Source organism: Mesoplodon bidens, assembly GCF_964165515.1.
Source record: "Mesoplodon bidens genome assembly, chromosome: 1".
In the NCBI taxonomy this organism is placed as follows: domain Eukaryota; kingdom Metazoa; phylum Chordata; class Mammalia; order Artiodactyla; family Ziphiidae; genus Mesoplodon; species Mesoplodon bidens.
The window spans coordinates 178,653,306-178,725,394 of record NC_138176.1 but is presented as its reverse complement, the minus strand read 5'-3'; the positions used below and the strand labels follow the sequence as shown (position 1 = coordinate 178,725,394).

General features: G+C 37.4%; 2 protein-coding genes across 2 annotated transcripts in view; both read right to left on the bottom strand.

Annotated features, from left to right (window-relative positions):
• AMBN (ameloblastin) overlaps positions 1-316 on the bottom strand; it is a gene marked incomplete at both ends in the record, with an annotated part of 14,450 nt that extends 14,134 nt beyond the window's left edge. Inside the window, one exon of the mRNA XM_081239586.1 lies at positions 257-316. Within this exon, the coding sequence (XP_081095712.1) occupies positions 257-316 (60 nt within the window). The remainder of the gene's footprint in view (positions 1-256) is intronic.
• Positions 317-26,721: 26,405 nt separating this feature from the next.
• AMTN (amelotin) lies at positions 26,722-68,707 on the bottom strand (the record flags this gene model as incomplete). Its single annotated transcript, XM_081239576.1, has 8 exons — positions 26,722-26,882; positions 42,513-42,777; positions 51,872-51,898; positions 53,187-53,222; positions 56,680-56,769; positions 64,308-64,373; positions 65,393-65,479; positions 68,654-68,707. 8 exons carry the CDS (start codon positions 68,705-68,707, stop codon positions 26,722-26,724), a joined length of 786 nt encoding a protein of 261 aa, XP_081095702.1.
• Positions 68,708-72,089: the final 3,382 nt, after the last annotated feature.

The window sequence follows — 72,089 nt, the reverse complement described above, 5'->3', positions numbered from 1 at the left end:
GTTAGGTCCATGAGCTCCAAGGATGTAAAGGAGGGACCTGATGGAAGGCATTTCCTCTGCATGGAAGTTGATGCTGAATCTATGGGATTAAGCTTCTTAGTTGACAGCTAAACAGGGAAATATGTGTGTGTGTGTGTGTGTGTGTGTGTGTGTCTTTTATGGTTTATGAGCGTGATCATAATTTTGGTAGCACTCACATGTTCTGCCTTACTCTTAAGCCAAATATCCAATACATCATAAGTAATGTTGCTTTTACCTTTTTTAAACGTCCTTCATACTCAGTCCTGGGGTTGTTGTCTTTTAGATGTTTGCCCATTAGTTTCTTTTTTCTTCAGTTTCCTGCATACCAACACCAGATTTATCTTCCTAAAATATTGGTTTCAGCATTTCACTGCCCCACTCAAAACCTTTTTAAGGATCCCTAAGGCTATAATGTAAAATCCACCCTCTGTAACTAGACAGCCAATTAACATTTTAATTCACCTTCCAGTCATATCTCTCACTTGATGTGAGACACATGGGTATAATAATAATGATTGTTGTAATCAGTTGAAGTTAGTCTCATTTTGTATCCAGTACAGTTTTTTATTTTTGGCTTATGTTACTGGGAAAGTTAGTAAATATTCCTAATATATGCTATGCAAAATGTTTTAATTACAAAAACTCTGGAAATTATTATGAGTATATGAATGCATTTCTGATTATAGGTGTTAAGGAAGTACTGAAGCTGATGGAAAGTATGTAATGTTGGTCAAGACTGTACCTATATAAAGAACAACCAGAGTCCCAATTTAAAAAACTCTGTGTCCAGCAAAAAAAAAAAAAAACCCTCAGAATAACAGAAAATCTGAACACCTGAGGGGACACATGCCACAGAAAAAATTATAAAGAAAAATCTAGAGAAAGAAGACCCTGTGGACAATGTTAGTAATTATAGTAGCTGAGAACACAGCTGTTTAAATCCCCTCTGTCACACTGATCATGTGACATTGGGTGAGCTACTCAACTCGAATATATATAATATTTTCATATGGTAATTTCATCTGTGAAGTGTGATCTACCATAGGACAGCATTAATTTCATTTAATTTAAATAGAATACTGAACAGAATACTAAAATAGAATATAGTGCTCAGCATGCTCTCTGATATGAAGAAAATGTTCAATGACCATGAGTTATTCTTCTTCTTTAAGTAAAGAAACATATGCTGAAAATATGCTTCATACTGAACTGTGGGCCTTGGTGTGGCTGTTCCAGCCACGGGTGGGAACTGTAACAATTAACTAAAATGTAAATTAACTAGAACTAGAACTAAACTAAAATTAACTAGAAATGATTTTGTATGTTGATTCCATGTGACAAAATATGAACTTTGATTTTTGCTTTGTTTTTACACATTGTCCTTTCAACCTTCTACTCTAGCCAGAATTATTTAGTCATTCTCTCCAGTTATGCCCTGGTTTTTCTCTTCCTGGGTTTTGGATGAAACTTCCTCTCTGCCAAGACTCTTTTCTCGTCTCCTCACAACTTTTTTTTAAAGTTCTACTCAAATTTTACCTCTTCTGTGCCTCCTTCCCCCACCATTCCATTCCTCTGTGATTTTCTCTTCCCTGAATTCCAAATAATTGTCAGTCACTTGTCAGTTGTTCGTAGACTACATGGTGACAGTTTGTTTGTTGTAGACACTTCACATTTTACTTTGCATGTGGTCCTCTAAATTTTGGGTATGGTTTTCATGTCTTTTCAACCATATAAAACATTCCTGTGAGAACAGAAATCATCCATTCTACTGTGTTGCATCTTTTGGTTCTATGCACATTATAATAGGTAATATTTGGATAGTATTTACCATGAGAACGCATTATTTTAGAGTTTTACATGTATTAATTTATTTAATTCTCATAAGAACTTTATGAAGAAGATACTATTCTCCCCTTTCTATACATGATGAAACCTATCTATAGAGAGATGAATTGCCTGAAGTGACAATCAAATAAGTGGCGGAACCAGAATTTGGACACTTGTTTCTTATGCACTATGCCATAATGAATCAATCATCCATGGCAGGTGACATGGACCAATCATTTCAAATACAGAGAAGTACAACACAATACACCTATCTGTAAGGAATTTATCAGCTATTTAATCAAAGAAGAGAGATACACAAAAATAGTTAATAAAACATATAACAAACCAACAATAATTTAGTTAAAAAGCACACAAAATATCAAAAAGCATAGACCCACATGGATTAACTGCTAAAATAAGAATGCTACAGAACAGTGATTCTCAATCAGGGATGATTTTACCCCTCAGGGAAATGTCTAGGGGGTCAGGGGATATTTTTGGTTGTCACAATTTGTAGCAGGGAATAAGGAAGGAGGGATTTGCTATTGGCATCTAGTGAGTAGAAGCCAGAGATGCTGCTAAATATCCTACAATGCACAGCATAGGCCCCTCCGCCTGACCAAAAAAAATTATCAAGCCCCAAATGTCAACAGTGGTGAGGTTGGGAAACTCTGCTGTAGAAAATTGCTATAAAATTTTTGAGGTTGGAGAAATACTTTGGGACTTTGGGGTCAGGTATGAGGAGAATAGATTCATGCTGAGCCTTGAAAGAAGGATAAGCTTTGACAAGATGCTCAGTCAATAGCTGGTGACTGAGTGAACTGACAAGTATTAAGTGTTCCAAGGAAAGAATCTGATGGAGTGTCAGGCATTAGGCTTTAGTGGAAGGAAACAAGGGCAGAGGGTATTATGTCAGGGAAGGCCAATTTTTTAAGCTGATTTTGTATGTTGAATAATAAAAGCAATAATAAAGGGTTCATGGATCTTACACTAAAGTCTACAGTATAAAATATTAATAGCTTATTTTACATGTACACACTGCTATATGTGGAATGGATGGCTGACAAGGACCTACTGTATAGCACAGGGAGTTCTGCTCAATATTATGTAACAACATAAATGGGAAAAGAATTTGAAAAAGAATAGGTACATGTATATGTATAACTGAATCACTTTGCTGTACACCCCAAACTAACACAACATTGTTAATCAACTATGCTCCAATGTAAAATAAAAAGTTAAAAAAATAAAAAATTATTATATTAATAGCTTATTTTTATTGACCACCACTTACTATGCTCTAGGCGATGTGCTTTATATTCCTTACCTTAAATCATCTTCATGAATCACCTCATGAGATAAGTACTGTGAAAACTGGGCTTTAGAAAAGGTACTATGTCCTTCAGAGTTAATAAGTAGCATAACTGGAGTCAATCTCCAAAGACCATGCTCTTGACTGCTAGGCCACCTATATTGATTGCTAGTGCTTAGTGTTTTATAAGGCTCATTGTCATGCTGGTTTAGGCTAATGTTTATAACTGATTTTTAATCCTTACAAAATTTGGATAATAAATTTTTGTGAAATCTATTGATACATTATGACCATAGAGTTCTACAGCATAGGAGTCAAATTTGAATTATTTTTGCTTGTTAATAGTCAAAGTTGTTTAGAAAACTGCAGAAAATATTAGAAAATAGTATTTTTGTTGGATTCTGTTTGTTTCATAATTAAGAACAATAACCATAAAAATAAGGTGATTATGATAATGATCGTATAAATAAAAAAGAGAAACAAATTAGACAGGATTTTACTACCTTACCAATTGTTTTTATTTTTTTCTCTTACAGTACTTATTCATGTTAAATTCATATTTATCATAGTTATGATTGTAGTGTAAGTATAATTTTGTATTGGGCTTTATGCTCTATATTAATATGTAGGTATAGGGATAAATACTGTATTTTAAGTTGCTTGGGTAATAGCGTCTCAAATTGGTGCTTAAGACTCCTTTTTTAAAAAAATGTATTTATTTATTTTTGGCTGTGTTGGGTCTTCATTGCTACACGCGGGCTTTCTCTAGTTGCAGTGAGTGGGGGCTACTCTTCTTTGCAGTCCGCGGGCTTCTCATTGTGGTGGCTTCTCTTGTTGCGGAGCATGGGCTCTAGGTGCATGGACTTCAGTAGTTGTGGCATCGGGCTTAGTTGCTCTGTGGCATGTGGGATCTTCCCGGACCAGGGCTCGAACCCATGACCCCTGAATTGACAGGCGGATTCTTAACCACTCCGCCACCAGTGAAGTCCCTACTTTTTGACTTTTGATTGTTTCTAATTTTTCACCATAAATATTTTAATTAGTAAATATTTTAAAAATTTATATTTTAATTATTTTCTTAGTATAATTTACCAGAATAGGCTTCCTAGTTAAAAGTATGCATTCTTTTATGACTTCTGTTAAGTATTGCTGAATTATCCAAGTTTATATATTATCAATAATTTATGTATACCAGTTCACTTGCCAGAATTTGTTCATCTAATTAATTTTTTCCCATAACTTAATAGGCATAAAGCAATATTTCATCATTTTTGAGGTATAATTGACACATAACTTTATACTAGTTTCAGGTGTACAATATAGTGATTCAATATTTGTTTGTATTGTGAAATAATCCCTGCAATAAGTCTAGTTAACATCTGTCACCATACATGGTTACAATGTATTTTTTTTCTTGTGATGATAACTTGGGGTTTTGATTTATATTTCTTTGATCACTATCAAGGTGAAATATTTTCCTCCTGTATTTATTTTCTAACTATACTTCTACTTTCTGTAAATTGTTCATGTATTTGCTTATTAGCCACAAGGAAATTGATATTCTTATCAATTTGTGTGTGTTTAATATATATATTGCTGAGCATATATTATGAAACTTTTATATAACATACAAATTAATCTCTTGCCATGCTTGATGTAAACTTTTTGATAAACATTTAAGAAATATATGTTAAAATGCCTTCCATGTAAAGACTTTATATTTCATAGTAATTTCTCACATAGTATGCTTCATATATACTTATTGGAGTCAGGTTGAGCTCATTTTCTGCCCCACTTTCCTTTCTTTGCATGGTGGATTCCAAAGTCACATACTTGGAAACTCTGATGATGAACAAATTTGTCATTAGTCCGTTACAAGCAAAGGAATTTGTGACAGAAATATGTGTAATGGGTACAGTAGTTCTTGGTAGATTGCCAAGTAACACACCCACTTGCTTTGTATGTTAAAAATGGTGATTCATTTGTATCTCTTCTGGATTATTATCTGCCAGTTGATACCCATTATAAGCCCACTTCAGAAGGACTTTTGGAAGAATGAGAGAGTTGACCACAAGCCAATACAGAATGACTTCATGTCTACACACATTGACCCTACATGATGACATAAAGTTAGTTTTACAGTAGAAATGGTGTTTTGTTTTTACCCTGCCCAGGAGAAGCCTCTTGCATAGAAAATTGGAAAGCAAGGCAGGAAGCATGTCTTGTGCTACTTACTTAACTGCTGAGTTTGTTAAAGAGCATTTATTAAAGGCTCACTATGAACAGACTACATATTAAATTTAATGATGGTAAAGAAAGACACTCAAGCTCCTTTTCTTCAAAAGTGTTACAGTCTAGTTGAAGAAGCCCTACATGACATTGATACATGAGCTGACATGAGCGGTATTATGAAAAATCTTATCATGTTGAAGAAGATAGGACACAAAGTGCTTAGCTGATAAGAATGTGGGCTTTGGGTTAGTGTGGTTGGGTTGGGATAGAGATTCATGACTTTCTAGCTGTGTGTCTTGGGCAAGTTACTTCAGCATTCTATGCCTCAGTTACTTCATCTGTAAAAGAGTATAAATAAAGAAATCTACATAGAGTAAATAAAATAGTGTCTAAGGTACTTAGAACAGTGTCTGGTACACTGAAAACATGAAGTTAATGCAAATTATTATAGATTTAGCACAAATGCTAAAGGGATGGCAAATAAAAAGGTTATTAGAATGGGAGAGGCTTAATCATAGAAACATTTTTGCAGAAAGTGAGTTTTAAAACCAGGCTTGCAGATAAAGAATATAGAAGATAAGGTGAAAGACGCTTCCATATTGAAGGAATGACTTATGAAAAGAAAGCAACTGGTTGCATGATGGTGAAAGAAAAGGTTGAAGTCAAATGATACTAGGGAATGTAGTGAAAAATGTATCCAATTAGTAGTATGTGATGTGATCATGATGCCAAACATACTGAACCTTAGTTTTTCTTTTTGGAAGATGAATATGGTAATAAATGCCTAGGACAGTGAAGAAATTAGTTTCTCTTCTTTTGTAAGTTACTTATAACCAAAGTATGGTATCATGAAAAAGAAAATTTTATCTCAGCTTTTGAATTTTTTTGGTCCCCATAATGTAAAAATCTGATATTTGGATACATGCATTAAGAAAAATTCAAAGTTTATGAAAATAATAGATTATATTTGCTAAGTCTTTTCTATGTTCTGGATCCTGGCCATTTATTTCATTTCCTCTGTACAACAGCTCCATCAGGCAGGTACTATTATTACTGTTAATGTTTTATAGATTAGAAAATGAGTTGAGTCAGTTTAAGTAATTTGCCCCAAGTCACACAACTAGTAAGTAGCACTCTGAATTCAACCCAGATCTTTCTGACACTGGAGTCAAATTGCACCAAAAGATTAAAAATTCCTCAATGGAAAGGAGCTGAATATTAAAAAGGAATAATTATTAATTGGATGATTGAATTTTATTGCAACTTAAATGAGAGGTTAAAATTGCTCCCTTACCCATTTAACAGCTGAGCATCTAATGTGTACCAGGCATTGTTCTAGGCATTGAGATTTGAAAGAGAACAAAACAGACAAAGAACCCTCAGAGAGCTCACCTATTAGTGGGGGAAACTGTCAATAAACACGGTAAGTAGGTTAAATATGTAGTATGATAAGTGCCAAGGGGAAAACATTAAGTAGGAAAGAAGCATAGGAATTGTTGAGGGTATGTGTTGAAATTTTAGGTTCGGTGGCCATGGAAGGTTTCAGTGTAAAGATGTCATCTGGGAAAGAAGTGAGGGAGAAGGCCATATGAATATTTGGGAAAAGCATATTCCAGGCAGAAGAAATAGCCAATGCACAGAGAGATGGTTCCATTGGTGTTTAAAAACCAGTAATGGAGGCTAGGTTTGGTTGTAAAGGATTGAATGAGAAAAAATCATAGAAGTTGAAATCATGGAGGATCTCATAGTTCATGGTAAAGACTTTGGCTTTTACTCTGAGTGAAGAAGGAAATCATTGAGATTAGAACAGAGGAAGAACATGTTCTGATAACTTCTTTATAGGACTATTCTGGCTGGGTTCCATAGCCTGAAGGGAGCCAAAGGCAGAAGCATAGTATAGGTTAGGAGAGATTGCAATAATCCAGGTGAGAGATGATGGCAGCTTGGGCTACAATAGTAACAGTTGAAGTGGCTGGACTCTGGATATTTTTCAAGGTAAATCTGGTAGGATTTACTGCTAGAGTATATGTAGGGGTGAGAGAATGAAAGGAATCAGCAAGGGTGGCATAATATTTATCTAGTGCATTTAATTCAAGGGTTATTTATCTTTAAATGTAGCTATTTGGAACATGTTCAAGAACTCAGAAGTAAACAAAAAATTATCTTCAAAGCCACCAAAACAGAGAGCACATAGCCCTAAAGCCTATGTGGTTATAAGAGATTTTTCTTAGTACCTTTTTTGTTCTTATTTGAGTTATAGTTCAAATAAATATCATCATTTTATTATTTTCAGATCATAAGAAAATAAGCAAGGAAAGAGAAATACTTCTAAATTTAGAAACACATAGTCATCAGAAATAATAGCTGAGACTAAGAACAAAGGTAAAAACAAACAAAACAAAAACAAAAATCAGACAGGCTGAGGATGCTTGATACAGAATCTCATGTTTCTCACTGCCTTAGAAGCCCCTCTTAAAATAGAAAAGGGAGCTTTAAATGATCATCATGTCATTAAAATCAGGTTACATTATGTTTTTATCTTTTAGTCTAGGAAGCAGAGAGGTAAAATTATAGAGTTTGCCTCTAAAATGATGAAATGTGTTGGAATTCCGTACCCTTATCAGTTTCTAGGGTGAGCACAGTGAATTCTGATAGATATACACAGCTCTGGTAGTCTCGAATTATGATCTCCTTTCCTTCCCTGGACAGCGGGCTTAACAAACCAGAAGACAGTGTAAAGACCCTTTTTTCTTCCCTTTCTTTTAAAACTGGAACCTAGAGCAAGCCCCATTAATGAATTCCCTTTTTTTTTCTGAGACCCTTCTTGACACATTCCAAAGGCCTATAGGTGCTCCCAAAGCACTCAATAAGCCCCAAAGACCCCTGAAACCAAATTCTTTCAAATCTTTCAGTTTTAGGTCAATAACTAGAGTAAAAAGCCACACAAAATTTCAACTCAAGATACTTCTAATTTCAAAGCTTGTCTTTCCAGGCCTCTGCAACTTGCCATCTGTAGTTCTCCCTCTCCTGCCAATAACCATAGGCCATAGTGTTGCACTGTCTGCCCTATGCAGGGTAGGGAGGAGGAGAGGGGCTCTGACAGCATTTTCTGCCTTGGGCTGGGATGTGGCTTCTTCTTCCTATTCTTCTTTAGTCAGGCTATCTACACTGCTCTGAATTTATAATATGGACTTTCGCTGCTTCTCCATATTTCTCTTCTCCATATTTCTCTTGGGGTTCTTATTTACTTCTCTGCTTTCTAGAACTTTCTAGAACTCATTTTAAGTAAGCTGGGGCGAGTGAAATAGGAGTGGGTCAACTGCAAACTTCATTTATCTGAAATTCACATACGTGGAATAGCTCATTCTCTGATAACCCTCACAAATGGAGCATTATCGGTTATACAGTGTATATGAAGACATGTTTCACATGATTATTTCTTTCAAATTTAATTTTATCATCGAGAAGTAAATTTCAACTATTTCTAGAGAGACATGGATTACAGTAATGACTGAGGAATCTTATTGTGACTCTGAGACACTGCATTTCATAGCGCCACATTTAATGACACATTATTTAAAAAAATCCTGACCATGAGAGTCCCAGGGATGAAGAGTTTGGAGGATTTTACTGAATTTTAGATAGAGGAAGGTAATGTTGGGTTGATGTAAAAATATAGGACTCTAAACCAACTGGAATGCAAATGTAAGAACAACTTCTCCCAGAAAGCAGCCAGGATTTCTCATTCAGGCAAGAGGAAGATCCTGTCACTTTCCTACTGTTGTCTCAGCATTTCTGGCTGAAACACAGAAGTGCAGAGAGGTACAAAACTGTAAGCAAAAATAATAGAGGAAGTACACATGATGAAGCACATGTATTTGCTCTTTAAACGAGCAAGATGTGTTTATCTCTTGACTGGTAGCTCTATGCTTTCCAGGATATAATAAAATCTAGCATAGAATAGGGGGAAGTGAATGCTATCTGTTAGGGTCTACTTTTACTCTATTCCTGGTATTTTCCCTATATTATTACATTTATTCCTCATAAGAACCCCTGGAGGCAGGTATTTTTATGAGTCCTAATGTTTAAATATGGAAATGAGCATCAAGGAGCTTTCGCTATTTGCTCAAGGCCATGCAGGCAAATAGTAGAATCAAATTTCCAATTTAGTCTGGGTCCAAAGTCCACAGCTCTTCCACTGTAGATGTGTAGCTCAACTTTACAGTGTTCAATATTTGTTGAATAAATGACTTAGTGAATAAATAAACTAATATCTTTCACTCTGGCCACTCCAGACAGATCTACCTGAAATGAAGGGGCAGCACAGATCTGTCCTTACTCAAGGTGTAAGAGGCACAATCCTTAACCTTCTGTATCGTGTCTAAGGACATTCAACTCATCTCTCATATTTTCTGAGATATACGTGAAATTGGATTGATCTTCATGTTGTGCTGGGGGAAGATGGGATAGAAATAAGAAAGTAACATTTATTAAATGTCTGCTAAATAATAGACAATGGATACTTTTTCTATGTTATTTCATGAAATTATCTTATAAGCTTTATAAAGAAGCCTTATTGTCCCCATCTTTAGAGATGATAATACAGGCTTTGAGAGGTTAAGGAACTTGTCAAAAATATATATCTGGTAAGCATATCAGAATTTGAGTTCAGGTCAGTATCACTCCAAGATCTGTACATTGCTGGGGTTTGTTTTTGTTTTTGTTTGTTTGTATATTTGATTTACAATATTATATTAGTTTCAAGTGTTCAGTATTGTTATTCAGTATTTTTATAGATTATACTCTATTAAAAGTTATTACAAGATAATGGTTATAATTCTTTGTTCTGTACAATATATCCTTGCTGCTTATCTATTTTATACATAGTAGTTAGTATCTCTTAATACCATACTCCTAATTTGCTCCTGCCCTTCCCTTTCCCCTTTGGTAATCACTAGCTTGTCTTCTCTGTCTGAGAATCTGTTTCTGTTTTGCGTAAACATTCATTTGTATTATTTTTGAGATTCCACATATAAGTGATATCCTACAGTATTTGTCTTTCTCTGTCTGACTTATTTCGCTAAGCATAATATTCTCTAGGTCCAGCCACATTGCTGCAAATGGCAGAATTTTATTCTTTTTTATGGCTCAGTAATATTCCACTGTATATATATATATTATATCTTCTTTATCCATTCATTTGTTGTTGGGTACTTTGGTTGCTTCCATATCTTGGCTATTGTAAACCTCTATGAATATTGGGGTGCATATATCTTTTCGAATTAGTGTTTTTTTTTTCCCAGATATATACACAGTAGTGGAATTGCTGAATCATATGATAGCTCTATTTTAGTTTTTTGAGGAACTGCCATACTGTTTTACATAGTGGTTGTACTAATTTATATTCCCACCAAAAGTGTACAAGGGTTACCGTTTTCCCAGATCCTCTCCAACATTTGTTATTTGTAGGCTTTTTGATGATAGCCATTCTGACAGATATGAGGTGATATCTCATTGTAGTTTTGATTTGCATTTCTCTGATAATTAGAGATGTTGAGCATCTTTTCATGTGCCTGTTAGCCATTTGTATGTCTTCTTTGGGAAAATATCTATTCAGGTCTTCTGCCTATTTTTTAATTGAGTTGTTTGTTTTTTTGATACTGAGTTATATGAGCTGTTTACATACATGCTGTTTACCCTATATCACACTGTCCTTAAGTAGGAAACTGAATCTGAATGGATTATATTAATCAGCATTATTTACTTTGAGACTTTGAAGTGCTTTGAATATGTTATATATTAATTCATAATATTATTTCACAATATTAATTCATAGTAGTTGTTAAAACAGAAGGAAGCCTAGACATATTTGACTCAATTACTCTCATTTTGGTTATGGGATCTCGTACATTAAAACAAAACAAAACAAACAGACAATCTTCTACCTAAACCCTGGAATTGTAAGTTATGGTGTAAGTGCTCTGCAAGTGTGTATGTTGTGTCACCATGCTGCTTTTTTATTTTTATTTTTTTAATTTATTTTTATTTTTATTTTTTTTGCGGTACACGGGCCTCTCACCACTGTGGCCTCTCCTGTTGTGGAGCACAGGCTCCAGATGCGCAGGTTCAGCGGCCATGGCTCACGGGCCCAGCCACTCCACGGCATGTGGGATCTTCCCGGACCGGGGCATGAACCTGTGTCCCCTGCATCGGCAGGCGGACTCTCAACCACTGCGCCACCAGGGAAGCCCCATGCTGCTTTTTTAGATAGTATCTCCTTACTCATTTCTTAGCTAAATTTCCTCATTTGTACCAATCCTTCAAAGGCAAGAAAACTCATTGATTTGTTTTGGAAGAGCTGGGCAGAACTGGCAGTCTCTGATTAAAGGCCTAAACCAACTTGGAAAAAAATCACATTATTTTCAATTCACATTTCTGCCTGATAGGCAATGTCTGAAAAGTGTCTATGGAGGTAATTACCAGGGAAAATATAGGCTAGAAAAACCAAGAAACAGTGGGCTATCTTTCCTCCAAAAACCAAAGAAATGAATCAACAGAAAGTAAACCAGTAGAGTCAGCATACCTTAAATTTTAGGGTTTCCATTTAAGAGACCAGTAAAACTGGAGAAGCATTTTAAAGAGTATGATCAAAAAATTTTTGTGAGATAAATATATATTAAGGAATTAGAAAATGTAAATTTGCCAAGCAGTTTCATTTCTCCAGATGATTCTTATAGATATGTAACTGTTAATGATGATTGTAAATGATATAAGACAATAATAATGAATATTAATGAGGTCTTGCAATGTGCTGGACATATAGTAAGCATTGAACATGCATTATGCCATTTAAAGCTTAAGTTCTATCATACTGTCATTCTGAATGGTAACTATGACCAATGTTAAGGTGCAATTGTTCCCTTTAACAGGGCAAGCATCCCTCCTTACCTCCCTGACATCTGTCTGTCTTCACTCATGTATGTTACCTGCCTTGCCTGGGTAGGCATTTTGGCTTTTGAAGCCTGCTCTAAACCTTAAGTGCTTTTCACTGAAGCATGCAGGATGACTTTGGCTAAATTGACTTTCCACTTTCTCATTCAGCTTATGATGTAATGGGACTTACACTGTTATAAGTTGTAAGAACAAAATCTGCTTCTTACTTAATGAAAGCAAAATAGTAACAGATGTATTTTCAGGCCTCATGGATATGGAATGTCATCCAATACCTTGTAATTGCTCTGGTATCCAGCAGCTTTACAACTCAGCAGGCACTGCAGCTTTCTCTTCTGGTAGCTGTGACATCTTACAGAAACATAGCTATTCTCTGTGCTGCTTTTCATAATCCAGCTAACTAGTTTTACTAACTGCCTCTTCCTACATCTCTAGTTTAAATTTCCTAAGAGATAGGACATGACTGATTTAACTAGTCACCATTCCATATAGGAGCTCTGAACTGGGCAGGACTTTTGAGTCAGGGCAACTCATAGACAGTTGGCCAGAAAAAGTATCCATCCCTAGTCCAATAAGTTGTATCCATGGAGGTATGGTGAAAGTTATGAAGCATGACTAAGGAAAGTTTAGAAGGGGAAGTGGGTCTGGCAGGCATTTTGAAGCTCCCAGAAGAGCTTATGACTGTCAGATGCCTTTCTTGGCCTGTTCAGTATAAGCTTCTTGACACAATGGTAATATTAAAAAAAGTTTAAAACAGACTATTTTATTAATTTATAACAAGCAGCAGAGCTCTCTCTGGTCAGACTATTCATGATCACTTTACTATTGCCCCATAGAAAGACCTATATCAAAAGCTAAATCATAATCACATAATTCTTTGTGAACATAAGGTTAGCTGGCAAAAGACTAAGTTAGTCTGCACATATAGCTAACGAAAGGGTGGATTTGTCACTAGACCTGGAATACATGGAGTTGCTTAGCCACAACCTCCTGCATCTTTCCCATTAGAGATAGTCTTACAAATTGTTTATCATTTTGAAGATTCACTGGGAAGAGCTCCTTCAGTAGGTGACGTTGGCTACACACTACCGGTGTTTGTGGCTTGCTTTTTTCTTTCTTTCTTTTTTTTTTTTTTGCGGTATGCGGGTCTCTCACTGTCGTGGCCTCTCCCGTTGAGGAGCACAGGCTCCAGACACGCAGGCTCTGCGGCCATGGTGCATGGGCCCAGCTGCTCCGTGGCATGTGGGATCCTCCCAGACCGGGACACGAACCCGTGTCCCCTGCACGGGCAGGCGGACTCTCAACCACTGCACCACCAGGGAAGCCCTCTTTCTTTCTTTTTTTAAAAATAAATTTATTTATTTATTTTTGGCTGTGTTGGGTCTTCGTCGCTGTGCACAGGCTTTCTCTAGTTGCAGTGAGCAGGGGCTACTCTTCGTTGTGGTGTGTGTGCTTTTCATTACAGTGGCTTCTCTTGTTGTGGAACATGGGCTCTAGGCATGCGGGCTTCAATAGTTGTGGCATGTGGGCTAAGTAGTTGTGGCACATGGGCTTAGTTGCTCCACGGATTGTGGGATCTTCCCGGACCAAGGCTTGAGCCCATGTCCCCTGCATTGGCAGGTGGATTCTTAACCACTGCGCCACCAGGGGAGTCCCTGTGACTTGCCTTTTTCTAATTTATTTAATTTTTAAAAATTTCTAGCTGAAGAATTGTTAATATTTTTCAGAAGGAGAATATTTTATTTTAATTTTTATTGTAAAAAATAATATATGACTTTCTTTGGTACTTCCAGTCACAAGCCCTTGCCTAGGTGAGACTCTGCTCTGGTCATTCACTGTGCCATCGTGATGGAGAGGCCAGAGGTGCAGTGGTCCATGTGCAAATTATCATGCCCCAAGACTGTGATGTGACTGAGCCAAGGCTGGCATTCTAGGGTCTTCCAGGAATAGTATGGCCAATGTGGAGTTTCTGGAGTACATGGAGCAGAATCTGTGCTGAAGGGAGAGGCCCATTAACATTTCCTCATCCACATCCAGTCCACAGGACTACACATTCTCAGAGTATGGTCTGGGGATACCCAGGGGTCCCAAGATCCTTTTGGGCATCCTGAATTCAAAACTTTTTAACATAATAGTTCTAAGATGTTATCTTCCCTTTTCACTCTCATTCTCTTCTCTCACAAGTGCATGGTGGAGTCTTCCAGAGACTCCATGATGGATGATATAACAGAGGGAATGCAGAAATAGATAGGAGAATCTCCCTATCTTCTATGAAGTCAGACATTAAAGAGATTTACAAATATGTAAAAACAATGTCATTATTTCTTTCTAAAATTTTAGTTTTGAGAAATGTAGTGATTTTTCATATAACATTTTTTATTTATGTTAGCATGTAATTGGTTTGTTATTTCAAAATAGTTAATAAATAAATGTCAAAAAATTCTAATTTTAACCCACAAAGCCGTTTGGGGTCTTCAATAATTTTTAAGAGGAGTCCTGACATTGAAAAGACCCCTGTTATAGGCTTCTTTTTTTTTACCATTACTGTAATTTAAAAATTGGAAAAAACATGTGTTTCCATTATATGATCCTAATTCTGTAAAATTGTAGACACATAGATGCATAGGGAAAAGACTGAAAAGAAATACACAGAAACAGTGATCATTTTTGTTAGCAAAATGGATGATTTAAATATCTGTCTTTTCCAAAGTTTTACAATAAATGTGAATTCTTTTATTATTAAGATAAAATGATACATTTGATACATTTAAAATATAGGACATGCTGATTCTGTGGTGATGCACAGGTGGTAAAGTGAACTAGAATAAACTTGGTTAGACATTTAGAGTTATTTCTAAGTCTACAAAATTTAGTCTTACAAGAAGTCTACAAAATAGAATTCCTCCCAGTTTTCAAGGAGGATAAGTGCTTTCTAACCTCGAGACAGGTTTCATTTTTTTTCTTTTTGGGCCGTGCCATGCAGCTTGTGGGATCTTAGTTCTCTGACCAGTGATCAAACCCGTGCCGCCTGCCATACAAGGGCTCCACTGGACCTCATCTTTTTTTAAACCTCTATTTTCTTTCAGATCTCTTTCAAAGAATTACCTTGTGAGAAAGTTTCTGCAGGGGACAGGATTGAAAATGAGACAGAAAGTCACAATAAAATGGTAATGTGAATGTGAAGGTAAAACTCTGGGAACCTCCATTTCAGGATTTTCTCTGCTGCAGTGACTTTTAATTACATTCATTCCTATTAAATTGCTTCCACCTGATCTATAGTTAATCAGCATCCTCCTCATGGATTTAATTAAATGAATCCATCTGGTCATTTGTAAACACCACTGGGTGATTTCTATGAACTAGGCAGTGGGCTCTGATGCTGAGATTACAAGGCTGAATAATCATGGTCCCTTTCCTCTCTAACAGTTTGTGAGAGAATCAGATGTACATAGAACTAATTAAAGTTTGGTCTGACAAGAAGGATGTGCCAAGAACTATGCTATCATATAAAATTTAGAAGTTGGTTTATTTACTCAGCCAGAATTTACTGAGTTCTATCTTTGTGCAAAGTATAGTGAAAGAGGATATAGCCTGGCAAATAATTTTGCTTTCCAGAAGCTTGCATTTCTGTTGGGGAGGCAATAATGCACACACACTTAAGATCAGCAGTGGTAGTTCAAGTCAGTAGGAGACTAAATTTCAACGACTTATAGTAAATGGAGTCATAGGATTTCAAAGAAGAGACCTTCCAAAGGCAGGAGCAGTTTCGAAAATCTAATTGCAAAGCTCTCTGAATGAGCCTTGAAGAGCAGATAGAACCACAGGGCAGAGAGGAGGGACAACATGTCTGAGGGTAGAAGTGGCAAACAGTGTACAATTTTTCTCCTCCTCAGACCTGAAGTCCTCTTTTTACATAAATATTTCCTTTCCTGAAATTAAATTCACTCTGTAACCTACATGCAAACATAATTTAAAAACTAAATTACATTAAATATACATATAATTTCCTTACTGCAATTTAAAGGAGAAGGAAAAGTGTAATAAGCAGTGTGCATTTCAATATATAACACGTGAGCATGACTACACAAGAAGCCAAAATGAGGTAGTCAGTTGTTTGTACCTACTTGTAATGACTAAGAATTTAGAAGTAAATGTAAAAGCCATGCTGAATAAGAAGTAGAGGAAAATGAAAGAGCAGAGGTACAGTAGACACTAGAATAAAAACTAGTGTTAGGATAAGTAATGACAGACTAGACCTGTCTATATATGATAAGAGAAAGTGGGAAATAACCTTAACTGCAGTAGGGATAACATGTCAAGACAACTTACAGACTGTTGAAGTGAGAAAATGAGGAAGTATGATCTTGCAAATGAGCTGTACCTTATTTACAAGTGTGTGTCAAAATAATTCCTTGTGTTTCATGGGACAGAGATGAGACAGAATAGTTCAGTAAACAAATTCTATTTTAAAACCACATGTTGAGGTATACATTCTGTCTTGAATATACAAAGGGACCACAGGGACCATATACTTTGATAGTCAATGGGGAATTAGAGACCTACTGAGAAAATAAATAGTAAATCAAGGGACAATAGAGAAATTTTGTGGCAGATCTCTGGGGACTATAAGGTTGAAAAGAAAGTTAGATTGAAGAACAATGGGCAATTTCAAGTTGTAATTTTTATAACATACATAATAAGAAACCATTATTCCCCAAGGTAAAATGATAGAATTATTAATAAAACGTGGTAAGCTCTTTGCACTTCATGTATCTCAGTTAACATTAATGGTCTCTAAAATCTCCACTGTGAAATATTGACAAGCAGCAGCTGTAAGTATAGATGGTACCACTGTGGACCATTGGCTCAAGTGCCATGAATGGTGCTTGCCTTTAGGGACTTGATTTTCCACAACGGTTAACAACTCTCCGAAAAGTTCGAGCAAAAACAAAGCATAGGGCTTCCCTGGTGGCGCAGTGGTTGGGAGTCTGCCTGCCGATGCAGGGGGCGCGGGTTCGTGCCCCGGTCCAGGAGGGTCCCGCGTGCCGCGGAGCAGCTGGGCCCGTGAGCCATGGCCGCTGAGCCTGCACGTCCGGAGCCTGTGCTCCGCAACGGGAGAGGCCACAGCGGTGAGAGGCCTGCGTACCACAAAAAACAAAACAAAACAAAACAAAATACTCTTTCCATGATTAAAAGGAAGGTGCAGGCCTGAAATATTCTGTGTATATTAACATTCAAAAAGAGTTGGATCCTAGACTTGGATAAACAAATTGTTTTATTTAACTCCATGAAAGTCTGATGGGCATTTGAAAGGCATGCAAGATGTGACCCAAATCTTTCTCATTTGGCACTTCCCCATGTATTGCAGAGCATTTAGCAGCACTGGCCTTTGCCACTGCACATCAATAGCAACTTTAATCATCATGACAGCAAAAAATGCCTGCAAAAATTGTCAGAATACTCCCAAAGGTTTGTCCCATCTCCATTACAAGGTTCTGTTGCTATACAGCAGTGAAAAAGGCTTAGGCTAAGTTCAGTTGCTGCAAAACTAATGCAGTATAGTGGATTTGAAGGAGAGTGAGGACGCCTTCTGTTCAGTAGAGCCAACTGGTAGAGGTTTTTAAATCAAAGCCTTCAGAGTTTATTCAAAGTCTTGAGAAGTTACTGGAATGTTCTAATGGCTTAACTTACTCTGAAATTCACACTTCTTTAGTTTTTCATGTTTCATGTAATTTTTATACGGTCATAGCTCAAAAGGATCAAACCCCTTGGGTAAAAAAACAGTGAGTTTGCAAGTTGTATTGACTCAATAGTAGATGTTTAAGCAGAGTCCAAATCCCAACTGTCTGTCATGGCCATTTGTGGTTAAAACATCAATTATAGGGAATGTTTATTTAAGGTATGTCACTCCTGGAATATCATGTCTGCTTACCACATCAAATAGGTAACTACTTGTTATGTAATGAAGGGGGTAAGGGACTTCCCTGCTGGTCCAGAGGTTAAGACTCTGTGCTTCCAAGGCTGGGGGCACGGGTTCAATCCCTGGTTAGGGAACTAAGATCCCACATGCCGTGCAGTGCAGCCAAAAACAAAAACAAAAAAAAGCAAAAATGAAGGGGGTAAGAATAGAGCATCTCTAGAATTTTCATTTCATGGAATTTTATAGTCTTGCAACAATTCAAATCTTGAAATCATGTCTTAAGTTAGGAAAGAATCAAGAACATACCTGACTTTTCTTGGGGCAGCTGACCATATTTTTACACCAGACTGCTCATGGTTTTGGGTCACTTTTCTCCCTTGTGTCTAGGTCTCTTACTTTATGCTGACTGTCTTAGTCTAGGGCAATTTGAAGCTTAAATATTTTAGTATCTTCCAGAGAGTATTGTAGAAAGGTGCCCCTGATTTTCACAGAAACCTGTTATTTTCATAGCCCAGCATGAATACATACCAGTCATCCTTTCTAGGCAGAGTGGATGTTTTTTCTTGAGTCCTAGGCCCAAGGAATCTTCTGGGACTTGGTAATTTCCTAGAAAAAAGTATAGGACAATTTCAAGGACAGGGATTATATCTTATTTCTTTTGTATTTCCGGCACCTAGGATGATGTCTAGCACATAATAGGTGTTCAGTAAGTGTCTTTTGATTGAACAAATGAGGGACAAGTGTGTAGGATAGTTGCTGTGCTTTGTGATTTTCCAAGGTTTTCCTCAATTTGGTCTTCATCTGTTTATGCTGTCTGGCCAGCAGAGGGAGTCGAAGATGCACCTCAGGATTAGAGATCAATGTGGGGAAAGGAGGAAATTTCTAGCCATAGAAAAGCAACTGTCAAAAAAGGAAACAGATAAAGTTGAAATTGCCAAGAGGGTTTAATTTAAATCTTTCAAGAAAAGATTACTTTTGGAGGGTTAACTCATCTTGATACAATGTGGATAATATATTTGAGGAAAATATCTATTTTTATATGATTTTGAAACACAGAACTACCAAAATGCTTAAAGATGAAAATAAAGATTGCCCAGAACTAACTTTGACTCACGTTTGGCTGTATCTACTTTTGTTTCAGATACCTAATATATAGAATGTAAGCTCCTCAAGGAAAGGGATTTTTGTATTACTTACTAAATTATTTCAAGCAACTATTAGAATACTGCCTGGTACATACAGGTGCTAAATAATTAAACTGTTGAAGCAATTAATCAATAGTTAAAATCATACTGTACATACAGTTTGTATTATTTTTAAATTTAACATTATATTATCCATCAATGGAAGGATGGATAAAGAAGATGTATATATATGCATAATGTATTTATATATATGCACAGACATGCATTATTGTGTGATGAAATATTATTAAACCATGAGAAAGAAGGAAATCCTGTTATTTGTGACAACATGGATGGCCCTTGAGGGCATTATGCTAAGTCAGACAGAGAAAGACAAATACTGCATGGTATCACTTATATGTGTAATCTAAAAAAAATGTCAAATTCATTGAGCAGAAAAGTGGTTGCCAGGGACTGGGTGCTGGTGGGGGAAATAAGGAGATGCTGGTAAAAGGGTACAAACTTTCAGCTATAAGATGAATATGGTCTCAGGATCTAATGTATAGTCATCAATGATGACCATAGTGGATAAGACTGTATTGTATAACTGAAATTTGCTAAGAGAGTAGAACTTAAATATTCTCATAAAAGAAAAAGAAAAAGATAGGATGTGTTAATTAACTGGATAGGGGAATCTTTAAAAAAATTTTTTTATTGGAGTATAGTTGCTTTACAACGTTGTGTTAGTTTCTGCTGTACAGCAAAATGAATCAGCTATACATATACATATATCTCTTCTTTTTTGGAGTTCCTTCCCATTTAGGTCACCACAGAGCATTGAGTAGAGTTCCCTGTGCTATACAGTAGGTTCTCGTTAGTTATCTACTTTATACATAGTAGTGTATGTATGTCAATCCCAATCTCCCAATTCATCCCACTCCCCTTTGGTGTCCATACATTTGTTCTCTACATCTGTGGCTCTATTCTGCTCTGCAAATGAGGTCATGTATACCATTTTTCTAGAGTCCACATATATGCATTAATATACGATATTTGCTTTTTCTTTCTGATTTACTTCACTCTGTGACAGTCTCTAGGTCCATCCACATCTCTACAAATGACCCAATTTTGTTCCTTTTTATGACTGAGTAATATTCCGTTGTATATATGTACCACAACTTCTTTATCCACTCCTCTGTTGATGGACATTTAGTTTGCTTCCATGTCCTGACTCTTATAAATAGTGCTGCAGTGAACATTGGGGTGCACGTGTCTTTTTGAATTATGGTTTTCTCTGGGTACATTCCAGGAGTGGGATGGCTGGATCATATGGTAGTTCTATTTTTAGTTTTTTAAGGAACCTCTATACTGTTCTCCATAGTGGCTGTATCAATTTACATTCCCACTGACAGTGCAAGAGGGTTCCCTTTTCTCCACACCCTCTCCAGCATTTGTTGTTTGTAGATTTTCGGATGATGCCCATTCTAACTGGTGTGAGGTGATATCTCATTGTACTTTTGATTTGCATTTCTCTAATGATTGGTGATGTTGAGCATCTTTTCATGTGCTTCTTGGCCATCTGTATGTCTTCTTTGGAGAAATGTCTATTTAGGTCTTCTGCCCATTTTTGGAATGGGTTGTTTGTTTTTTTGATATTGAGCTGCATGAGCTGTTTGTATATTTTGGAGATTAATCCTTTGTCAGTTGCTTCATTTGCAAATATTTTCTCTTATCCTGAGGATTTTTTCCATCTTGTTTATGGTTTCCTTTGCTGTGCAAAAGCTTTTAAGTTTCATTAGGTCCCATTTGTTTATTTTTGTTTTTATTTTCATTACTGTAGGAGGTGGGTCAAAAAAGATCTTGCTGTGGTTTATGTCAAAGAGTGTTCTTCCTATGTTTTCCTCTAAGAGTTTTGTAGTGTCCAGTCTTACATTTAGGTCTTTAATCCATTTGAGCTTATTTTTGTGTATGGTGTTAGGGAGTGTTCTAATTTCATTCTTTTCCATGTAGCTGTCCACTTTTCCCAGCACCACTTATTGAAAAGGCTGTCTTTCTCCACTGTATACTCCTGCCTCCTTTGTCATAGATAAGGTGACCATAGGTATGTGGGTTTATCTCTGCACTTTCTATCCTGTACCATTGATCTATATTTCTGTTTCTGTGCCAGTACCATACTGTCTTGATTACTGTAGCTTTGTAGTATAGTCTGAAGTCAGGGAGCCTGATTCCTCTGGCTCCATTTTTCTTTTGCAAGATTGATTTGGCTATTTTGGGTCTTTTGTGTTTCAATACAAATTGTAAACTTTTTGTTCTAATTCTGTGAAAAATGCCATTGGTAATTTGATAGGGATTGCATTGAATCTGTTGGTTGCTTTGGGTAGCATGGTCATTTTCACAATATTGATTCTTCCAATCCAAGAACATGGTATATCTCTCCATCTATTTGTGTCATCTTTGATTTCTTTCATCAGTATCTTATAGTTTTCTAAGTACAGCTGTTTTGCTTCTTTACATAGGTTTATTCCTAGGTATTTTATTCTTTTTGTTGCAATGGTAAATGGGATTGTTTCTTTAATTTCTCTTTCTGATCTTTCATTGTTAATGAGTAGGAATGGAAGAGATTTCTCTGCAATAATTTTGTATCCTGCAAATTTACCAAATTCATTGATTAGCTCTAGTAGTTTTCTGGTGTCATCTTTAGGATTTTCTATGTATAGTATCATGTCATCTGCAAACAGTGACAGTTTTACTTCTTCTTTTCCAATTTGTATTCCTTTTATTTCTTTTTCTTCTCTGATTGCCATGGCTACTTCCAAAACTATGTTGAAGAATAGTGGTGCGAGTGGACATCCTTGTCTTGTTCCTGATCTTAGAAGAAATGCTTTCAGTTTTTCACCATTGAGAATGATGTTTGCTGTGGGTTTGTCATATATGACCTTATTATGTTGAGGTTGGTTTCCTCTAGGTGCACTTTCTGGAGAGTTTTTATCATGAATGGGTGTTGAATTTTGTCAAAAGCTTTTTCTGCATCTATTGAGATGATCATACGGTTTTTATTCTTCAATTTGTTAATATGGTGTATCACATTGATTGACTTGTGTATATTGAAGAATCCTTGCATCCCTGAGATAAATGTTGTTGGATTCCATTTGCTAGTATTTTGCTGAGGATTTTTCATCTATGTTCATCAGTGATTTTGGCCTGTAATTTTCTTTATTTGTGATATCTTTGTATGGTTTTGGTATCAGGGTGATGCTGGCCTTGTAGAATGAGCTTGGGAGTATTCCTCTCTCTGCAGTTTTTTGGAAGAGTTTGAGAAAGATAGGTGTTAGCTCTTCTCTAAATATTTGATAGAATTTGCCTGTGAAACCTTCTGGTCCCAGACTTTTGTTTGATGGAAGATTTTAAATCACAGTTTCAATTTCATTACTTGTGATTGGTCTGTTCATATTTTCTATTTCTTCCTAATTCAGTCTTGGAAGTTTGAGCCTTTCTAAGAATTTTTCCATTTCTTCCAGGTTGTCCATTTTATTGGCATATAGTTTGCTTGCAGTAGTCTTCTAATGATCCTTTGTATTTCTATGGTGTCAGTTGTAACCTCTCCTTTCTCATTTCTAATTTTATTGATTTGAGTCCTCTTCCTTTTTTTCTTGATGAGTCTGGCTAAAGGTTTATCAATATTGTAAATCTTCTCAAAGAACCAGCTTTTAGTTTCATTGATCTTTGCTATTGTTTTCTTCATTTCTATTTCATTTATTTCTGCACTGATCTTTATGATTTCTTTCCTTCTGCTAACTTTGGGGTGTTTTTTCTCTTCTTTCTCTAATTGCTTTAGGTGTAAGTTTAGGTTGTTTATTTGAGATTTTACTTGTTTCTTGAGGTAGCATTGTATTGCTATAAACTTCCCTCTTAAAACTGCTTTCGCTGCATCCCATAGGGTTTGGGTTGCTGTATTTTCGTTGTCATTTGTTTTTGGCATTTTTTGATTTCCTCTTTGATTTCTTCAGTGATCTCTTGGTTACATAGTAGCATACTGTTTTTCGTCCATGTGTTTGAGTTCTCACAGTTTTTTTTTGCTGTAATTGATTTCTAATCTCATAACACTATGGTAGGAAAAGATGCTTGATACGTTTTCAATTTTCTTAAATTTACCAAGGCTTGATTTGTGACACAAGATGTGATCTATCTTGGAGAATGTTCTGTGTGCACTTGAGAAGTAAGTGTATTCTGCTGTTTTTGGATGGAATGTCCAATAAATATCAGTGAAGTCCATCTTGTTTAATGTATCATTTAAAGCTTGTGTTTCCTTATTTATTTTCATTTTGGATGCTCTGTCCATTGGTGAAAGTGGGGTTTTAAAGTTCCCTACTATGATTGTGTTACTGTCGATTTCCCCTTTTATTGCTGTTAGCATTTGCCTTATGTATTGAGGTGTTCCTATGTTGGGTGCATAAATATTTACAATTGTTATATCTTCTTCTTGGGTTGATCCCTTGATCATTATGTAGTGGCCTTCTTTGTCTCTTGTAATAGTCTTTATTTTAAAGTCTATTTTGTCTGATATAGAATTACTACTCCAGCTTTCTTTTGTTTTCCACTTGCATGGAATATCTTTTTCCATCCCCTCATTTTCAGTCTGTATGTGTCCCTAGGTCTGAAGTGGGTCTCTTGTAGACAGCATATGTACGGGTCTTCTTTTTGTATCCATTCAGCCAGTCCGTGTCTTTTGGTTAGAGCATTTAATCCATTTACATTTAAGGTAATTATTGATATGTATGTTCCTATTACCATTTTCTGAACTGTTTTGGGTTTGTTCTTGTAGGTCTTTTCTTCTCTTATACTTCCTGCCTAGAGAAGTTCTTTTAGCATTTGCTGCAAAGCTGGTCTGGTGGTGCTGAATTCTCTTAGCTTTCACTTGCCTGTAAAGCTTTTAATTTCTCTGTCAAATCAGAAAGAGATCCTTGCTGGGTAGGGTAATGTTGGTTGTAAGTTTTTCCCTTTCATCACTTTAAATATATTCTGGCACTCCCTTCTGGCCTGCAGAGTTTCTGCTGAAAGATCAGCTGATAACCTTATGGGGATTCCTTGGTATTTTATTTGTTGTTTTTCCCTTGCTGCTTTTAATATTTTTTCTTTGTATTTAATTTTTGTTGGTTTGATTAATATGTGTGTCAGCATGTTTCTCATTGGGTGTAGCTCTCTGTGCTTCCTAGATTTGATTGACTATTTCCTTTCCCATGTTAGGTAAGTTTTTGACTATAAACTCTTCAAGTATTTTTTCAGACCCTTTCCTTTTCTCTTTTTCTCTGAGACCCCTATAATTTGAATGTTGGTGCATTTAATGTTGTCCCAGAGGTCTCTGAGACTGTCCTCAATTCTTTTCATTCTTTTTCTTTATTCTGCCTCTTGGCAGTTATTTTCACCTTTCTATCTTCCAGCTCACTTATTCTCTCTTTTGCCTCAGTTATTCTGCTACTGATTCCTTCTAGTGTATTTTTCATTTCAGTTATTGTGTTGTTCATCACTGTTTGTTTGTTCTTTCATTTTTCTAGGTCCTTGTTAAACATTTCTTGTATTTTCTCAATCTGTGCCTCCATTCTATTTCTGAGATTTTGGATCATCTTTACTATCATTACTCTGAATTCTTTTTCAGATAGATTGCCTATTTCCTCTTCATTTATTTGGTCTTGTGGGTTTTTAGCTTGTTTCTTTGTCTGCACATATTTCTCTGTCATCTCATTTTGTCTAACTTACTGTGTTTGAGGTCTCCTTTATGCAGGCTGCAGGCTCGTAGTTCCTCTTGCTTCTGGTGTCTGCTCCTGGTGCCCTGGTTGGTGAGGTTGGTCCAGGGGCTTGTGTAGACTTCCTGGTGGGAGGGACTGGTACCTGTACTCTGGTGGGTGGAGCTGAGTCTTGTCCCTCTGATGTGTAGGGCCATGTCAGGTGGTGTGTTTTGGGGTGTCTGTTAGCTTAGTATGACCTTAGGCAGGCTGTCTGCTGATGGGTGGGGCTGTGTTCCTGTCTCACTAGTTGTTTAGCATGAGGCATTCAGCACTGGAACCTGCAGGCAGTTGGGTGGAGACTGGTCTTGCTGTTGAGATGGAGACATCCGGGAGAGCTCATGCTGATTAATAGTCCCTGGGGGCCAGTAATTCTCTGGTGATCCAGCATCTTGGACTCAGCACTCTTACCCTGGAGGCTCAGGCCTGACCCTTGGCTGGGGAACCAAGACCCTGCAAGCCTCATGGTATGGTGAAAAAAAACAAAAAGGAAAAGAAAACAAACAAACAAAACCCAAGACAAATAGCAAAAACAAAAACAAACAGCAACAACAACAACAAAAAGAAAAGAAAACAGACAAACCCAAGACAAGTGGTAAAAGCAAAACCAAACAAAGACAAAGAAACAGACCCAAAGGAAAAAAAACAAAGGAAAAAAACAAGAGAACAACCAACCAAACAAAAGAACCCCAAATGAAAACAAACCATAAAAACAAAACTAATAAAAACAAAACAAAAGCAGAAAACAAACTAAAATAAGCAAAAAACCCATAAAACAAACACACAAAAATGATTTAAAAAGATAAAAACAAAACAAAAAAGAAAAAAACAAAAAAAAACAAAAAAGTAAAGTAAAAATAGAAAAAATATATTAAAAAATTTAAAAAAGACAAGAAAATAAAAAACAATGGTACAAAATAAAACAAAAAAATAGCAATAATAATATTTTCCCAGGGCCTTAGCTATCAGTATCTTGGCCCATGTTGTGAGCCACAGCCAACCCCCGCCTCCCCAGGAGGCCCTCCAATGCCTCTAGGTAGGCCTCTGGACACGCTCTGGGCCCTGTGGGGCAGCTCCTATGCTGACCTGGCCCAAGTCCCTTGTGTACTTGCCCCCAAAGTCTACAGCTGCTGAAGCTAGACCAGTCTCAGTTGTGGGATTCATGCATTCCACAGACGCAGGGTTTACCAAGCCAATTGCTGGGATTTAATCTGCAGCCTGTGCAGCTGCATGGAGAGACTTCCACTCCTCTTCCTTAGTTGCACCTGTAGCTCACCTGTAGCCCCTGTAGCTCAGCTTTGGTTTTGGCCCCATCTCTGAATGTGGGCCACCCTCAGGCGTCTGTTCCCCACCCAGGCGAGAAGGGGCAAAAGCAGTGGCTGATTGGGGCACACTTACTTGCTCAGACCAGGGAGGGATAAGGCGGCCACAACTGCGACATGTGCGAATTGTCTGTGGCGGCAGAGACTGGCAGTTGGCCCTGGATCACAGGACCTTCTGCAGTGGCAGGCTGTACAGGCTCCCGGGAAGGTGGGGACAGTGACCTGCACTTGCTCACAGTATCCTTGGTGGCAGCAGCGACAGCAGTAGTGGTCTGCGTCCACCCCTGGGGTTCAAGATGGCAGCTTCAGCTTGCTCCCATCCCTGGAGCTCATGTAGGCAGTGCACTGCCACCTGTGAATGCATGGAGAAAGAAGCTCCTATGGCAGGCTTGCCTGGATGGGGGAATTATTTCACAGTGTTTATGTCTACAAGATCATCACAACATACACTTTAAATATCTTATAATTTTATTTGTCAACTGCACCTTAATAAAGCTGAAAAAATTGGCATTATATTGTAAACATTTTCCTACATTATATTTTTAACACATAATATTTCATTAATTATCTATATAATCACGATTTTATCTATTCAATAAAATTTTCATTTTCCTTTGATTGAAAATACTCACTATTAGTCCCCACTCCCAGAGATTTTGATTTAATTGTTCTGGAATGGAATCTGGGCATAGATATTTTGTAAAGTTTGCCAGGAAATTTTAATGTACAGCCAGGACTTGGATGCACTGCTCTAAGTTACATAGCCAAAGTACTTTCCAAAAGGTTGTACTGGTTTATATCAGAATGTTATATACAGCACACAGCTGTTTTCACCAGCACTGATCATTATGTTTACAGTTTGAGTGGTCAAAGTGTGGTCCTCAGGCTCAGCAACATTGACATTGCTCAGAGATTATGAGAAATGCAGTATCCCTCTGGTCCTTTCTTTGCCCCATTGAATCAGGATCTAAGTTTTAACAAGATCCTCTGGTGATTTGAACGCACATTAAAGTTTGAGAACAGCTGATGTAAAATACCTTAATTTGATAAGGCAAAAACAATATATTTTTATTTGAACTTGCAGTGGTTCAACTTTTGAAGTTAAACTGCCATTTTTGGTTCTTGTTTTAGAATTGTCCATTTCCATCCTTTGCCTGTTTTAAAATTAGGGCTATTTTCTGAGATGTTTTGAAGATTTGAAAAACCTGATGGGTTTAAAAAGGAACATGAATGAACTATGAAATAGAGATCTATTGATACTGAAGTTTAAATCTGTCTAGAAGCAAATGACACAAAAGAGAGATAGGGGAGAATGTTTTGAACAAAGGAATAATATTTAAACTGATCCTTATTTAGGGCTCTTAGCATTTATATCTCCTTTCTTGGCATTTATGAAATGCCCATTCATTCATTCATTCAGTACATTTTCTGACTGTCCCTATATAATACCGTGTACTAGTGCTATGGATCTCTGTGGCCATAAAGAAGCCTGTTTGCTCAGCTTTGGGCCTTACAATCAATTTGGTGTGGTCACATGTGTGCAAGGTTATCTAATGATAAAAATTTTGTTGATTATGGTTGATTGAGTACTAACTGTATGGCTTAGATATTGGGCTCATCTAGACATTAGAAAATGGGTAGTGGAAGGAATGGAACTCATATCCATTGAATGCTTACCCTGTATGTGTTCCATCTTATTCAATTCCCATGATAACTCTGTAAGGTAGTCAGGACATTTGGATCATAAATCATGTGAAGAGTGATTGTTATTAGTGACAAATCAAATAAAATTTATTTGGGGGAGGAGGGGGACAACTTTTCCTTACAGAAGAACTAGTAAATGTAGAAAGAATGAGGGAAATATTAAATTACCATCAGAATGCCACAGTAATCACTGCTGCAGGCAAGATCTACAGATGAATGCTAAAATTAATGGTCAAAAATTTAAGGATAAACAGAATATTTGCATAGCCAAAAATTATCTCTCCCAAATATTTATTTAGTCCAAAGAGAAACATAGTAAGTTTATAGTGGAAAAACCTAGCAGATATCACTTCAACATCACATAAGACATAAATGATACCATTTATCCCCTGAGGAAGGGCACATCACCTCTGTGGAATGCTTCCTCAAAATTTATAACCTCAGTCTAATTATGAGAAAACATTGGAAAAAATCAGATTGGGATAGTCTACAAAACACCTGATCAGTACTCTTCAAAAATGTCAAGGTCATTAGAGACAAGGAGAGACTGAGGGGTTGTCACCAATTGGAAGTGGCTAAGGAAATATGGCAACGAAATGAAGTGTGGGATCATGAATTACATCCTGGAACACAAAAAGAATAGTAGAGGAAAAACTGGTGAAACCCACTTAAAGTCTGTAGGTTAGTTAATAATACTGTGCTAATGTAAATTTCTTAGTTTTGATAATTATACCATAATTATGTGAGACGTTAACATTATGGGAAGTTGGTTGAAGAGTATATGGAAGTTCACTGTACTATCTTTGCAATGCTTTTATAAGTTTTAAATTATTTCCAAATACGAAGTTAAAAAAAAAAAACTTTTTATACTATCAAGGAAAAAGTCTGTGCCTCTTCATCTTGATTCAGCCATCAACATAGGACTGCGATCTTAACCATCTTCAAGAAAAAGAAGAAATTGGGCCTCCCTGGTGGCGCAGTGGTTGAGAGTCCGCCTGCCGATGCAGGGGATACGGGTTCGTGCCCCGGTCTGGGAGGATCCCATATGCCGCGGAGCATCTGGGCCCGTGAGCCATGGCCGCTGGGCCTGCGCATCCGGAGCCTGTGCTCCGCAACGGGAGAGGCCACAACAGTGAGAGGCCCGCATACCGCAAAAAGAAAAAAAAAAAAAAAAAAAAGAAGAAATAAAAAAATATAAATGTAATTAGGTTTTCCTTTTGTAAAGAGTGACCATTTCATTCCAGAATCCAGAAGTATTGGCTGTATAGAGCCACTTCTTCACTGTCAGAGGGTCTGAAAAGCATTGCTCCTGTGAGATGAAAATTACATATTATACAGAATCATAGGCACTTCTGAAACTTCTCTTCACAATCAATAAAGTTTCATCTTGGTCATCATGTATCCCCGCCTGCTTATTTTCACTTTGTAATTAAAAAAGAAGATGGAAATAACAGTATATGTTTATTTGTTACTTTATATTTTGCAAAGGAGTTTTAAATTTGTTTCACTTTATCTTCACCAACCCTATGAGACAGGATAGTTATTCTTAGCAGCCTTGTTTGGTGATTTCAAAATATATGTTCTGAGATATTCATTATGTTCTAAGGACACAGTTATTGGTTGGTACTCTTTTCTACCTCCCTGAAACTTTCCTACACTCTCTGAAAGTGAAAGTGGAAAGTCAAATTCTCTTGTCCTTACAGGTCAGAAAACAGGGTAATACTTATAATGTAATTAATAATAATAATAATAATAAACCCAGCCTTTATTGCATTCTTAAAATATGCTAAAGAATTTGCCAAGTATTTTCTAAACATATAATCTCATTTAATCTTTTTTACAATTTTACAAGGGGGTTGAAGCAGACATGGAGAGGATTGGCATCTGATTGGATGTGATGGACAGAAGAGGGAAGCATGAAGGGTTATGATGATTTAAACTTTGGTGATGTGGCATGTAGTGGGACTACTAACAAAAAGAGAGGGTGCAAAAAGAGGAACATAAGGGAAGATGATTTCATTTTTGAGTATGTTGTGTGTACCATCGACCCTACAGTATGACTCCTATTTGGCTTCTTTAAAGCACTTAGAATAATTTGTGAAGGCTAAAAAAAAATTTAAATGTGCATTTTATTATAGTGGTTCAGAGACTGAGATTTGATCCAATATGAGAATGTAAGCTCATAACTTTCAGCAGACTCTTCCAGTAGCCACTTGCTTGGCATGGTGTGCAAGCTTCCCTAAGCAAGTTTCTGGAAATTGCACTGGTACAGCAATGCAATTTCTGGGGAGACATTCCTTTGAAAAGCCCATCAGACTACAATTACAGTGTGTGGGGCAGACGGGGCGTGGAGGGGTTAAATGTTTGACAATTAACTATGAGAAGCTTGCTGACACAAAGTCTGATTTGAACAGAGATTTAAAAAAAATACATCTACAGGTATTATCATACATGGGGTTTCCCTCTCTGTAACCCCACAACTACATCCCTTGGAGTGAGGAGAGACACTGCATTATTAAGCAGTCTTACATCAGCTGATCAAACACACACAACACCCACAGGAATGTACAAAACAGTCTTTCAGGTCAGAGACAATTTCTTCAACCCACACAACTCCACGAGACCCAAGGATTCAGTCATCCTCACCACTTACTCACAGACAAGAGACCCTTCATCTCTCATAGAAATATAGAAGCATAGTTTATGCTTGTATGTTGCTTTACACTTTGTAGGAGAAAAAACAAATCTTCCCTTGAACTTATATCTTTTCCATGGCCTCTGGATTCGTTTAATCTAGGGCCCCACTCTTTCTTGTCCCAGGTTTCCAGAGCAAGTTGATTCCACACTGGATGGGGCTCATGAGGGGGTCTCGTCCCATGGGTGGAGCATCTACCAGCCGGTCAGACCTTCACACTGCTAAGATGGACCACCTCTTAGCCGGTCTTGCATTTCATATAATCCCTAAAACCACTCTCTTCTCTTCCTTTCTTACCTTTCTTCTCTACCAAATGCCTCCCCCTCCCCTGTTACCCTTGGTAGGCATGTCACAGTGATGGGGAAGGATGAAGGATAACATACTAAATCATCTCATTGATACAAATTTTCAGGTAGGGAAAAGGAGGAAAAGAGACTTCCAGTGATAGGAATTTCCAACGTCACTTCTCACACAGACAGGTCAACAGAGATCATTAAAGATTTCTTACTGTACAAAAATTCCTTTAAAAATTTAGGGAATTAGGTTGTATAAATTATGGTTAATCGATGAAGTAGAACACAATTTAAACATTAAAATTGTTTAAGCAAAATAATGACAGGAGAAAATACTTATGGTATAGAGTTAAGTGGAAAAAGCATGTTACATAACAGTATATATTACTGCAGAATAAGCTCAACTCTGAAAAAAATACATAAAATATGCACAGAAAAACATGACTAGGAAGTATTTATCGAAGGGTGAAGGTTAGTAACATATGAATGGTGGGATTTGAGTGACTAATTTTCTTTTTTATAATTTTCTGCATTAAAAATTTTTTCTATCTGCTTCTACTTTAAAAAGCAAAGTCATAATAATCAGCTGGTGACTGGCTGAAAGTCTCATTATTTGATAAACAGCATCAACTCCAAAAATAGTGGATATTTTTATAGTCCTGGTATAATAATGTGTTTTACTTTTTAAATGGAAACATGTATACATATTCAAAGTAAGCAGAATAACTTGTGTAATATTTTGGAGTCTAGCATACACATATACAAATATACTCACACACCCTCCATATCAGAGTCTTGTTCAGTTTTTCTTTATTCATGACAAAAGGGGACCATTAACATTTAATTTTTGAGAATTCCAGATGTATCGTATTTTTAACGAATAATCACTTCTTATTTGATATATGGTGACATGAGGCATCATGTGGGGTTGTTCCTAAATTAACAGAATCGGCAACCAAGCCCCAGTTGAGAACAGGGATGAGTATCCACACTCCTAGTTTTGGGGGTGAGTATCCACACTCTTAGTTTTGGGGGTGAGAATCCACATTCTTAGTTTCGGGGGTGAGTGTCTACATCAGGTATTGGGACTGGCCACTTCGTTGAGCATCATACACCTTTTGATTGTTCATAAATCTTCCCCCTGCCAGAGATACTGTGGAATAGGTTAGGGGTAAAGATCAGGAATGGAATCCTGGTTTCAGTAATGATAAAGTCATTTGGACTGATTCTTCCTGCTCAAGACAAGTAAAAATGGAATGATACACAAAAATTTTAAAACCATCAAAGAGTTAATCAGATAGTATAGAATTACTAGGCTAAGATCCAGGAGGGGATGGAAATCTAGAGAGGAGAGTCCAGCATTTAGGACCATTTTTGCACTGATTCTAGTTGCCGATCTAGAAGAGTTTGTTTAATAGTCTGGCCAGCCTGAAGGGACAGCAGTCAGAGTCCAGGGCCCATCAAAGGTGGGAGCCCTGGAAAGTTACACTGGCGGTTGATTAGGGACCAGTAGAGGTGAAACAGAAATAAGTCAGCCGCCCTCAAGGGACTGCTGCTTGCCTTTCTGTTATTTGGAGGGCCCAGAAAAATCTCAAACTCTAAAACTGGATTAGGATGATCCAGGTTGTTATTTCTCGGGCTCCTGGCAGAAACAAACAAAAATATCCTCTGGCACTAATTGTTTCTACAAAAATTTTTAGCAACATAGTTCGACATATTATCAAAGATAACCTGATTCAATAGGAGGCAAGATCCTATGGGAAGAATGAGAAGAAAATAGGAAGCAATGGATGGGGAATCAAGATAATTAGAATTATACCTTGCTTTGAAAAAACTAAGACTATATTCAAAGAGATAAAAGCAAGCCTTGAAAACTTTGACAGGCAACAGGAAACTATATAATACAGTGTAGCTAATTTCAAAAAGAGCCAAATATAAATTCTGGAACTGAAAATGTCAATAAAAAAAAATTAAGAGAACCAATGGATGGGTTTAACAGCATGTTAGATACAGTTGGAAAAAGAACTCATGAATTCATAGGTCCAAAAGTTAGAATGTAGGGTGAAAGTAAACATCCTTAGCAATATATATTGACATCCAGGAGGTTGAATTCAAAATATTGAGGATGCAATCTGCAAAATGAATCTGTCCACAACACCAGTGGAATCCACCTGGAATGGTAGTGGGAGGGCAGTGTGTTTATCTGCACAGAAAGCGATCTCATATGTGCTATCTTCCCTCTATGATTTCTAGTCTATGACTTCTCAATTATATTCTCAGTTACATAGGGACACTGAAATAAAGTGGCAGAATCTTTGGGTCCTAAAAATATTTGATAGATTCTGTAAGGGACATAAGTACAGTACTTATTGAGATGTTCTTATATGTAATGTCTTCTTGAAGTTTAAAGAAAGTTTAATTCAAATTAGCTGTTCTTTTAAATTTTATTCTGAAGTGAATAATTGTTGCAATTATTTGTCCTACATGTTGGTCTAAGATCTGTCATGACCCATTTCGTATTGGGTATATGGTAACCTGTTTTAGTTTAACAAATTTAAAGTTTTAACTATATTAATAATTAAAAGTTCAACTTGTGTTTGCTTAGCCCCCTTGAGTTTCTTGAATGTGGCTTCTTACATCTTAGATCTTATATCTTACATCTGCCAGTCAGGTCTGCCAATATATTACTGGAAGGATGGACCTGCATTTTTATGGCCCTTTAGTGTGACTTCCTTTCCTGGCCTGCAGAGGCCTTCTTACCCAAGGGATACTTAGACAGTTGAAGGAGTTATAGAATATGGTTTCCTCCTTTCCACATCACTCCCATGATATTATAAGGCATCAGTCACTTATGTATTGATACTTTGCCCATACACTCTCTGATTTTCCTTAAATGTTGTCCTTAATCACCCTTCCTCCTGAATACTTGAGTTCTTACTTGGATTTATGTATAGCTATCATATTTGAGTCTTAATTTGTTTTTAGAAGTACCTTGTCCCACAAAAGGGGCTCTTGCTGCTTTTTCTTTGACTCTAGCCTGTTCATTACACTTGTAGTTTTTCTTTCTCAGGGCCACTAGGGGGTGATATTTTCTATCTCTTAGTCATCATTTCTAGCAAACCATATCAATTTGCAAACATTGTGGGCTAATATTTTAAAATACTAACCAGTAATATTTTGGGTATATTTTAAAAAATTAATAGACTTAAAAAATCAGTTTTAGGTTTACAGAAAAATTGAGCAGAAAGTACAGAGAGTTCCCTTTTATCTCCTTTTTGTCTCCCGCACAGTTAATCTTATTGATAACAGCTTGCATTAGTGTGGTACGTTTGTCACAATTGATGATCCAATAATGACACATTTTTATTAACTAAATCCCATAGTTTACATTAGGGTTCACTCTTTATGTTGTATATTATGTGGGTTTTACAAATGTGTAATGATGTGTACTTACCATCTCAGTATCATACACAATAGTTTCATTGCCCTAAAAATCCTCTGTGCTTCACCTGTCCATCCCTCCCTTCTCCCAAAACTCTGGCAGCCACTGGTCATTTTACTGTCTCCACAGTTTTGCCTTTTCCAAAATATGATCCAGCTGGAATCATACAGTGTGTATCCAGCAGATTGGCTTCTTTTGCTTAGTAATATGCATTTAAGATTACTTCATGACTTTCTGTGGCTTCATAGCAGAATAATATTCCACTGTATGTCGTACCACAGTTTGTTTATCCATTGAGCTATTGAAAGACATCTCGTTTGCTTCCAAGTTTGGCAATTATGAGTAAAGTTGCTATAAACATTCTTATGCAGATTCTTGTGTGAACGTAAGTTTTCAACTAATTTGGGTAAATACTAAGGAGTGCAATCCTGGATTACGTGGCTAAGAGTATTTTAAGTTTCATAAGAAACTGCCAAACTGTCTTCCAAAGTAGCTGTACCATTTTGCATTTCTACCAGCAATGGATGAGAGCTCCCATTGCTCCACATCCTTACCTGCATTTGGTTTTACCGGTGTGTGAATTTTAACCTTTCTAATAGGTATTCAGTTGTATCTCATTGTTTCTGAATTTACAATTTCATGCTGACATATGATGTTGAGCATTTTTTCCCATATTCCAAATAATTGCCATCTGTATGGGTTTTTTTTTGTGTCTGTTCAGATTTCTTGCCCATTCAAAAAAACTGGGTTGCTTGTTTTCTTATTGTTGAATTTTATGAGTTCTTTGTATATTTTGGATACCAGTCCTTTATCAGATATATGTTTTGCTAAGATTTTCTCCCAGTCTGTGACTTTCTTTTTATTCTCTTACTCCTATCTTTGGCAGAGCAGAAAAATTTAACTTTAATGAAAGTCTAACTTACCATTTTTCCTTTCATGGAGAGTACTTTTGATATTGTATCTAAAGAGTCATCTCCAAATCTAAGGTCAAGTAGATATTCTTTCTGTATATTCTAGGGATCTTTATTTTTGCATTTTATGTTTAGGTCTATGAGCCGTTTTGAGTTAATTTTTGTGAAAGGTGAAAGGTCAATGTCTAGATTCTTTTCTTTCTCTTCATCTGACAATGATTTTATATTATCATTTTATGATCTGGTCTTTTCTCTAACACTATTGATTAAATTTGATTTTTATTTTTGGTAATTTAGAAAAGTTTCTTTCAACTTTATAACTTGTTATGCAAACCCACGTTCAAACCCCATCTCCACCAAATGCTAGCTCCTGAGTGACCTTGGAAATGTTACTTATACCAAGCTTTAGATTTTCCTGTTGTTAAAATAGGGGTGTTACTTTTAACCCTGCGGCTCTTCCATTATATTTAGACATGCACTGTCCAGTATGGTAACCACTAGCCAAATGTGGCTATTAAGCACTTGAAATGTGGCTAGTAGTTTAAATTGAGATGCAAATTGAAACACACATCTAGTTCCAAAGATTTAGTAACCAAAAAATAAAAAAAAATTTATTTATTTATTTATTTATTTATTTATTCATTTATTTATGGCTGCATTGGGTCTTTGTTACTGTACATGGGCTTTCTCTAGTTGTGGCGAGTGGGGGCTACTCTTCGTTGTGGTGTGCGGGCTTCTCATTGCTGTGGCTTCTCTTGTTGCAGACCACAGGCTCTAGGCATGCAGGCTCCAGTAGTTGTAGCATGCGGGCTCAGTAGTTGTGGCACATGGGCTTAGTTGCTCCGTGGCATGTGGGATCTTCCCGGACCAAGGCTTGAACCCATGTCTCTTGCATTGGCAGGCGGATTCTTGACCTTTGCACCACGAGGGAAGCCCCAAGATCATTAATTTTTTGTATTATATGTATGTCAGGTATAATATTATATATATATATAGTGTTAAATAAAATGTATTATTAAAATTAACATCACCTACTTCTTTTTACTTTTTCATGTGGCTACTTGAAAATTTTAAATTACATATGTGATTCATGTTGTATTTCTATTGGACGGCATTTCTCTCTAGACTTTGGTATCCATTACCTTACTAAGAGTAAATTAGAGTTCGATTTTCCAAAAATATTTTGCACTTTTTACACAGAATGCTCTCAGTATATATTATTTCCCTTTGCTTTGTACTCCAAGCAGAACTTGTCACCTAGAACATGGGAGGTGTTATTATGAACTTTTTGCTTTCTAATAAGGACATAAATAGGATTATTGCAAAAATAACACAAAATACAGAGGAAGAAAGGGCAAATACAACTGGGTAAAAGTGGTGAGGTGGAAACAGATTAATTATAAAGCCAATAAAGTTTAAGTTTAAGCTGAAGGGACTTTCACTCACACAGGCTCCTTCCAGGGCCCTGAGAGTATGTGTTTGTGGGGTCTTATGTTTGTAGCTCTTGAAAATGTAAGATATTTTAATCACAACCAGTGAAGACATCTGTTTCTCTCCATGTTGACTTTTCTTTCATCGTACTTTGTGTCAATGGCATTAGGGTTATCACAGGCATTTTCGAGATCTGCCTCAGAAAGGTTGAATTGGGGAGATATTGAATTTGGGTTTAGTGGGCTATATGCATGTGGCTTGTGAATAAGTTGCCACTTTAGAAATGGCTTCAGGAATACTCCTACCCCCTACTGTCTCAATGTACCAAGTGTTGGGGCACCAAAGTGACAGGCGAAAATTGGCATTGCCACATGAACTTGTCTTGTGGTGCTTGGCAGCAGAAGTATGAGTAATGAAAGAGAACAAGGTCTGTAATGTTTGAAGCCAGAAACTAGTCTGTGTAAAATTCTACCAATCAGACCATAAAATTGGAAGCAGAGGTTTCAGTTTTCACTGATGCCTCCTTTAAAGGGAAGATCTTTTCTGCCAGGAATATATTTGATATTGCAGCACATACCATTATACATTTACTATAGCTTTTTTCTTTTTTGGTGGGAATTGAATAAATTTGATTTTATCAGAGTTACTGTGTGTGTAGGGCACAGACTAGCAGTACAATAAGCAATGAGAATGTCTGTGTGTAAAGTCACACACGTGGTAGATCACTATGCTATTTTCAATATATAACCAGGGAGAGGATTAAAAAATGTGAATGCAACATCATTCAAAGTTATTCTCAATATTTGGTGAGGATTCTTCGGGGTCCCTGAGATTCTTTTGATAGATAAGTGAGATAAAACTGTTTTAATAATAATATAAAGATTTCATTTTCCTTTGTCATTCTCATTCTATGAAGAATATACAGTAGAATTTCCCAGCAGCTACATATGTGATATTGTGACAGATGAAGATTGAATGCAGAAGCAGATAAGAGAATCCTAACATCTTCTATTAAGTCAGACATGAGAGTTCAAAGATAAAACCATTCTTCTCACTAAATTTTGTTAATTAAATTGAGCGTTCTCATCAAATTAAAAGAGTTATTTTTAATTTAAAAAGGATGCTATTTGTATTGACATGTAATTTATGTATTATTGATATTTTAAAATGAATTAACAACATTTAATGTTTTGTAGTTTTAATTTCTACCATCAAGAATGTTTTCAATGATCAAATTCCTGTTCCAGTAAGTCCTCATTTAATTTCATTGAAAGCTAAGAACAAGAAACTACCTGAGTTGTAAAAGACCATTGTCATTCTCAACACCAGCTCCAGTATTTGAAGTTGTTTGTTTTGTGTCCTGGAGGTTTTCTATGACATAACAGTTTTCCACAGTGAGATCAGTGATAGATGAGACATAAGTCTTTCTTCTGTAATGTGAGAAAAGAGTGACTATGAAAGGAGAGGAAGAAAAGTAGTACATGTTCTCAGGCAGATCTATCTTAGGAAAATCCATATGTGGGATGTAAGTGTGGAAACTGAGCCCTTAAATCCATCTGTTTGCCTTTAACCTTGAGAAGTTTTCAGGTTCCCCCAAGTGTAGCATACCCAGGAAGACACCTGATCTCGATTGTTTAGCTGGCAATTATATACCTACACTAATAATTAAAGTATATTGAGGAAGACCAGGGAGAAGATGTGGGGCTGGAAGGACAGGTAATTTTAATTGGTTTGAAGGATATTGAAAGTAAACAAAATGAATTTCTACAGTGGTTTGGAGTTTACAGAGCACTTTCATGTATTACCTGTTTTGATCATCTTGTTAAGCTTGTGGGGTATCTATAACAGGTTTTTGCCTCCATTTTACAGATAAGAAAAATGAGGCTCAGAGAGAATGTTTTTTGATAGAGAGTTACCTAGGAAATCTTTTGATTAACACTTTTAATTAGTATCACATAATATTAATGGCAAAGTATTTTTGGAAAATTAAATCCTAATTTACTCTTATTTGGCTATAAAAACCTTAACAATTCATAATATGTTATTCAGCTCTGAAAATCTGAAACACTGTGGCTAATAAATCTTTAACCACTAGTAAAATTTTAACCACCTGAAAAACAACATGGAATATATTGTGTGGGTATATTTTTAGGTTTTTTCCATACTGATGGGGCTGACTCAAATATAATGAGGAATGTTATTAAACCTATTCATATCTTTCCTATGTGGGACCTCTACTGTAGTTTATAGTAATCCCTCCAACTCCCTCCCCCTCTGAATGAACTGCAGTGGTCTTGGTTATAAATTTAAATCAGATTAAATTCTACCTTTTAGGTGTGCAGAGCAAGAGTCTCACCTTTAGTGGATACTTTTAAATTTTTTATTTTATTTATTTTTTTAAATTGAACTGTAATTAACTTACAATGTTGTGTTAGTTTCATGTGTATAAAAGTGATTCAGTTATATATATATGTGTGTGTGTATATATACATTCTTTTTCAGATTCTTTTCCATTATAGGTTATTACAAGATATTGACTATAGTTCCCTGTGCTATATTGTAGGTCCTTGTTGTTTATTTTATATACAATAGTGTGTATATATTAATTCCACACTCCTAATTTATGTACCCCCACATTATCCCCTTTGTTAACCATAAGTTTGTATTCTATGTCTGTGAGTCTATTTCTGTTTTGTAAATAAGTTCATTTGTATCATTTTTAAGATTCCACATATAGGTGATATCATATGATATTTGTCTTTCTCTGACTTACTTCACCTCATATGATAATCTCTAGGTCCATCCATGTTGCTGCAAATAGCATGATTTCATTCTTTTTTATGGCTGAGTAGTATTCCATTGTATATATATACCACATCTTCTTTATCCATTCATCTGTCGATGTACATTTGGGTTGTTTCCATGTCTTGGCTATTGTAAATATTGCTGCAATGAATGTTGGGGTACATGTATCTTTTCAGATTATGGTTTTCTCTGGATATATGCCCAGGAGTGAGATTGCTGGGTCATATGGTAGTTCTATTTTTAGATTTTTAAGGAACCTTCATACTGTTCTCTATAGTGGTTATACCAATTCACCTCCCACCAACAGTGTAGGAGGGTTCCCTTTTCTTCACACCCTCTCCAGCGTTCACTGTTTGTAGACTTTTTGATGATGCCCATTCTGACTGGTGTGAGGTGACACCTCATTATAGTTTTGATTTGAATTTCTCTAATAATTAGCAATGTTGAGCATCTTTTCATGTGCTTTTTGGCCACCTGCATGTCTTCTTTGGGCAAATGTCTATTTAGATCTTTTGCCCATTTTTTTGATCGGGTTGTTTGTTTTTTGATATAGAGCTGCATGAGCTGTTTGAATATTTTGGAGATTAACCCCTTGTGGATTGCTTCATTTACATATATTTTCTCTCATTCTGTGGGTTTTCTTTTCATTTTGTTTATGGTTTCCTTTGTACAAAAGCTTTTAAGTTTAATTAGGTCTCATTTGTTTATTTTTGTTTTTATTTTCATTATTCTAGGAGGTGGATCCAAAAAGATATTGCTGCAATTTATGTCAAAGAGTGTTCTGCCTATGTTTTCCTCTAAGAATTTTATAGTATCCAGTCTTACATTTAGGTCTTTAATTCATCCATTTTGTGTTTATTTTTGTATAAGGTGTTAGAGAATGTTCTAATTTCATTCTTTTACATGTAGCTGTCCAGTTTTCCCAGCACCACTTATTGAAGGACTTGTCTTTCTCCATTGTATATTCTTGCCTCTTTTGTCATAGATTAATTGACCATAGGTTCATGGGTTGATTCCTGGGTTTTCTATCCTGTTCCATTGATCTATGTGTCTGTTTTTGTGCCAGTACCATGCTGTTTTGATTACTGTAGCTTTGTAGTATAGTCTGAAGTCAGGGAATGTGATTCCTCGAGCTCTTTAGCAGGTATTCTATCAATTTCATTTCTTACTCAGACATACCAAATTAAAGATTAAATGCCATAATCACTAGCTCTGTGTAAAAGCAACTTGAGGACAGAGAATATGAATTATAATTCTTGACTTCCACTGCATATTTTAGATGCACATGTAATTTGCTTTTAATTTGCATATTGAAAATTAAATTTGTGGCTCTTATGGGACAGAATTGGTCATAAGGTGGTTGTGAGGAAATTAGAACTGTTCTTACACAGCTGGATGTCCACTCCCATGACTGCAGCATTGTCTGCTTCCAAAGAAAGTCTAGACTAAGAGTATCATCTAAGTATCCTGAGGTAATGGAGTTTCTGAAATTGTCCAACTTTCTTTCACCCCCAAAGAAGAAAAAGAGTCAGTTTCAAAATACATTTTAGGGCCTCCCTGGTGGCGCAGTGGTTGAGAGTCCGCCTGCCGATGCAGGGGATGCGGGTTCGTGCCCCGGTCTGGGAGGATCCCATGTGCCGCGGAGCGGCTGGGCCCGTGAGCCATGGCCGCTGGGCCTGCGCGTCCGGAGCCTGTGCTCCGCAGCGGGAGAGGCCACAACAGTGAGAGGCCCGCATACCGCAAAAAGAAAAAAAAATACATTTTAATATACATATCTTCTGGGTCTAAGGTGGCATAATGTTATATTTTAAAGATAAATTTATCCATTTAATTAGTATTCTTTTTCAGAAGCCAGTATTCCCCAGGAAGTGTATATCTTCTGAAATTTCAAGAAAAATTTTTTGGGTAAACTACGAATTAAGTTCTTCTGATACTCTCCGGTATGTCTCAGTCTATTCCATAATATGATCAATGAAAATGATTCTTATTTATCACCACATTTGAGGTGGCTTAGTTGAAAAAATTTGAGACAGCTTACTAAATTCCTGGAAGAAAAAAAAGACACTTTTAAAATGTATGTAAAGGCATATTGAATTCAAACATTTCTTACTTGAGATCAAAATTTCTTTTTTTGGAGCAAGAGTATCAATAGCAAATCATTCTTTTGTCCACTTGGATATTTGGAACATGTGGGTCTGGACATCCTCACAGGTTAAATGATTATCTCTGTCTGTTGGTGCTAGAAGAGCTGATTTTTGCAACATTTCTTAAGTCCCATCTGAGGGGAGTGGCACATGGGTTCATGCACTGCACTAACTCTAGTGGCAGCTTGCAACCTTCTGAAGCCTCAGAACCTTCCTTATGTTAGGAAGGTTCTGAGGCTCATCCATGCTTAGTGAGTGGAAGAGAGTATCTTGATTGATTAACTGTGTCCTGTGTGTGTTTGAAGGGTGCGGGGGGGATCGGAAATGGAGAACACTGTCTGTTTCTAAATATTTCCAGCTCCGACCTAATATGGAAAGTAAATTATGCCAGCAATTAAATGTCTTCTTTCTGGATAGATCCAATAAGTTTGGTAGCCCAGTAAAAATACTCCCTCACATTGCTGGAATCAAATGTGAGTAAGGGGGCCCCCTGATATTTTTGGGATCTGTATTTGTCAAGGCAAGACAAAGAACTCCTCTCTCACTCTGAAGATGACTTTCACGGCCCTGGGGCACTTTTCTGGCTTGGAGAACTTACCTTTTGGTGACCCTGTGGTGGTTTCCTCAGTGGTGTGTGTGCCCCTTTGGATGCCTGCAAGGATGGTCTCTGCAAAGTCGTCATCTGTGCCAGTGGTAGTTGGGAAGGGGCCCTCTGGGGTTCCCTGGATGGCAGGATTTGCTCCTGCTTGTCCTGCAGGAAGGATTCCATTCTGGACATCTGGAGTAGCCTGACTGGTGGGCAGGATGATGCCGGGAAACAAGGGATGGAAGATAAATCCTGTTAAGATTTGGGGGGTCGCTGGCTGGAATGAGAGAAGGAAATAGAAAACAAAGTCAAAGGAACACATTTAAAAGGTGGTCAACCAACTTTTTCTTCCTTGAGGGCAGCAAGTTTGGGTAGGATTTGCAGATGGAGAGGGTAGAGTCAGGAAAAACAGCAAAGATCGAGCATTCCTCAGAGGAAATGCCTCCCTCTCCCAAGCCAAGCCTGATGCTGGTTTCATTACTGGGATTCCTTGCTGTGCTCCATTTTCCTCAGAAAGGGAAAGCCAGAATCAAGTCAGTCACAGGAAGAGGGATAATGCATCATTTGTTCATATCAGGTGTATCTGGAGGTAGAACTAAGGCAGAAAATCCATACAATTACAGGGGGCTGCATTTCTGTTATTGACCTAAACCATAGTCTCTCCTTTGCCCATATTTTCTTTTAGAGTAATTTAAGAGACTAAAAATTAATGGAAAAATTAGTTCAAGTAGATTAATCAATTCTTATCTCATGGTTTTCACCCCTTCAAGTTTCTTTTGATGTATTTTTCAAAGGCACTGGAATATTCAGTCAGAAACGTTTCTTTTTTTTTTTTAAAGTTTATTTATTTATTTTTTTAATTAGTTTCTGCTTTATAACAAAGTGAATCAGTCATACATATACATCTGTTCCCACATCCCTTCCCTCATGCATCTCCCTCCCTCCCACCCTCCCCATCCCACCCCTCCAGGCGGTCACAAAGCACCGAGCTGATCTCCCTGTGCTCTGCAGCTGCTTCCCACTATCTATCTACCTTACGTTTGGTAGTGTATACACGTCCATGCCTCTCTTTCGCCTTGTCACAGCCCACCCTTCCCCCTCCCCATATCCTCAAGTCCATTCTCAAGTAGGTCTGCGTCTTCATTCCCGTTTTGCCCCTAGGTTCTTCATGACATTTTTTTTTTTAAATTCCGTATATATGTGTTAGCATACGGTATTTGTCTTTCTCTTTCTGACTAACTTCACTCTGTATGACAGACTCTAGGTCTATCCACCTCATTACAAATAGCTCAGTTTCGTTTCTTTTTATGGCTGAGTAATATTCCATTGTATATATGTGCCACATCTTCTTTATCCATTCATCCGATGATGGACACTTAGGTTGTTTCCAGCTCCGGGCTATTGTGAATAGAGCTGCAATGAACATTTTGGTACATGTCTCTTTTTGAATTATGGTTTTCTCAGGGTATATGCCCAGTAGTGGGATTGCTGGGTCATATGGTAGTTCTATTTGTAGTTTTTTAAGGAACCTCCATACCGTTCTCCATAGTGGCTGTACCAATTCACATTCCCACCAGCAGTGCAAGAGTGTTCCCTTTTCTCCACACCCTCTCCAGCATTTATTGTTTCTAGATTTCTTGATGATGGCCATTCTGACTGGTGTGAGATGATATCTCATTGTAGTTTTGATTTGCATTTCTCTAATGATTAATGATGTTGAGCATTCTTTCATGTGTTTGTTGGCAGTCTGTATATCTTCTTTGGAGAAATGCCTATTTAAGTCTTCTGCCCATTTTTGGATTGGGTTGTCTGTTTTTTTGCTATTGAGCTGCATGAGCTGTTTATAAATTTTGGAGATTAATCCTTTGTCAGTTGCTTCATTTGCAAATATTTTCTCCCATTCTGAGGGTTGTCTTTTGGTCTTCTTTATGGTTTCCTTTGCTGTGCAAAAGCTTTGAAGTTTCATTAGGTCCCATTTGTTTATCTTTGTTTTTATTTCCATTTCTCTAGGAGGTGGGTCCAAAAGGATCTTGCTGTGATTTATGTCATAGAGTGTTCTACCTATGTTTTCCTCTAAGAGTTTGATAGTTTCTGGCCTTACATTTAAGTCTTTAATCCATTTTGAGCTTATTTTTGTGTATGGTGCTAGGGAATGATCTAATCTCAAACTTTTACATGTCCCTGTCCAGTTTTCCCAGCACCACTTATTGAAGAGGCTGTCCTTTCTCCACTGTACATTCCTGCCTCCTTTATCAAAGATAAGTTGGCCATATGTGCGTGGGTTTATCTCTGGGCTTTCTATCCTGATCCACTGATCTATCTTTCTGTTTTTATGCCAGTACCAGACTGTCTTAATTACTGTAGCTTTGTAGTATAGTCTGAAGTCAGGGACCCTGATTCCTCCAGCTCCGTTTTTCGTTCTCAAGATTGCTTTAGCTATTCGGGGCCTTTTGTTTTTCCAAACAAATTTTGAAATTTTTTGTTCTAGTTCTGTGAAAAATGCCATTGGTAGTTTGATAGGGATTGCATTGAATCTGTAGATTGCTTTCGGTAGTAGAGTCATTTTCACAATATTGATTCTTCCAATCCAGGAGCATGGTATATCTCTCCATCTATTTGTATCATCTTTAATTTCTTTCATCAGTGTCTTATAGTTTTCTGCATACAGGTCTTTTGTCTCCTTAGGTAGGTTTATTCCTAGATATTTTATTCTTTTTGTTGCGATGGTAAATGGGAGTGTTTTCTTGATTTCATTTTCAGATTTTTCATCATTAGTGTACAGGAATGCCAGAGATTTCTGTACATTAATTTTATATCCTGCTACTTTACCAAATTCATTGATTAGCTCTAGTAGTTTTTCGGTAGCATCTTTAGGATTCTCTATGTATAGTATCATGTCATCTGCAAACAGTGACAGCTTTACTTCTTCTTTTCCAATTTGGATTCCTTTTATTTCCTTTTCTTCTCTGATTGCTGTGGCTAAAACTTCCAAAACTATGTTGAATAAGAGTGGTGAGAGTGGGCAGCCTTGTCTTGTTCCTGATCTTAGTGGAAATGGTTTCAGTTTTTCACCATTGAGGACAATGTTGGCTGTGGGTTTGTCATATATGGCCTTTATTATGTTGAGGAAAGATCCCTCTATACCTACTTTCTGCAGGGTTTTTATCATAAATGGGTGTTGAATTTTGTCGAAAGCTTTCTCTGCATCTATTGAGTTGATCATATGGTTTTTCTCCTTCAACTTGTTAATATGGTGTATTACATTGATTGATTTGCGTATATTGAAGAATCCTTGCATTCCTGGGATAAACCCCACTTGATCATGGTGTATGATCCTTTTAATGTGCTGTTGGATTCTGTTTGCTAGTATTTTGTTGAGGATTTTTGCATCTATGTTCATCAGTGATATTGGCCTGTAGTTTTCTTTCTTTGTGACATCCTTGCCTGGTTTTGGTATCAAGGTGATGTCGGCCTCGTAGAATGAGTTTGGGAGTGTTCCTCCCTCTGCTATATTTTGGAAGAGTTTGAGAAGGATAGGTGTTAGCTCTTCTCTAAATGTTTGATAGAATTCACCTGTGAAGCCATCTGGTCCTGGGCTTTTGTTTGATGGAAGATTTTTAATCACAGTTTCAATTTCAGTGCTTGTGATTGGTCTATTCATATTTTCTATTTCTTCCTGAGTCAGTCTTGGCAGGTTGTGCATTTCTAAGAATGTGTCCATTTCTTCCAGGTTGTCCATTTTATTGGAATAGAGTTGCTTATAGTAATCTCTCATAATCTTTTGTATTTCTGCAGTGTCAGTTGTTACTTCTCCTTTTTCATTTCTAATTCTATTGATTTGAGTCTTCTCCCTTTTTTTCTTGATGAGTCTGGCTAATGGTTTGTCAATTTTGTTTATCTTCTCAAAGAACCAGCTTTTAGTTTGGTTGATCTTTGCTATCGTTTCCTTCATTTCTTTTTCATTTATTTCTGATCTGATCTTTATGATTTCTTTCCTTCTGCTAGCTTTGGGGTATTTTTGTTCTTCTTTCTCTAATTGCTTTAGGTGCAGGGTCAGGTTGTTTACTCGAAATGCTTCCTGTTTCTTAAGGTGGGATTGTATTGCTATAAACTTCCCCCTTAGAACTGCTTTTGCTGCGTCCCATAGGTTTTGGGTCGTCGTGTCTCCATTGTCATTTGTTTCTAGGTATTTTTTAATTTCCTCTTTGATTTCTTCAGTGATCACTTCGTTATTGAGTAGTGTATTGTTTAGCCTCCATGTGTTTGTATTTTTTACACATCTTTTCCTGTAATTGATGTCTAGTCTCATAGCATTCTGGTCGGAGAAGATACTTGATACAATTTCAATTTTCTTAAAATTACCGAGGCTTGATTTGTGACCCAAGATATGATCTATCCTGGAGAATGTTCCATGAGCACTTGAGAAAAATGTGTATTCTGTTGTTTTTGGATGGAATGTCCTATAAATATCAACTAAGTCCATCTCGTTTAATGTATCATTTAAAGCTTGTGTTTCCTTATTTATTTTCATTTTGGATGATCTGTCCATTGGTGAAAGTGGGGTGTTAAAGTCCCCTACTATGATTGTGTTACTGTCGATTTCCCCTTTTATGGCTGTTAGTATTTGCCTTATGTATTGAGGTGCTCCTATGTTGGGTGCATAAATATTTACAATTGTTATATCTTCTTCTTGGATCGATCCCTTTATCGTTATGTAGTGTCCTTCCTTGTCTCTTCTAATAGTCTTTATTTTAAAGTCTATTTTGTCTGATATAAGAATTGCTACTCCAGCTTTCTTTTGATTTCCATTTGCATGGAATATCTTTTTCCATCCCTTTACTTTCAATCTGTATGTGTCTCTAGGTCTGAAGTGGGTCTCTTGTAGACAGCATATATATGGGTCTTGTTTTTGTATCCATTCAGCCACTCTGTGTCTTTTGGTGGGAGCATTTAGTCCATTTACATTTAAGGTAATTATTGATATGTATGTTCCTATTCCCATTTCCTTAATTGCTTTGGGTTCGTTATTGTAGGTATATTCCTTCTGTTGTGTTTCTTGCCTAGAGAAGTTCCTTTAGCATTTGTTGTAAAGCTGGTTTGGTGGTGCTGAACTCTCTCAGCTTTTGCTTGTCTGTAAAGGTTTTAATTTCTCCATCAAATCTGAATGAGATCCTTGCTGGGTAGAGTAATCTAGGTTGCAGGTTTCTCTCCTTCATCACTTTAATTATGTCCTGCCACTCCCTTCTGGCTTGTAGGGTTTCTGCTGAGAGATCAGCTGTTAACCTTATGGGGATTCCCTTGTGTGTTATTTGTTGTTTTTGCCTTGCTGCTTTTAATATGATTTCTTTGTGTTTAATTTTTGACAGTTTGATTAATATGTGTCTTGGTGTATTTCTCCTTGGATTTATTCTGTATGGGACTCTCTGTGCCTCCTGGACTTGATTAACTATTTCCTTTCCCATATTGGGGAAGTTTTCAACTATAATCTCTTCAAATATTTTCTCAGTCCCTTTCTTTTTCTCTTCTTCTTCTGGAACCCCTATAATTCAAATGTTGGTGCGTTTAATGTTGTCCCAGAGATCTCTGAGACTGTCCTGTGTTCTTTTCATTCTTTTTTCTTTATTTTGCTCTGCAGCAGTTATTTCCACTATTTTATCTTCCACCTCACTTATCCGTTCTTCTGCCTCAGTTATTCTGCTATTGATCCCATCTAGAGTATTTTTCATTTCATTTATTGTGTTTTTAATCGATGCTTGATTCATCTTTAGTTCTTCTAGGTCCTTGTTAACTGTTTCTTGCATGTTGTCTATTCTATTTCCAAGATTATGGATCATGGAAATAGAATCTTGGATCAGCTTTACTATCATTATTCTGAATTCTTTTTCAGGTAGACTGCCTATTACCTCTTCATTTGTTAGGTCTGGTAGGTGTTTATCTTGCTCCTTCACCTGCTGTGTGTTTTTCTGCCTTCTCATTTTGCTTATGTTACTGTGTTTGGGGTCTCCTTTTTGCCGGCTGCAGATTCGTAGTTCCCGTTGTTTTTGGTGTCTGACCCCAGTGGCTAAGGTTGTTTCAGTAGGTTGTGTAGGCTTCCTGGTGGGGGGGACTAATTCCTGTGCTCTGGTGGTTGAGGCTCGATCTTGTCTTTCTGGTGGACAGGTCCACGTCTGGTGGTGTGTTTTGGGGTGCCTATGGCCTTATTATGTTTTTAGGTAGCCTCTCTGCTAATGGGTGGGGTTGTGTTCCTGCCTTGCTAGTTGCTTGGCATAGGGTGACCCGCACTGTAGCTTGCTGGTCGTTGACTGAAGCTGGGTGCTGGTGTTGGGATGGAGATCTCTGGGAGATTTTCGCTGCTTGATATTATGTGGAGCTGGGAGGTCTCTTGTGGACCCGTGTCCTGAAGTTGGCTCTCCCACTTCAGAGGCACAGCACTGGCTCCTGGCTGCAGCACCAATTGCCTTTCATCCACCGGGCTCAGAGTAACAGGGAGAAAAAGTAGAAAGAAAGAATTAGTAGAAGAAAGAAAGAGAGAGGGAAAGAAAGGAAGAAGGGAAGAAAGGAAGGAAGGAAGGAAGGAAGAAAGAAAGGAGGGAGGGAGGGAGGAAGGATGGAAAGAAAGAAGGAAAGAAAGGAGGGAGGGAGGGAGGAAGGAAAGGAAGAAAGACAGGAGGGAGGGAGGAAGGAAAGAAAAAGAAAGTGGAAAGAAGAAGGGTGGGAGGGAGGAAAGAAAAAGAAAGAAGGAAAGGAGGAGCGGAGGGAGGGAGGGAGGAAGGGAGAGTAGGAAAAAAAGAAAGAGCAGGTAAAGTGAAATAGAATAAAGTATGAAATATAGTAGCGTTATTAAAATTAGAAAGTAATTATTGAAAAAAAAAAAAACCGGACCGATAGAACCCTGAGACATATGGTGGAAGCAAAGCTATACAGAGAGAATCTTACACAGAAGATTACACATACACATTCACAAAAAGAGAGCAGGGGGAAAAATCAAAAATCTTGCTCTCCAAGTCCACCTCCTCAATTTGGGATAATTCGTTGTAAAAAGAGGAAAAGGGCGAGAAGTCTGAAATCTTGCTCTCTAAGTCCACCTCCTTAATTTGGAATAATTCGTTGTAAAAAGAGGAAAAGGGGGGAAAGTCTTAAATCTTGTCCTCAAAGTCCACTTCCTCAATTTGGAATGATTCGCTGTCCATTCATGCTCTCCACAGACGCAGGGCACATCAAATGGACCGTGGAGCTTTAATCCGCTGCCTCCGAGGCTGCACAGAGAGATTTCCCTGCCTCTGCTCTCACAGCTCCCGGGTCTCAGCCTTGGACCTGGCCCCCCAGAAACGTTTCTTTTGGCAATTCAGCCACTGGTGTATTCCTTGAGGTTACTCAGTGGATCTTCTCTCTTTTGGACAGTCAGTGATTTGCACACTGGTAATGAATGTTGTTGCTACTTACACTTGTTGTTGTTGTTTTCCCCCTGGGAATAAATTACTGTGAAAAGTTCTTCCTAAGAAGTAATAATTTTAAATCAGCTGGTTTTGGAGGGAGTTCAGGCAATAACCAGTTCTCTGGGACCTCTCAGTTCTGACTGCATTCTCACAGTATAAAAAGCGTTGAGAACTCAAAATTAAGATAGAGGTCCGTTTCTTTGAGCGTGGATCTCAATTGTTAGTTTGCATAAGCACCATCTGGAAGGCAGAAATATGCATTTTTAACCAGCTCTCCAAGTTGTCCTGGTTTGATGGTCCAGGACTGATGTTTGGAAAACACTGTCTTAGATTTATGAGGTATTGAAACCAGAATTAGACTTATGCTGAATGAGAGATAGGAGTAGAGTACAGAAATTTTCAAATTGGGAGTTGGGACTTTCATACATTTGAAATAAAGAAGGTGGCTTCCCTGGTGGCACAGTGGTTAAGAATCTGCCTGCCAATGCAGGGGACACAGGTTCAAGCTCTGGTCCAGGAAGATCCCACATGCTGCGGAGAAACTAAGCCCGTGCACCACAACTACTGAGCTTGTGCTCTAGAGCCCACAAGCCACAACTACTGAGCCCACATGCCACAACTACTGAAGCCCGTGTGCCTAGAGCCCATGCTCTGCAACAAGAGAAGCCACCGCAATGAGAAGCCCGTGCACCACAACAAAGAGTAGCCCCCACTCGTCATAACTAGAGAAAGCCCGTGCAGCGACGAAGACCCAATGCAGCTATATAAATAAAGAAAATAAAGAAGGTGAGTGGTACCCATCACTAAAAAATAAGGGGAAAATAATAGACTATAAATTACCAGTGCACTCTATATAGTAAGGGTAAATATTGGTTCATAAAACGTGTGTGTGTTTTAGTTACATAAAAAATATAGCTGTTACTGTGAGTTTCACCAAAAAAAGAAAAAAAAAAGTAAAAGAAAACCATTTTTCTATCCACTGGTATAGTGGATAGAAAAATGGTTTTCAATCTGGATTTACTTTTTTTTTTTTTTGACCTTCGGACCTAATTTGCTTAAGCTTTCCGAGCCTCAGTTTCTTTTTATATAAAGTTGGGTTAAAAATCTCTACTTTGTAATCTGGTGAGGATTAAAGGCAACACATGTAAAAAAAATCTACTAAGGTGCCTGTTTTATAGAATCGGGTCAATAACTGGTTGATATTGGTGTTCATGTATCAGTGTTGGCAAAACAGCCCCGTTACTTGATTTTATTTATGGACAGTCTAGCAAATCTCTACCTTTTTCATAATAGAAAGGTTTAAAAAACTGTCTTCCCAGATATTTCCTCAACTCTTTACTTCAGTGTCATGTTTAGATACCATATTAATTCAAATAATTTTTCTCTGAAAATGACTTATGGGGAAATGCATAGAAATGCCTAGTAATGGTACTATGAGTTTTATCTAGGTTCAGCCCTCTAGTTATTCATATGTATAGAGAAGAGTTCATTCATTGCCATAAGATGCTAGAAAAATAATAACTTTTTCTATAAACATTAAACATCTAAGTCAAAAAATTAATCCTTCTTGCACTAAATATCAATATGTATATTATTCTAAATCTGCATGCATTTCAGTAACTTACAATCCTACATTTTAATCAATACAAAGTTTAAAACTATGCATTGGCTTTCTGGATAGAACTGAATCTGACATCAATATGTGGAAAACAAAAGCTAAGTCAAATTAATGGGGAGAAGTAGCTGGAGAAGGATGATGAAATCCCCAGCTAGACAAAAGATAGCCTAATTCGAGGACCTATAAAAGTGTTCAGTTTACGATAGAATGCACCAGATTTAGGGGTTGTGGTCAAAAGTGACTATATGAGGATAGAAAACAGCATTGTGGTAGCAGTGAAAGGAATTTGAAATACTAGTAATTAATTTTATTTTTACCAATTCCTCTGAGCTTAGGATAGCACCCTAAAAAGAAAATAACAGAAGTTATTAGACAGATTTTTAATATATTTGAGGCAAGGTTTATATATATATATATATATATATATATATATATATAATAACTTAAAAACTTAAAATAGTTATAAATATTATAAAGAGATATGCGTTTATTTTCAACAATAATTTAAACTGCCTTTGTGATTTGTATCACAAAACTCAAGTCAGCACATGACATTGAACTACTAACGTTAATTATTTGAGTGATGGGAGGTCTTCTGAATTTCAGAATTTACATATTTTCTATAATTAGGTAATGGAGACTTGGAAGATGCAGAAAGCAATAAAATAAAAATAATCCCATCATGCAGAATGTGATATTTTTTCTTGCAGATGTTTTTCAAACATTTCTTTTTTACATACTAGAAGTCATGTAATTTTTACAATTAGTGCCTTACCTTTTCTTTTAATACTATGCAACAACCATTTAACCACATTACCAACAAATTTTAATAAATATAATTTTGAATGGTCACAAAGTATTTGCTTTTATGTTGTACAGTTTATGTAATAATTTTCCTTTTGTTTAAATGTAGGTTGCACCTAATATTCTTCTCTACTATAAAATTATTTTGATGAATTTATTTGTAAATAAACCTTTGCTGTATTTCAGATTATTTCCTTGGAATGTGTTCCCATATGTGGAATTAAGAGTTAATATGAATTTTATACTTGATTCTGCTTTTAGAAGTAAAAGCTGCCATCTGATGTTCATATTTGATCTTGGGTCTTGGTAATTTTATCAGTGATCTCAAGAATTACCTTTCACAAAGGAAAATAGAGAGAGAGGAAAGTGTGTCATTTTTAGGGAAAAGATATATAGTTAATAAATAAATTTGAGATAAAAATCCCCCATATCATTAATTATTAGATCAACCCATTAATTTAATATTTTCTTAACAGTGTGGTTTAAAGGACTGACTGGTTGCTTCATGTGTGACATTTACTAACTGTGTGATTGTAAATAAATAACTAACTGTAAGTATTGCCAGTTACTCATCTTCACATTACAAATAAAAATATTGTCTATAAAAGATTGTTTTGAAGATTAGATGAGATAGTACATAATAAATAAAAAGTACTAGAACAGTGCCTGGCACATAGTAAGTGCTCAATAATTATTCTTGTTATTATCAGTGCCCATACAGTGCAAAGTAAATAGGAAACTTGGCAACTATCTGGTGAATTGAGATAGGATGAAATATTTCACACTAAGATGATTTAAAATAAAAATCATATTACAAAATAATCCTACCTGAGCTCCAAGGTGTGCTACAATAACTGGTAACACCTGAAAAAAGAGTGAAAGATGTAAGAAAAAATATACTAAAAGGTAAGTTCTGGTAGATGATATAAATATTGAGACTTTAAAAAAGTATACAATATTTACTGAATAGATATTTGTTTAATGTATCATCTATGATCATATATATGGACTCACAGAGCAGGATGGGAATTGGAACTCATCCAGTTTTTAAAAAGATTAGACTCAGAGATTTAGAAACCAGTCCAAAGCAGCACATTTAAAAGGTAGAAGTTAGTAAATTGGATGAACAAAAAATAACTTTGATCTCAAGCTATCCCCAAACTTAAAATTATTCCAAGCAATCATGTTGATAAAATCCATGTGTTTCTTTTATATGGCATCTCAGAAGATACATGAAAACATGTAATGGATATTTTAAAATATCAAGATTTCTTGAAGCATGTGTACTTAGTCTCATAATGGTTGCCTGGATATTTTGCTATTAAAATAGAACACTTGCAGGAAATTTTGGTTGATATTGTTCAACAACGCTCATCCTAACAGAGTTCTTAGAGCTAAGTGAGAAATACCACACTGGTCACTAATAACTATGTACATGTTATGGAATTGTAGTTGGAAAGATCTGGGTGAGGTGTTGGTGTGCTCTAGCACTCTAAGAACTAACCATGGGGTTTGTCAGAAAGAACTAGGGTTTTAAGGTTTATTTTTATTTCTATAGAAACTCATAGAGTGTCACAAAAGTTATCAAAATGGGACTTTTAATATGCCAGACCTAAAAGATTTGAAAGTCTTATAAAAAGACTCTTAACTTTATTATTTCTCAAGAAGTTTGTACAGTAACACCCATAATGCCAAAAGGTAAAAAGTACACACATTTAAGAAAAAGCCTTACTCTCTGTCAGATCCCTGGCTACTGACCAAAAGCAACTCGTCTTCAGGGTGGCAATGGAAAAGTGGATTGAAGGGAAGGGACACAGGATTTGGGAGAAAACAAAATAGAAATTTCTTCTTTAAAGGCAAATTGGAAGGAACAGAAAGATACAAAAGGAAACCACAGATGTCTAAGTAAAACATGTAAGAATTAAGTAATGTAGCACCAATGTAACAAGGAGAAAAAGTATTAGTTTTTGATAGAAAATTGTTTGAAATAACAATAGCTAACACGTTTTGAATGAGTACCATGTATAGGCACTGTTCTAACAGTTTTACGTAGATTTACTCATTTAATCCTGACAGCTCTAGTGGTAGATTCTAATTAATCTCTATATGATGAAGAAAGTGAGTCACAGAGGGTTAGGTAACTTGGCCACATAGGTAGTAAGTGGAGAGCTGGGATTTGACCAGAAGTTTTGGGGTTCTAGAGTTCACCCTTAGCCACTCTGGCCTGCCTTAGATAAATGAACGCTGTGGGCAGCTGCCCAGGTTTCTGGCAGGGATGTAAGTTCCTCTGCATAAGGAGAGACAGGGTCGGAGGGACTGGGGCTGCTCAGGAGAAGGCATGTGTGGGGACCCTTTGTGGTGGCATAGCCTAGAGACATCGAAGAATCTCCACAGAGAACGAGGATTGATTTATATTATTGCATGTTGGGGAGCGTGCAATGTCGAACCGTCTCTACTGAATCTTTAGTAACATCTACAGTGCCCACATATGCCTTTGACTCCGGTGGATATATTCTTTGGTGAATATGAAGATGTACTAAGCCTGACTTCCAGGTTAGAGCAGGCCAGCAATTGAAACTGAACCTGGGCAATTAGCAGATGGATTACACCAGGGTCATGTAGTAAAGAGATTCTCATTTTATTTGCTACTCTCTCTAGTCTTTTTCTGAGGATCACTTTTATTATTAAGATATAAATAAGCAGCAAATACTTTGAGTGAAGGCTCTAATATATCTGTAAGAAATAAGTAATGTCTGTTAGACAAGTGTACACATCAATATTAAAAAAATGTAAAAATTAGTTATGTTACAGATTTTTACAAATATGAATAAATGAAGCAGTATAGAGTTTCTTGTGTTGTTATTTTGACAAAAGGCACAGAAAAAAGTATTAGTTGCATATGATATAGAATTTAAATTGAGCAGCTTAAAATAATTTTGTCAATTAAACTCAGCTTTGATTATAATTACTAATTAATATAAGCTTGCTACTATAAGTTGGATGTGTCCATAGTGGTAGGAAGATGGTTAGGGTATAGTCATGCTTCATTATTTGGGAATGTGTATTAAAATCTTACAGTTTTGAATATCTTTGGACCCACAAATTCTATACCTAAGAACTGGTCTTAAAGAAATAATCACTGAAATGGTCAAAGACTTAGTCAAAGGATGTTCACTGTAGAATTGTTCATAGAAGCAGAAATTTTGGAAAACCCCTCAGTTTTTGCAATATGATGGAATACTAGCAATCATTGAAAACAATGTTATAAGTGATTCACAGTGTTATAAGTGAATATTCAAAATATAGGAAAGACTATTCAAAATGTATTAAGTGAAAAAAATTAGATCATAGAACATCAGATATAGTAAGAACATATTGTCTTTAAAAAGTATACTTATATGCATAGAAAAAAAGAGTGGAAGGCTATAACCTAGAATGCTGACAATGTTTAATTCTGGCTGGTAGACTTATGGGTAAATTTTATTTTTTATTTTTGCTTATCTGTGTTTTCTAAATTCTCTATAGTTAACATATACTATGTATGTAATAATCAAGAAAGCTTGTACAAAAAATTAGACCATTACGTGGGAATGATAGGGGCTGAGGTCATGTGTTAGGGAGAATTAGTTAACAATAATCAATTTAGTCATAAAGGGATCACTGTTATTTTTCTCCAGAGTCATTAAACTATTTAGAGAAGTTCCAAGAAGACAAAATTTGGGCTTTGCAGTTAAAATGCAAACACTTCTGAAAGAGGTGATGTCCTAAGTATGTCATTTATATCTTCATGTGAGGAGGTTTTTGGGGGGTTTTCCTGAAAGCAAATAATGATGGCAGGAGAGAAGGAACTAGAGAATCCTTGGGGACTTGAGAGGAGGCATGAAAAAAGCACACAAAAAGGATGAGATTAGATTTGCTGGAAATAAACTTTATCCATCTCTTATTTTTTCTTTGGAATGATTTTGGTCACCCAGAATATCTTCAATAGAAACAGAGCATGCTGGAGAAGAATCCTGATACTTCTCAATCCCCCCGGTTATTCTTTACTTCTCGATCTTCCCCAACTCTTCACATTTCCTGTTACCTATTACAAATGTATTCTAGAGAGGTTATGGAAGCATGCTGTTTTCTGGGTGTGTTCTCATGGGATTTCAGCAAGAACCAAATTGCCAAAGACTGCTTTAAGTTTAGTAGGACATCCCTCTGCAAATTATCAGGGTAGAACTTTAAAGAACCTTGAAAATATTCTTTCCTCCCCTTTAGGCTTTCACCTGAGGGAAAATGCTCCCCACTGTTAAACATAGAAGGTATTTGAACTCACTTGTGGTTGCAGCTGCTGCTGTACCTTCAATCCCCCCAGGGTCAGTGGGAGGGTCTGGGTACCAGGTGCCATCCCTGCAGCAGGATTTAGCTGTAGGGCAACGAGGAAGATTTTCATTGTGTTGTTTCAGTTCGAACATCCAGGACCCGAATTCATATTTACTAAATGTAAAAGGGAGGATTTGCTATGCAAATATATAGTACACTACATTGCATTTGGAATTAGATATAGAATTGAAGTTCAGGACTTCCGGGTAAGATGGCGGAAGAGTAAGACGCGGAGATCACCTTCCTCCCCACGGATACACCAGAAATACAGCTACACGTGGAACAACTCCTACAGAACACCTACTGAATGCTGGCAGAAGACCCCAGACCTCCCAAAAGGCAAGAAACTCCCCACATACCTGGGTAGGGCAAAGCGGAGAGATTCCCGCACAGAGGATCGGTGCCGAGCGGCACTCACCAGCCTGAGAGGCTTGTCTGCTCGCCCACCAGGGCGGGTGGCGCTGGAAGCTGAGGCTCGGGCTTCGGTCAGAGCGCAGGGAGAGGACTGGGGCTGGCGGCGAGAACTCAGCCTGAAGAGGGCTAATGTGCCACAGCTAGCCGTCAGGGAGTCCAGGAAAACTCTGGAGCTGCCGAAGAGGCAAGAGACTTTTTCTTCCCTCTTGGTTTCCTGGTGCGCGAGGAGAGGGGATTAAGAGCGCTGGTAAAGGGGCTCCACAGACGGGCGCGAGTCACGACTGAAAGCGCGGAGCCCAGTGACGGGCGTGGGACGCTGGGGCTGCTGCTGCCCCCGCCAAGAAACCTGTGTGCGAGCGCAGGTCACTGTCCACACCGCCCTTCCGGGAGCCTGTGCAGCCCGCCACTGCCGGGGTCCCGGGATCCAGGGGCGGCTTCCCTGGGAGAATGCACGGCGCGCCTCAGGCTGGTACAACGTCACGCCGACCTCTGCCGCTGCAGGCTCGCCCCGCACTCCGTGCCCCTCCCTCCCGCCCGGCCTGAGTGAGCCAGAGTCCCCGAAGAGGCTGCTCCTTTAACCCTGTCCTGTCTGAGCGAAGAACAGACGCCCTCCGGCGACCTACACGCAGAGGCGGGGCCAAATCCAAAGCTGAGACCCAGGAGCTGTGAGAACAAAGAAGAGAAAGGGAAACCTCTCCCAGCAGCCTCAGAAGCAGCGGATTAAAGCTCCATAATCAACTTGATGTACCCTGCATCTGTGGAATACATGAATAGACAACAAATCATTCCAAATTGAGGAGCCAGGAGTCAGTGCTGTGCCTCTGAAGTGGGAGAGCCAACTTCAGGACACTGGTCCACAAGAGACCTCCCAGCTCCACATAATATCAAACGGCGAAAATCTTCCAGAGATCTCCATCTCAACAGCAGCACCCAGCTTCACTCAACGACCAGCAAGCTACAGTGCTGGACACCCTATGCCAAACAACTAGCAAGACAGGAACACAACGCCACCCATTAGCAGAGAGACGGCCTAAAATCATAAAAAGTCCGCAGACACCCCAAAACACACCACCAGTCGTGGACCTGCCCACCAGAAAGACAAGATCCAGCCTCATCCACCAGAACACAGGCACTAGTCCCCTCCACCAGGAAGCCTACACAACCCACTAAACCAACCTTAGCCACTGGGGACAGACACCAAAAACAACGGGAACTACGAACGTGCAGCCTGCAAAAAGGAGACCCCAAACACAGTGACATAAGCAAAATGAGAAGACAGAAAAACACACAGCAGGAGAAGGAGCAAGATAAAAACCCACCAGACCTAACAAATGAAGAGGTAATAGGCAGTCTACCTGAAAAAGAATTCAGAATAATGATGGTAAAGATGATCCAAGATTCTACTTCCCAGATCCAAAATCTTGGAAATAGAATAGACAAAATGCAAGAAACAGTTAACAAGGACCTAGAAGAACTAAAGATGAATCAAGCATCGATTAAAAACACAATAAATGAAATGAAAAATACTCTAGATGGGATCAATAGCAGAATAACTGAGGCAGAAGAACGGATAAGTGAGGTGGAAGATAAAATAGTGGAAATAACTGCTGCAGAGCAAAATAAAGAAAAAAGAATGAAAAGAACAGAGGACAGTCTCAGAGACCTCTGGGACAACATTAAACACACCAACATTCGAATTATAGGGGTTCCAGAAGAAGAAGAGAAAAAGAAAGAGACTGAGAAAATATTTGAAGAGATTATAGTTGAAAACTTCCCTAATATGGGAAAGGAAATAGTTAATCAAGTCCAGGAGGCACAGAGAGTCCCATACAGAATAAATCCAAGGAGAAATACGCCAAGACATATATTAATCAAACTGTCAAAAATTAAACACAAAGAAATCATATTAAAAGCAGCAAGGCAAAAACAACAAATAACACACAAGGGAATCCCCATCAGGATAACAGCTGATCTCTCAGCAGAAACTCTACAAGCCAGAAGGGAGTGGCAGGACATAATTAAAGTGATGAAAGAGAAAAACCTGCAACCAAGATTACTCTACCCAGCAAGGATCTCATTCAGATTTGATGGAGAAATTAAAACGTTTACAGACAAGCAAAAGCTGAGAGAGTTCAGCACCACCAAACCAGCTTTACAACAAATGCTAAAGGAACTTCTCTAGGCAAGAAACACAACGAAGGAAAAGACCTACAATAATGAACCCAAAACAATTAAGAAAATGGGAATAGGAACATACATATCGATAATTACCTTAAATGTAAATGGACTAAATGCTCCCACCAAAAGACACAGATTGGCTGAATGGATACAAAAACAAGACCCATATATATGCTGTCTACAAGAGACCCACTTCAGACCTAGAGACACATACAGACTGAAAGTAAGGGGATGGAAAAAGATATTCCATGCAAATGGAAACCAAAAGAAAGCTGGAGTAGCAATTCTCATATCAGACAAAATAGACTTTAAAATAAAGACTACTAGAAGAGACAAAGAAGGACACTACATAATGATCAAGGGATCGATCCAAGAAGAAGATATAACAATTGTAAATATTTATGCACCCAACATAGGAGCACCTCAATACATAAGGCAAATACTAACAGCCATAAAAGGAGAAATCGACAGTAACACAATCATAGTAGGGGACTTTAACACCCCACTTTCACCAATGGACAGATCTTCCAAAATGAAAATAAATAAGGAAACACAAGCTTTAAATGATACATTAAACAAGATGGACTTAATTGATATTTATAGGACATTCCATCCAAAAACAACAGAATACACATTTTTCTCAAGTGCTCATGGAACATTCTCCAGGATAGATCATATCTTGGGTCACAAAACAAGCCTTGGTAAATTTAAGAAAATTGAAATTGTATCAAGTATCTTTTCTGACCACAATGCTATGAGACTAGATATCAATTACAGGAAAAGAGCTGTAAAAAATACAAACACATGGAGGCTAAACAATACACTACTTAATAACGAAGTGATCACTGAAGAAATCAAAGAGGAAATAAAAAAATACCTAGAAACAAATGACAATGGAGACACGACGACCCAAAACCTATGGGATGCAGCAAAAGCAGTTCTAAGAGGGAAGTTTATAGCAATACAATCCCACCTTAAGAAACAGGAAACATCTCGAATAAACAACCTAACCTTACACCTAAAGCAATTAGAGAAAGAAGAACAAAAACATCCCAAAGTTAGCAGAAGGAAAGAAATCATAAAAATCAGATCAGAAATAAATGAAAAAGAAATGAAGGAAACGATAGCAAAGATCAATAAAACTAAAAGCTGGTTCTTTGAGAAGATAAACAAAATTGATAAACCATTAGCCAGACTCATCAAGAAAAGAAGGGAGAAGACTCAAATCAATAGAATTAGAAATGAAAAAGGAGAAGTAACAACTGACACTGCAGAAATACAGAAGATCATGAGAGATTACTATAAGCAACTCTATGCCCATAAAATGGACAACCTGGAAGAGATGGACAAATTCTTAGAAATGCACAACCTGCCAAGACTGACTCAGGAAGAAATAGAAAATATGAATAGACCAATCACAAGCACTGAAATTGAAACTGTGATTAAAAATCTTCCATCAAACAAAAGCCCAGGACCAGATGGCTTCACAGGCGAATTCTATCAAACATTTAGAGAAGAGCTAACACCCATCCTTCTCAAACTCTTCCAAACAATATCAGAGGAAGGAACACTCCCAAACTCATTCTACGAGGCCACCATCACCTTGATACCAAAACCAGGCAAGGATGTCACAAAGAAAGAAAACTACAGGCCAATATCACTGATGAACATAGATGCAAAAATCCTCAACAAAATCCTAGCAAACAGAATCCAACAGCACATTAAAAGGATCATACACCATGATCAAGTGGGGTTTATTCCAGGAATGCAAGGATTCTTCAATATACGCAAATCAATCAATGTAATACACCATATTAACAAGTTGAAGGAGAAAAACCATATGATCAACTCAATAGATGCAGAGAAAGCTTTCGACAAAATTCAACACCCATTTATGATAAAAACCCTGCAGAAAGTAGGTATAGAGGGATCTTTCCTCAACATAATAAAGGCCATATATGACAAACCCACAGCCAACATTGTCCTCAATGGTGAAAAACTGAAACCATTTCCACTAAGATCAGGAACAAGACAAGGCTGCCCACTCTCACCACTCTTATTCAACCTAGTTTTGGAAGTTTTAGCCACAGCAATCAGAGAAGAAAAGGAAATAAAAGGAATCCAAATTGGAAAAGAAGAAGTAAAGCTGTCACTGTTTGCAGATGACATGATACTATACATAGAGAATCCTAAAGATGCTACCGAAAAACTACTAGAGCTAATCAATGAATTTGGTAAAGTAGCAGGATACAAAATTAATGTACAGAAATCTCTGGCATTCCTGTACACTAATGATGAAAAATCTGAAAATGAAATCAAGAAAACACTCCCATTTACCATTGCAACAAAAAGAATAAAATATCTAGGAATAAACCTACCTAAGGAGACAAAAGACCTGTATGCAGAAAATTATAAGACACTGATGAAAGAAATTAAAGATGATACAAATAGATGGAGAGACATACCATGCTCCTGGATTGGAAGAATCAATATTGTGAAAATGACTCTACTACCGAAAGCAATCTACAGATTCAATGCAATCCCTATCAAACTACCACTGGCATTTTTCACAGAACTAGAACAAAAAATTTCAAAATTTGTTTGGAAAAACAAAAGACCACGAATAGCCAAAGAAATCTTGAGAACGAAAAACGGAGCTGGAGGAATCAGGCTCCCTGACTTCAGACTATACTACAAAGCTACAGTAATCAAGACAGTGTGGTACTGGCATAAAAACAGAAAGATAGATCAGTGGATCAGGATAGAAAGCCCAGAGATAAACCCACGCACATATGGCCAACTTATCTTTGATAAAGGAGGCACGAATGTACAGTGGAGAAAGGACAGCCTCTTCAATAAGTGGTGCTGGGAAAACTGGACAGGGACATGTAAAAGTTTGAGATTAGATCATTCCCTAGCACCATACACAAAAATAAGCTCAAAATGGATTAAAGACTTAAATGTAAGGCCAGAAACTATCAAACTCTTAGAGGAAAACATAGGTAGAACACTCTATGACATAAATCACAGCAAGATCCTTTTGGACCCACCTCCTAGAGAAATGGAAATAAAAACAAAGATAAACACATGGGACCTAATGAAACTTCAAAGCTTTTGCACAGCAAAGGAAACCATAAACAAGACCAAAAGACAACCCTCAGAATGGGAGAAAATATTTGCAAATGAAGCAACTGACAAAGGATTAATCTCCAAAATTTATAAACAGCTCATGCAGCTCAATAGCAAAAAAACAAACAACCCAATCCAAAAATGGGCAGAAGACTTAAATAGGCATTTCTCCAAAGAAGATATACAGACTGCCAACAAACACATGAAAGAATGCTCAACATCATTAATCATTAGAGAAATGCAAATCAAAACTACAATGAGATATCATCTCACACCAGTCAGAATGGCCATCATCAAGAAATCTAGAAACAATAAATGCTGGAGAGGGTGTGAAGAAAAGGGAACACTCTTGCACTGCTGGTGGGAATGTGAATTGGTACAGCCACTATGGAGAACAGTATGGAGGTTCCTTAAAAAACTTCAAATAGAACTACCATATGACCCAGCAATCCCACTACTAGGCATATACCCTGAGAAAACCATAATTCCAAAAGAGACATGTACCAAAATGTTCATTGCAGCTCTATTCACAATAGCCCGAAGCTGGAAACAACCTAAGTGTCCATCATCGGATGAATGGATAAAGAAGATGTGGCACATATATACAATGGAATATTACTCAGCCATAAAAAGAAACGAAACTGAGCTATTTGTAATGAGGTGGATAGACCTAGAGTCTGTCATACAGAGTGAAGTAAGTCAGAAAGAGAAAGACAAATACCGTATGCTAACACATATATACGGAATTTAAAAAAAAAATGTCATGAAGAACCTAGGGGTAAAACAGGAATAAAGACACAGACCTACTTGAGAATGGACTTGTGGATATGGGGAGGGGGAAGGGTAAGCTGTGACAAAGCGAAAGAGAGGCATGGACATATATACACTACCAAACGTAAGGTAGATAGATAGTGGGAAGCAGCCGCAGAGCACAGGGAGATTAGCTCGGTGCTTTGTGACCGCCTGGAGGGGTGGGATGGGGAGGGTGGGAGGGAGGGAGATGCATGAGGGAAGGGATGTGGGAACAGATGTATATGTATGACTGATTCACTTTGTTATAAAGCAGAAACTAATAAAAAAAAATTAAACTTAAAAAAAAAAAAGAATTGAAGTTCAAATACTTGTTTAGTCTACTAGTACAACCATCAAGTCCAGGACTAATTTTATCATATTAAGTTTTTCTCTGACATTTAACCCATTCTCCTGAGGATTACTTAAGTGATTCTATATTTGCCTTCCCTTTTTGGCTGTAACAGCAAGCGTTCCTGGAATTTTTCTAATGACTTTCTTATGAAGGACTGAATTCCTTCATAGGTATCCTCATGAAAATTGTGAGGGTCAGAATAAAGTATCTAGTCTGAATATGGTCTAGTATTATATTTAAATCTGACCAGTGGAAAAAATCCATTTTAAGCAGGAAAGAAACATTATTTTATCCCCCAAACAGATTAAACTATACAGATACTCTATGAAAAGAATGTAGATCTTTCTGTCCCTTCTTGTTTGCTCTTGTTTTCTGGGAGATGATAGGAGTCATAGTGTTTGTGTGGGTATGTGGATATTGTATGGGCCATGAGGAAGATGTGTCAGAGGAACGGGGAGAGGAGCTCGGAGAGGAGGTGAGAAGAACTAAAGAAGTAAAGACTTAAGAATTAGATTAATTCCTTTAGAGATTCTCCTGCTAAGAAAATTTTCTAATGATGTATTGAATAGCATTCAACTCTTTTTGACGTTCCTCTGTCACTACAATGAATATGTGTGCATGTGTACATCTATGGATACACACACACACATACCCTCCACATTAGGTATTATTTTTATTTAACAATGGATATTAAAATGATAAAAAAGAGTACTTACCAGTTGCAGGTCTGACCCCAGTGTGAGCATCTGTGTCAATGGAATTAGACTTAAAGAAGGGAAGACCTGCAGGGCATTGAAATTGATGTGTGAGACAAGAGGTTGTCTGGTTTTACAATGCTGTCAGTGGAGGATATCCTCAAGTAACCTATACTCCAGTCACAGGTGGATTTACCACAAAGGTAAAGCTTCAGGGCCTCTCACTAGTATTGCCCCCTTCCGTGGCCCTAGGAGGCACCGTAGCAATGTGTCAAGTTTAAGGTCCATGGCCCTAGGAGGCACCCTAGCAATGTGTCAATTTAAGGTATTTATCAGCTTAAAAAGGTGTAATTTACTCTTATTTCTTATCTCATTATAAATTATTCACTTTAGTAACTATTTTACATGTCTAACTTTGTATTATTTTTCAAAGAAGGTCCCCAAAGCTTCTAGTTCCTTAAGGAGGGAGGTTGGCTACTGACATGAGTATTGTATAATGTCCATAGACCAAAAAAGAGAACTTTAGACTGGTATTATTGTACTATTTCACAAAGTCTAGACGTAGGTAAGGAGAGGTCCTTTTGAACAGAGAAAGGGTGGGAAGAAAGGGGTGGGTAGCCAGGAGACCATGCAGTTTTCATATGTACTTAAATATGTTTCAAAGACAGATTTTACAGTAACACATCAGCTCATCAGCAACAATGAAATTTAAGAAAACCATGAGGAAATCTGCAATTATTTTTATAGATTACTGCTTAATCCCTGCTAGTTCTGGCAAATACCATACATGATTAAGCCACAGTACTTCAAGGGCATAGATGACCAAGCTTTTTCAATAGGTGTAGCTATTGCTTTTCAGAGTTTACTAGATTTGGTTGCTAAACCAAATTATTATTCAGACAAAAGGAAAACGAATGAAGATGTGTTGCTCTTCCTGCTTAAAGTTTTGAAAAAAAGTATGTTTCTTGTTTTTATTTCCCCCCAAATAAAGCTTTTCTCTCTGTTGCTCAGTCATGAGACTTTGGATGAATCTTGATTTTAAATCCACTAGTCTTAACATGTTTCCTTTGCTGGTCTCTAAATGCTCCCCACTGTAGGACTCTTACCTGATTTGGCTGTTGTTGGTTTAGCAGTGTCGCCTGATCTGGAACCAGCTTTGTTGAAGGAAGTACCAAAGCAGGGTTGAGCTGCATCTGTGATAACAAATTTTTGCAGAAGCAGGGATGTGTTTGAGGTTTTGCATTCATTTATTTCCAGGAGGTAACAAGTTGACCCAAATGCAAAAACATCTGTCTTTAGCCTCTGTGTGTTTTGGAGCAGTTTTAACTCCATGGAACATTTTGTGCATGACAGGAGATGGAATTGTGGAGCAGAAAAGTGCCAGACCAGGAGGGGTGCTGTGGGGAGGGACAGAGGGTGAGGTAGGGCACATGGATTTCTGGTGGTAGTTCCTAGGTTCCCATTTCTTTTCTGAAAGTGCTTTCCTCCTTTTCCAGGACATGAAATATATAGTCCACACCTTAGCTCTATACACATTTGCTTTTTTCCAAAGCTTGAAGGTAAGCTGCTATGATTTCTACTGCATTTTCACAAAGCTTCCTAATTTTACCTCGTGCCTGACAAGTCACTTCCTGTAATGGAAATTCTGTCCCCTTCCTGGCCAGGGTATTTTCCTAGTGTATTAAGAATAACTGAATTTTAGAGGTAAAAATCTCCTTGAATCCATATGATCTAGTTGTATTGTTTTATAGATGAGGGAAGTGAGAAGCAGTATCACCTGCCAAGGTGACATTTTGAGTTGCAGAGCCTGTACTAGGATCCCTGCAAGTGCTTTCAGTCCTTGAAGAAATGAATCCTTCTATTTGTTTTTCTTTGTACTCCATCTGCATTCAGGTGGAAGCTCTCTGGCCAGGTTGACTCTGGTTGGCATTTGCTCCTGGCTGCATCCCCAAGGGCAGTGTGCTGTGGGCCCCCAAACACTGCATTAACCCTTGGGTCACTTGGATGTATCCTGGAGCTACCAATGACTCTTGATTTCACTTTGGTCTTTTATCTCAGGTGTAAGAGGTAAGATTGGCACTATCTGTCCTTAGGGGTCCCTATAAGCCTTAAGATTATGTAAGTATAAGTTCTGCAAATGTGTTTTCATCCACTATGACCCACTGTCAGCATGGCAGTCAGAGGGATCCTTTGAAAACAACAGTCTGGTGTGTTTACGTCTTTGTTCAATCTGTGCCTTGACTTCTGTTTTCAGCCAGGGACAATACAATGGCCTAAAATGCCCTCAGGCCCTGGGCCCCCAGTGCCTCTCTGACCTTCCATCCTACCTCATTTTCTCTTGTTCACTCTCCTACTGCTATTTAGGCTGCTGGCTGTCTCTGGGACACTCAAGGCCGATTCTTGCCTCAGAGCCTCATCTCCACCTGTTCCCTCTATCTGGAATGCTTTTTCCCCCGTCATTGGCTCACTTCCTCACCCGCTTCACGTTGTTGCTCGAGCTCACCTTCTTTTTGAGACCTAGCCTGACTACTCTTCTGAGTATGCAACCTGTCCCATCTCCAGTGTGTACCCTATTCCCAGACTTTTGATTTACTGAAAACAATTGCTAGGCTGCTTTAAGTGTTCGATTCATTTTATGTACCTTTATGATAATTGAATAAATTCATGTACAAATAATTTTTAAAAACCTTGTCTATGTATCCTGAGTTTTATTTGATAAATACCAATACTATACCTAATAGACATTTTAATGTTACTTCCCACATTCCCTGCACCACTGTTTCTAACTGCGCTCCCAATCTACATTAACCTGCACAGTACTCCTCAGTCCGCTTTGAATGATAGCTGTGCTCCAGGAAAGTTTTATTTGTCTTGAGTCTTTACAAATTTTATGGTAATTTAAATTCACTAGAGACACCTTATTTAGAAGAACCTTTTGGCAAACTTGTTCGGTGAAGCGCAAAATCCATGTTTTACAAAGAATTTAACTTCCTAATTTACCTTGTTTAAACATCACATTTTTGTAGACAACTTCTTTAAAGGACAAATGTATATTTGCAATGAAATAAGAAGGAGGTTGGTTATTCATGTTTTGTTCCATCCCCTCCCCCCAAGATCACCCTGTTCAGGTCCTTCATAGAACTAATCATGGTTATAATTTATAATTTTTTTTGTTGTATGCGGGCCTCTCACTGTTGTGGCCTCTCCCGTTGTGGAGCACAGGCTCTCCGGACGCGCAAACTCAGTGGCCATGGCTCACGGGCCTAGCCACTCCACGGCATGTGGGATCTTCCCGGACCGGGGCACGAACCCGTGTCCCCTGCATTAGCAGGCGGTCTCTCAACCACTGCGCCACCAGGGAAGCCCTACAACTTATAATTTAACATTAAAAATATTTTTTAGTATCTATAGCCCTTGTAAACACCATGAAGGAGCATGCCTTTTTTTCTTACCATTGTATCTTCAGCAACTAGCACAATATATGGTATACAGAGAGTTTTCAATAAATATTTGCTGATTGTATGGATGAGTAGGGAAGCGTTAAGTGAGCTTGAGGCCTAACTGAGAATGGTTTCTTTTGGTTCTGCTAATTCATAGTAAATATTTAAAAAAATTTTCTTATTGTCCACACTGAAGCATCTCAAAGGGAAATTCACTTAGAGACCCAAACCACCCATATTATGTCTATAAAATATTGAAGGACAGATGGAATACATGTCTGAATACTAGTGCTCTTTTTTGTTCAAAAAACTGTTATATATGAACATGTTTTGTGATGAAATGTTCTACGTAAAAAATATTGACTGCTTTCTAATATTCCCTTAATATTGCATGATTTGGTAGACCTTTTAGAGTTTATACAATCTAGATGTTTAGTGTTTCCAATTAGAAAAATCAGACTGTTTTAGTTTACATCTTTGGTCATGAGAAAGTAATTAGTTGGCAAGAAAATCTTAACTTCTTTTTGGAAGTAGAATCATTATCCATTTTGAGCAGACATAATCTAAAGCATTCCTTTTTCTCCTAATTTCTACCCTATTTCTCTGCCAAAAATAATCAAAATTAATTTATTATCCAAAATAAATCAAATAATCAATAATTTATTATTCAAAAATAAATCAAAATAATAATAAAAATTAATTTATTATAAAATTAATCCACTCAATCCACGATAGATTGGATGTATTTTAACAATGTAAGTACATTGAAATATGCAGTAATACTTCATTAGTTTATCATCTTTCAACTTTGAAAATAAAAACAGGAAACTAGAGGAATGGGTCATGGACCAGTTTTAGCAGAGGGCAAGGAGAGAGAGAGGTGCAGCTAAGGCTGGTTGGTTCATAAAATATACAGTTTGCACTCACTGGTAATGACAGAGTTGATCCTAGAAGACAAAACAGTAGAATCGTAGTCTTCATGTTCAAATTACTACCTGAAACAACAAAATAGTGTTATTCTTTCACTCTATTTTTTCTTTTTGAGACAAGGTGGTACTTGAAAAAAAGAATGCTCTATTTGAAACATGGTCATTTCTGTTACCTTTCTCTTCACTAGGCAAAATGTACAGGTGAGACAATATGCAAAGTCCAGTTGATTTCTCTAGTTTCTATGATGAAAAATTTTACTCTTTGATGAGCTGTGAGTTTGTAGGAGGAATTTAAACTTGACTCCAGGAGGCTGGCAACTGAGGGACCAATGAGGACTTAGCTGTCTGTGAAATCATTTGGTTTCTTTCATTTCCCAACACTTAATTAGGTGAATTATTAGCTGCAGACATCATATTACCCAATGTCTACCATTTGAATAGAGGGTATTTCAGGAAGATATACCTTGTGTAATTTTTTAAAAGTGCAGACAATGAAAAATTACAATCCTTATTCACCTCCATCTCCTTCCCAAATGACTTCCCAGATGTCCCTATTTTATCATGTATACATGATAAATCAAACATCAAAATAGAACTGTGTATGTTAAAAAATAAGACCTATTATGTTTATTGCTCTGCAATTTACTTTTTTACTTAACAAATAATGTATGACCATATATGTCAGTACAGATTTATTTCATGTATTTAATGACTACCTTATATTACCTTTCCTTTTGATGGAAATTTAATCCATTCCCATTTTAGTTTGTAATTATAAAAGTGGTACAATGAACATCCTTATAAAAATTTTTCACACACGTGGGAGTATTTCTGTAGGTATTATTCCTAGAAGTACTGTAGTAAAGGATATGTATGTTTTAAATTTCAATAAGTATGGCCAAATTTCCTCCCAGAAAAGTTGAATGGTGTACTTTATTTTAAATGGGGAAAAATCTACTTTAAGCAAAATGCAAGGATCTACTGAGGTTTCTTTCACAGAAAGAACAATGAGGTGCTCACCATAGGTTTTCAGGGCCCCAGGCTTCCCCTGGAGTTTTTGAGATATGCCTCATCTTTAACAATTTATATATGGAGGGAAGTGGGGTCTGTTCAACAAATTTTTAGTCCAATCAAAGATAAATCTGTGTCATGCCAGGATTTCACATGGAAGGCCATCTTAGTTCCTATTTTTTGTTGGCCATGCTGTGCTGAACAGGGATCGAACCTGTGCCCCCTGCAGTGGAAGGGTGGAGTCTTAACCATTGCACCACCAGGGAAGTCCCATGGAAGGCCATCTTAGATTTGGCTAGTTTTAGGGGACAGAATGTCTGTTTGAGATGATGAGTTGTTCCCAAAACCTTTTCTATAACTATTCATTACACAATCAACTTTTGTTACTGTCTGGTAAGAATGGGGGAAACACAAAGGTTAAACTGTATATGCTTGGTAAATGTAATCCTAGGAGTATTCACAGGTACGAAGGGGAGTGTGGTTAATTTTATTGGGGACAGACAGCAGAGAAACCCAGTAGAGGAGGTGACCTTTGAACTAGGTTTTGAAGAATAAAAAGAATCCATTCATTAAGAATGCAAGGAGAGGGGCTTCCCTGGTGGTGCAGTGGTTGAGAGTCCGCCTGCCGATTCAGGGGACATGGGTTTGTGCCCCGGTCTGGGGAAATCCCACATGCCGCGGAGTGGCTGGGCCTGTGAGCCATGGCCGCTGAGCCTGCGCGTCTGGAGCCTGTGCTCTGCAACAGGAGAGGCCACAACAGTGAGAGGCCCGCGTACCGAAAAAAAAAAAATGCAAGGAGAGCAGAACAAGTGTTTACATATGAAGGAGAGATGTTATTGTTGCTTATCACTGGAACAAAATGAGGTGAGGCTAGCAGTGAAAGATAGGGTTGGAGAGATACCTAATTTTAATCACCTGTAGTAGTTTTGATTGTTTGCTTCTATTATTTATTTTGTCTCTTGATCAGACATTATCTCACACAACTCCTTCATTATTTCCTGATTGTATGTTTCTCTTGAACTAGATGAAGAGTTCCTGGGGCCTTGTCTTATATTTCTTTAGTGTCTTCTATGTTAATAACTTTGTAGAGCAGCAGATGGTCACTGCATGTTGATGGATAAATGGTAGAGGTATATACTCTAGGGAGTTGGAGCAAGGTAGAGTTCAGAGAAGAGATGGGACTTTAAGTGGATTTGAAGGATATATATGACTGATGGGACAGAGAATAGCATGGTAAAGAGGGTGAAATTAAGAAGAACAATGAAACATAAGAGCTGAAGTATGTGGAAGGGAAGCAACTTTATGTTCTCACAGGCTTTCATAGACATATTCATTCATTCATTCTTTTTTTTTTTTTGCGGTACGCGGGCCTCTCAGCGGTACCAGGGCATGAACCCATGTCCCCTGCATCGGCAGGCGGACTCTCAACCACTGTGCCACCAGGGAAGCCCTTCATTCGTTCTTTTACTCAGTCAATTCATTCTTCCAACCCATCATTTAGCATATATTCACTCTATGTTCTGCTAGCATTGTTTCAGTTCCTGGGAATAAAACAGTGAATGGAAGTGGCAAAAATCCTTGCCCTTAAAGAGCTTACATTTTGTGGGGGAACCTTAAATAGTCAAGCCTCATTGAGTAGGGGGGAGCCCACCACAGTGGGGAATCCCCTCTCCCCTGGGCATTATTTTCAGTGAATGTGTAGGGGGAGAGGCTTCCTTAAATATATATATTTTTTCTTTTTTGGAAGAGGCAGAGTTGAATTTTATGCCACTGTTTTTGCTTGGCTTGGGTGAGGAGACGAGTTCTATTCCCAATCTAGAGTATGGTGCTAATGAATAGCTCATTTGAATTGAATCACTGTGTGACTGTCTGGACATCAGGTGATTCAGGGAACTGACAGTGCATCAAATGCCTGTTGCAGACATGTCTCCAGCCCCAAGCTAGAATGGGACATGCCCTAGCTTGGAAAATGAGCAGTCAGTAGACTTTGGCCAAAATAAACAAGGGAAATTAAGAAGGGTGAGTAATTTCTTAGACAAGGACTTTTAAGTTTGAAAGCTGATAACTTGCAGTAATATAATTATGGAGGTATATGTCAAGAAATATGTACTATAAAAGGGGAAAATTCCTCAATCATTCCAAAATGGAGAGACATCAGCAAAAACAGTGAGGTAATTTATTTTTCTTAAATGACTTATGATATCAGGATTCATTAAAGTGTTTTGTGAACTACAGGTGACATCTAGCCCTGTAGGTCTAGACATTTCTTGATGTTTCTTATTGGTTTTAGCTTTAAGTTTCTTTGGTTTATGGAATCTTTTGAGAATCTGATTGAATCTATACACCATCTCCTCAGAAAAAATGCTCATATGCCCATGAACACAATGTGTATCAGACAACACATGTGTTTCATGGATGTCCTG